Source organism: Lissotriton vulgaris, chromosome 2_2 (assembly GCF_964263255.1).
Source record: "Lissotriton vulgaris chromosome 2_2, aLisVul1.2, whole genome shotgun sequence".
Lineage (NCBI taxonomy): Eukaryota > Metazoa > Chordata > Amphibia > Caudata > Salamandridae > Lissotriton > Lissotriton vulgaris.
In genome coordinates, this window is record NC_141688.1 from 85871079 (window position 1) to 85943167 (window position 72089).

The following is a 72089-nucleotide window of genomic DNA, read 5'->3' on the forward strand; positions in this document are numbered from 1 at the left end:
GATTAACCACAGGATGCTGAGACTTGAACCTGTTGCTACAGCACAAGAGTCAGCAGCTTGGCTGTAAGACCACATCCAGGGCTCGAGTCGGGGTACCACGTGAGTGGACGGCGTCCCCCCACTTATTTTACCAGGAGCTCGATTACTGGAGAAAATGGAGCCACACATTCACTCTTTGGCCTCTCAAGGGCAAGATCAGAGCTCATTCAGAACGCTGCTCACACGCAGGCTTCTCTGATGCAATCGCATCTAAGGGGTAAGCGAGGGGATGCAATGAGTCTGATGGCGCAAGCCACCTTTCGTGACGTCAGCGTCCTCCCATTTCTTTTTTTGAGGACTTGTGCCCTGGCCACATCCTAATTAGAGTGACGGTGACAGGCAGAATCCACTTGAAAGCTTGGCTTGTTATGGGCTCGAGGTTCCAACAGGCTCTCAATCTGAGCCAGAGCCAAGGTTTCTGGATCGAGCTTCTAGAGGCCTGCTCACCTCTAGGCCAGAAATACATGGCTGCCATGTGGCACCATGTCGAGGATTGCAACGCCAGACAGCCCTCCCTTTACAGCAGATTGTTTCCGCCATTTACAGCACAATGCTTTCTGATATTTGCAGTGTATATGTCCCTGTCATGGGCATGCAAGTCCTGGCATGCAAAGTACTTTTGGCTAAAATGCTAGGATTGTCTGAATGGGTCATACATCCCTTGCGGTCACTTGCAGGCTATGAAAAAACTGTGGGAAACCTAAGATGATTTGTTTTGCCTGCTAAGATTGTTGTTGGTGTGGTGAGAGAAAGAGAGAACCTACCAGAGCCTTAAAACTTATTTGTTCAAGGGTGCACTTATTGCATAGTTGCCCCACTGATAGACAAATATATTGGCTTGGTGAACAACTTGAGTCCCCTCTGAGTCACAGTCATGCATCAGCTGGTGCCACCCCTCCTGTCACTCCTATGTTGTTGACATAACACTTGGTGCTCGCTCTGATAGGATCGTACTCGCTCCCTCAGACCTCCATGACTCCTGATCCCGCCTTTGTGTTCTTGAAGTATTTGCTCCTCAATGGACCCACTGTAGTGTAACAGCCATCTGACTCGTGCATGTGTAAGACTCCTTGGTCTGTGTGTCAAGAACAGTCATGTGGGTAACCAACATCTGAAAAGACCCCTTGTGGTTACCAACATCTCAGCGTGTCCCTTCGGGACGCACTGAGTACAGGGCATATTAATTGACAGTTGCGCAGGGATGTATTTATTTATTGAGCTTATAAAGTGCGACAGATACCCGAAAGGGTTTCCCGGTGCTAGAAAATAGCAGCAAGCAATAGGCACAAGAGAGACACAGTTACTGGTTAAAAAGCCAGGTCTTGACGGCTTTACGGAAACGAGCATAGCAGACCTCCGAGCTAATATCTAAAGAAAGGGAATTCCATAGCATGGGCCCCAAGAAGGCAAAAGACCTGCCGCCCATTCTAGACAGTCTGAACTTGGGCACAGTAAAAAGCATTTGAGAGGAGGAGCGAAGTGAACGAGAAGGCATGTAGACATTGACAAAGGATTGGAGATAGCTGGGGGCGTGACTCGACCTGATTTTATGCATGTAGCTGGGTGCGTTAAATTTCACTCGGCTCTCCACCCTTAGCCAGTGCAGGTCACAAAGGGATCCCGATATATGATCAGTATTACGGCAGCCGCTAAGCAGGCATGCCGCAGCATTCTGCACTAGCTGGAGGCGTCTAGTGACCGCCTTGGTCACCCCCAGGTAGAGTATATTGCCATAGTCCCACCGGGAGGTAACCAAGGCATTCACCACAGACCTCCTGGTGTCGGTTGGCAGCATCCAAAGTATCTTTTTCAGCCAACGTAAGATTGTAAAACAGGTTGAAGAGACTTTTTTGGCCTGACTTTGCATTGTCAGACCATTGTCTGTGGTCACACCCAGGTTACGCACATGCTCGGTAGGAGATGGGAGCGGGCCTAACTCGGAAGGCCAGTGCCTAGTGGTCCAGAGATCTTGTTTTTGCCCAAGGACCAGAACTTCAGTCTTCCCTCCGTTCAGTTTGAGGAAGTTAGAGTTCATCCACCTAGCTACTTCCCCAAGTCCAGACTGAAGGAGGGAGGTGAAGGCCTGATCAGATTGTGAGAGGGAGAAGACGACATGCGAATCGTCAGCATAAGTAAATAAGGTTAATCCGACTCTGTCAGCAATTTGGGCCAGGGGAGTGACATAGAGGTTGAAAAGAAGGGGACTTAGAATCAAACCCTGAGGGACACCATGGGGTGAAGGATAGGTTTTGGAGGAAGACGAGTGGGAGAAAATTTGAAATGTGCGGTCAGTCAGGAACGAGGCCAGCCAATCAAGGGCTGGACCTATAATACCCATAGCGGCTAGGGATTTAAGAAGAATTTTATGCAAGACAGTGTCGAACGCCGCACTGAGATCAAGTAGTATCAGTGCGGCGGCCTTGCCCCTGTCTAGCAGGGACCGAAGGTTCTCAGTGACGCTGAGAAGCGTAGTTTCTGTGGAGAAACCGGGGCGGAATCCTGACTGGGAGGGATGCAGTAGGTTGTTGGTAATAGTGAACTGAGACAGATGGTGATGAATATGCCCTTCCAACACTTTGGAAAAAGCTGGTAACAAGGAAATGGGGCGGAAATTGGAGAGCACCTTGGGGTCTGCAGTGGGCTTTTTCAGCAAGGGCGTGACCATTGCATGCTTCCAGCTGGCAGGAACAGTAGCAGTCTTTAAGGATATATTAAGACTAGGGCAGATAGCAGAGAGATGTGGAGGATCAAGTGACCGAAATATTGAGATGGGCAAGGGATCGGTGGGGGAACCAGATTTTACCTTGCATAGGATCTCGTAAAATACGACGGGATCCAGGTCAGGCCATGAGCGCAACAGACCTGAGGTAGAAGCAGAGGAATGAAAGGTACCCTCAAAGTTATCGGAGGATGCTGGAAGAGTAATATTATCACTTTGAGCAGAAATGTCCTGATAGATTTTGTCAATTTTAGTGACAGAGAACTGCGCAATTTCGTCGCACTTACTGCTCGACAAAGGAGGAAGTTTTGCTGTGGTGAGGGATCCAGCGAGATTTTTGACCAGGCCAAATAATACTTTCGATTTGTTGGCTGCGTCAGTTATAGTTTTAGTGACGTAGTTGGCCCTGGTCAGGGCACAAGCATTATGATAGCTTTTTAAAGCATTTTTGTAGATAATGGCTGCTGTGAGGGAGTAATCTTTCCTCCAGATGCGTTCAAGTTTTTTGCACTGAGATTTGTCCATTTTTAACGCATCATTGTACCAAGGGGCCGGTGCATTATGGGGTGCCTCCTTCTTCCAAGAAGAAGGAAGGCAGATATCAATGGCATCCCGAAGCCAGGAGTTAATTGTCTCAGCTGCCGCCTCCATGTCAGATGACATGAGCAATTCGATTGGGAGGTGGGTAGCAAGAACATTGTTTAAAGAAGTGATATTCAGTTTTTTCCAATCTCTCCTGCTTGTGGCAAGAATGCTTCTATGGTGGAATGATACGCCCATGGTCAAGAACATAAATTTGACAAGATAGTGGTCAGACCAATGAACATGCGAGGTAGGGGGACAGTATAGATGCGGCACATTGGAAAAAATGGGGTCCAAAAAGTGGCCACCTTTACATGTTGGGCCATGATTATGTAAAGTAATATTCATGGCCTCAAGATTGGCGCCAGAGTTCTGCCAGTGCAGTTTTTTAGATCATCTAAGTGTAAGTTGAAATCTCCTACCACAAGAAAGTTGCTGGAATTAGTGAGGATGGAGGCTATGAGGTCGGAAAATTGCGAGGCCCAAATATTAGCAGGGCCTGGAGGGCGGTAAACTAGGAGGCCCGTAAGCGTTACTTTAGGATGAAGGACAAGTCTGAAACATGCGGCCTCACAGTTAATTAAGGTGATAGGATCAAATTGACATTGATAGATGTTCTTAAATATAATTGCGATACCGCCCCCTATCTTAGCAGCTCTGTCGCGCCTAACAATGGCGTAATTAGAAGGTAGTGCCTCAGCAATATCAGGTCCAGAGCCGTCATGAAGCCATGACTCAGTGATGAAAAGGGCATCAGGTGACTCCTCAGATAAAAGATCGAATATTTCACGTCTATGCTTAGGCAAGGAGCGACAGTTCACGCTTAGAAACTTAAACGGAGTAGCGTGAGAAATTGTGGTCCGTGGTGTACAGCTGCGACACATCTGTGGGGCTTCCAGTGAGAGTGGGCAATGTGAGCAGGACTGGGGAAGTTGGCCGAACATGTCAAAAGTAGTACAGCTATTAGTAGTAGGGGGCCTGAGCCCCCTCAGTTGATCAGGATTGTAGTAGAGCCTCAAGAATGAGTTCTGACCAGGGGGTATGGCCCCTGGGCCTGTTTGAGCGCGGACGGGCACAGACACGCACACCTTTGGCGCACCTTCGGTGCGCCAATGGTGCGCCCGCTGTACGGACGAGAAGTGCCTGGTATTTATACAGGAAGAGGGTGGGCGGGTCGGATCAACTAGTCTGCAACCTGGCGCCTCAGGCAAGATGGCGGCTTAACCCCTCAACATCCCGCAAAGCGCCTAATCGGCTGCAGGAATGTTGGCAGGTGCAGGGTTAGCAGGCTCAGAAGAGAATCTCGGTAAGTTGCAAAATACAGTTAAAACCCAAGTAAATAATGTGCAAAGAGTGGCAATGGCAGCAAATAGATTTTAAAAATAAGCGTGGAATCAAGGCCTAACTCCCCGGCTTCCGCCTCAGGGAGAATGCGAGTAGCAAATCAGGGAACTTCAGGGAATGACGAGTTTAAATGCAGGAGAAGGCGGGAGGGTCGGATCAACTAGTCCGCAACCCGGCGCCTCAGGCAAGATGGCGGCTTAAACCCTCAACATCCCGCGAAGCACCTAATCAACTGTGGGGAATGTTGGCAGGTGCAGGGTCAGCAGGCTCAGAACAGAATCTCGGTAAGTTGCAAAATACAGTTAAAAACCAAGTAAATAATGTGCAAAGAGTGGCAAAGGCAGCAAATAGATTTTAAAAGCAAGCGTGGAATCAAGGCCTAACTCCCCGGCTTCCGCCTCAGGGAGAATGCGAGTAGCAATTCAGGGAACTTCAGGAAATGATGAGCTTGAATGCAGGAGAGGGCGGGCGGGTCGGATCAACTAGTCCGCAACGCGGCGCCTCAGGCAAGATGGCGGCTTAACCCCTCAACATCACGCGAAACGCCTAATCGGCTGCGGGGAATGTTGGCAGGTACAGGGTCAGCAGGCTCAGAACAGAATCTCTGTAAGTTGCAAAATACAGTTAAAAACCAAGTAAATAATGTGCAAAGAGTGGCAAAGGCAGCAAATAGATTTTAAAAACAAGCGTGGACTCAAGGCCTAACTCCCCGGCTTCTGCCTCAGGGAGAATGCGAGTAGCAAAGGGATAAGGGGTCCCCATTCCCCATCCCCACCCTGGCACACCCCAAAAGAGGCCAGGACTTTTGCCAGAGAGGGCACGGAGATGGTTAATCTCCCTTGGCCTCATGGACATGAAAAAGCTGCTGCCAGGGTGCTGTAATGTTCTCCGCTGGTGCAGAGGGCCACCTGCCACCCTGACGCCTTTGCAGCCAACCAGGAACGGGTGGCGGCACTCTACTGCACAGGAAATGTACCCTGCGGGACCAGATGCACCCATTGTGACCTCGCATAGATTATCCGCCCTCCTAGGCAACTGACCTTCACTTCCTTATTGAATCCTCTGGTCAGCATGCATGGACCCCACCTGTTTACCTCTTGATGATTTCAAGCCTTCTTGAACTCCCTCTTCTAAGTTCTTTCTGACTTTCCCTTACGGTACTTGTTGGCTATTGTTCTTATGCCCCCTTTAGCTGTAGAGGGAATTTAGCACTCGTTTGGCCTGCATTCCCAAGCAACCTGACTCTGAGAAGAACTGCAGATGGAGGGAGGACCCCTCTTTCTCACAGTGGTTGAGGTAGGGCACCCTTTCCCTGATCAGAGGCTGAAGAGAATTGGGACCAGCATTGAAATTAGCAACAATGAGCAGGTAGGGGTCCTTCCTCGCTGGCTGTGGAAGTTGGTACCCTAGGCAGTGCACGTGGGAAGCAGTGCACACCACAGACAGCCAAGCATGGCATGCAGTCTACGTGCCTGTAAAACCGTGTCCTAGGCAGTTTTAAACCTAGTGGGACAGGGAATGGAGCTCTGGGACAAAGGCATCCACCCCATTTAAGTGCAAAATGTTAACAGTGGAGTTGCCATGGCAAATTCTGAAGCACCCATGTAGATGTAGTAAATGTCTCGGGTGTAATTTAACACACCTCTAGTTATGATTTCTTACTGCCCCCGACAACAGCTTCCCTGTTGCGCATGGTTACTATACGAAATGTCTAAAACTACACCCCAAATAATGGCCCATCTGTCAGGAATGCATTGATTGGACCATCAAATCTGGTATTCTGAGAAAGAATGTACTGAAGGATGCACTAAGTGAAGCTTAGTGCTTTCCAAGTGTACAGATTGCTTCAAATCATGTCTCAGATGTTAAGTTGGAATATTGTTCAGCCAGATCAATAGAGTGCGAGAATGTTGACCAGTGGGTTGTATGTTGGAACAACGAGTTACTCAACAACAACTCCCTAAACCATGTGGTCTGTACTACGACTGAGTCTCAATAACGATTTTTTTAACCACAAATTTTTGTGATAGAGGAATGCATGGTAAACCACCCCCTAAAATCTATTCTGAACCCCTCCCACTCCCTAAGATCTACCCCTTACCCACCACCCCTCACCCCCTTAAAACTTACATGAGCCCCCGACCTCCTAATAACTAACACTAACCCCTCCTACCCTCTCAAATCTAACGCGAACCCCTCCCACCCCCTAAAAACTATCAGGATCACCCACCCCCTTAAAATCTGCTCCTAACCCCTCAGACCCCCTAAGAACTAACACCCAACTACCCCTCCCCACCCCTGAACCCTGCTTACCTCTCCTGTTCCTTGGGACTGCCCGTCGACAAACACTAGACCGTCTTATCCTGAACAAAGCATATGCGTGGTTCAGGCTAAGTCGTTGTTCGTGCAAGTCGTTGTTCGGCTTGCGTGGCTCCGGAACTCTTTGTTCCAGAGTCGTTGTTAAGGATGTTCCCCTGACCAGTGTTGCCTGTGGCCAGGGCCACTGGAATTATGTGGCAGGGCAGCACCACATTATGTGGTAAGTTAGAATAAATAATGTAGCAGGAAAAGGCAAATAATGCTGCGAAGTGCTGCATATTTTTTATAGTTTGGCTGGATTCTTTTGTAATTTTTACACATGGTAATAATGAGTGGGCAAAGATTTTACCTTATTTGTACCACTTTAGTAACCTTCTTCAGAAATAAACAACTGAAAGATTACCAGTTAAACTTTGCGACGAGTCCTCCGCTGAGCACAAACATGTTACCACATGTTTAGTCACTTTTGATTTGTTTGAGCTAGAAACAATTGACTAAGGCAAAATCTGTTTCTGAACCACTCAGATTGTGTATGCAGAGGTGAATATGTCGTCCAAGAGATCTGGGGAAGTGGAAATATCAGTACTCACACTGTTGAATGCTTCAACTGATGTGGGCAGATGGTGGTCCCCACACGCCCATAGGTGGATTTCGCAGTTACAGCTTCTACAAACTGTTATTAACGTTAAGGGTTTTGGGGAAGTTTGTCGGCCTAAAGATAGCTGGGATTTGTTCATTATATAATGACGGCGTTTTGGGAAAGTACCACACTCCGAGTGATTGTCGATGGGAAAGTCTGTTCAATTTTAGAAAACGTACCTCCGCTGAAGTTCATACAGATTTTGTTCTTTTGATTTCAAAAGTTTTTTATTGGTTGTTTCAGCATATACATATAAAAAGCAAATCCATTAGCGTAATATGAGTCATAAGTTTACAAATCAAAATTACTGTACGCTACAGATTTTGTTCTTTTGGTAGGGGACACCTTACTTTCCACCTTTGCTTCACAAGATTGATACTACATACAGAGGAGAAGAGAGATGATAAACATCTTGAAACACTTTACTATCAGGAAAGCCCTGGGCCTATCAATTGGGACATAGATTCATGGCATCCTCCCGAAATATACGACTGATTTATGGATTGAAAAAGTTAGCAATATTTTTTTAAGAGATATGGGCCCATCCAAATGGGGTGAAATTCTATACACGTCTTTTTACAACCATTGTGGAAAATGTTTTCCTATGATCAGGGCCACTGGAATTATGCTGCAGGAGAGTGCCAAATTATGCGGCAGGGTTGAGTAAATTATTCACCAAGAAAATGCAAATTATACGGAAAAATGCAGCACATTTTGTAATCGTAGTAGTCATTTTTAAACTTGGTAACACTTTCTGGGCCTTGGCTGCACCTCATTAGTACGAATTTAACACCCAAATATAGCAATAAGCAACAAACTTGTGAGCAGTCCAGTTTTGCAAAGGGTCTTTTACCATGCTACAACACATGCTGTTACATTTTTCGTAACTTTTGAACCGCTTGAGCTTCAAACAACATTTTTTTGTGTTAAAATCTGTAGATTATGCAGCAGGTGATGCATTGTGTGGCAAATGCAGCAAGTCCATAATAGTGCAAAAATCATCGCACAATAGCATAATTCCAGTGGCCCTACCTATGTGATAGGCCGGATGACCCAGTGCTTAATTTGAATCAGGCGTTGGAGGTGGGGCCCACCAGCACTCGTTTTTTTAGACCGGAACATATTTTACCTCATCACACCTTGACCCAGAACGAGAGAGAGAAAAACACAGAAGGTGGAAAGAAGGCATAATAGAAATGCGGAAAAATGCAACAAAGCGAGAAAGCAGGAACCTGAAAGAGTGAGATAAAGGGGAGGGAGTTTCTGGTGGTGGATTAAAGAGGCATGAGGTGGAATACCTTCGTAACAAATGACCAAAAGGTGAAACAAAATCCAACTCAGTTGGGAACCAGTGGGATCAAGAGTCCCTCGACGGGGCTCCCTCCTGCAACTTTTCATGCTTGTCCCGGAGTCCAGATCATTTTTTCGCTCTCCACAGTCACTTGGCAGTGGAGGACATTTGTCGTCTACTTTTCGCCTTTGCAGAGATGGTAATAGGACTACTGCTATGTTCCCTTTCGGGTTAAAATCTATAGCAAGTGTCGCCAACCAGTCAATTGCGAGCTACCAGTAGCTCGTTGACACCGTCAGAGTAGCTCACAACCGTCGGTTCATTTTTCTAAAGCATTGTGTCACATTTTCCTTTTAAAGTTAAGGGAAGGCTGTGTCTATTTTGCAATATTTTCTCCAGGCTGCTGATAGCAGGGCCTGATAATGAGAAGTACTGGAGTCAAATTTAAAGCCCAGAGTGCAGAGGTGAAGAACTGTAGCACTGAGACATTGAACTCTTAAACAAGTCCTTGTCAACTCAATATTGGAGTGTGAGAACAAAATTATGTTTCTGAATGCATTTAAATAGTCAAAAATTAAAATGAAGAGTTGCCTTAATGATTAAGTTAACTCTTCATTTTAATTTTTTAACCACTTGAAAGTGTCACATTTACAAACAATAGGCCTCTTGCGCCCAGTAGCTAGTAGACACTGTGCCATATTTATAACTGAAATGGAAGAAATGTAAAGTGAAAAAAATATTTCTATGAAACATCGTCTTAATGTTTTTCTCCACTTTCAATTAAGCCAACTAGGTCTTAATGTTTTATGAAGCATGCCTCCCAAAATATACGACTGATTTATGGATTGAAAAAGTTAGCAATATTTTTTTAAAGAGATATGGGCCCATCCAAATGGGGTGAAATTCTATACATGTCTTTTTACAACCAATGTGGAAAATGTTTCCCTATGATCAGGGCCACTGGAATTATGCGGCAGGAGATGCCAAATTATGCGGCAGGGTTGAGTAAATTATTCATCAAGAAAATGCAAATTATACGGCAAAATGCAGCACATTTTGTAATCGTATTAGTCATTTTTAGGTCTCGCTATTCGATGCGCACGCATCGAGCTTGCGAGTATATAGGGCTTTAAACAACCTTTAACTAACTGGGCGATTTGGTGCTGTGCCCTTGGCTTTTAGGTCAATGCGCTTGCGCATTGACCTAAAATGCGCGTGCACATCACCAAATCGCCGTCTGTTCCCTCAGCCGCACTCCTCCCACACCTTTGAAGCGAAGCTTAGCTTCACTTCAAATGCCCCTGCTGCTTAACACCCTCTCGCCGCTCCGCCCCCTTCCCCTGCCCGCCATGTCGCATTTCTCCTCCCCCCTCCCCACAGCAATGCCCTCCGTCTGTTAGCAGTGTTAGCGAAAACGAGCATACTTCAGTGGTGTATCGTGTCATGTTTATCTAATCTCTGTAGTTGTGCACCCTAGTCCGGAAGCATCTGCACTGTGCTTGGTGCGTGTGTTAAACCTAAACTCTTTTTGTGTTATTGTTGAATATGGATAAAGCTGGGCAGTCGTCACTTCATTAGGCTCCACCGGATGGTATTTTTTTTTCTTTTCTTGATTTGGCATTTTTAGCAGCTGTCAACGTCACCTTTAATTAGCACAGTGATTTATTCAAACTGCACATGCGCCTAGGTATTGTACATTATTTAACAGTCACGTCACTGCGTTTGCTAAATATACTACAATGCTCGTCTCAGTTGCCTGACATCGAAATTGGACACGTGTGGCCCATTGTGAACCCCCAAGGCTCCCGACTTTTTATGCTAGTAAAAGGGGGCATTCTGTATACGAGTCAACTTGAATATAAACTCGTAACATTTTAACATGTAATGGACGTCTTTTTGTTGTTGCTGCGAAGTTGCATCCTGCTGAGAGGTGGACGCTTGTTCGGTGCACAGCCTTACAGTTGAATTGCAGCAGCCATGTCGTCCAGACCGTTTGAAAGTCCTCCACCTTATCGACCAGATGAATAGTAAATATCCCCTTTGCCAGTCAGCTCTTTAAATGTACTGCTGATAAATAGTGTACATATTGGTTTTCATATCTTTGCCAGTTCATGTGTTAACAAAGCTCCTATCAGTCTGAGTTTTCTCTTGATAATCTCTTGCCTTGCTGCAATGTTAAGTAAACATGTGAGCAGCAAAATGTGTTGAGACTTGGGAGTGTGGATGGATCCCACTCTCAGTTTTGTGGGGCACACGAAGAAAACGGCTGCATGCTGTTTTGGAAATCTTCGGGCTCTGCGACCAGTCCTGAAGTTTTTTGACTCTCAAACACAGCAGTTGGTAATACAGGCGACCGTTATATCGCGCCTGGATTATGCCAGCTCTCTTCTGGTCGGTGCTAACTTGGCTGAAGTCACTCACCTCCAACGAGTGCAGAACGCTGCCGCCAGAGCTATCGTTGGTCTTCCCAGATCTTGCCCTGTTTCCAGTACTCTGAAAGCGCTGCACTGGCTGCCGGTCAGAGCAAGAATCCAGTTCAAAGTACTGTGCTTGTTCTTTAAGATCCTAAAAGGTACGGCCCCTCAAACTCTTACGGGTCTCCTGTCCTGGTACATCCCCACTCGACATCTGAGATCCTTGGGTCAAGCTCTTACCATCACCCCCCGATACAAGCTGTGCCGTATCGGTGGTCGTTCCTTCCGGGTCAAAGCAGCCGAACTCTGGAACTCCCTCCCGGTGGAGATTCGGTTGCTGGAAGACCTTCTTTCCTTCCGCAAGGCGATAAAAACTTTCCTGTTTTAAACTTGAGTTCTCCTTTTTAGCTGTTGTGTTTCCTGTGGTTGTTGCGTGTTACCTTGACATGCGCCGGGACGCCCCTTGGCTGGGGCAGCTGTGCGCAGTACAAATTCACGTAACATAACATAACATAACAGTACAGTGGAGCTGTGGGGTAGAGAGCAGGTCTTTGGCCAACAAGACTTTTTTCCCCAAACCCTCTGGTACTGCCCCCAGATCAAGAACGACTGCAGGGTGATAGATAAAGTAATGATGCAGATGACGGGACTCCCGATACAATGAACAACAAAAATGGTTTGTGCTCAACATATGGTGAGAAGACACGGAGCCCAAATACCCAAAATTGTGGTTGAAAGAGAGCCTGGCAGTAGCAAAACAAAACCTAAAGCTTTGGGCTTGGCGGCTTTACCATTCAGACCAGCCACGAATGGGCGAAGAACATTGGCTGGTGCGTGTTGGATGAAAAAGTAGTATAAGAGGGGAGAGGCTGCCCCCCCAAGAAATGAGAGTAAATATTGGGGGCCTGGAGGGCCTACCAAGGCATCTTAGAAAGTGTGCAGCCATTCTCTAATACAAACTTGAATGTTGCCAGGTTCCAGGATGGGCAGGAAGGGGGAGAGAGTGTGAAGATTACCTCCTATACGGCGTGGTGGGAAGATATAATAGGGCATCACGACTAGACTCTGTAGATGTCATAGTGAAATTTGTTGTGGTGTTAATATATAATCTGAAAAACCCAATTAAAAGTATTTTAAACCAATAGGGCATTTTAAAGCACAATTTTCACTTCACAGAAGTTGACACCATTTTCACTCACAATTCGCTATATGTTAAAAAAAAATACCTCTGGTGTCTCATTGCCAGCTCTGTCATTCATACCACTTTATGTTAAGAATCACTTGCAATATGCCAGTAGCTGAATTCTGTCATTCAAGTTGTCAATGTATTGCGTTGTCCATATGTCAAGCATATCTCTAGTATGTGAAGGCCAGCATTTTCTTGTGGATGCCTCCTTTAACACCATGTGTCGTAGTTGCCCCAATATTAGACCAAAATGTACCTTAAACATGCCAGCACCAGCATTTTATCCCCTTGTTCCCTTTTTTTAGTAAACAGATTTTATTGGGTTTTAAACAGACATCAGTAGGGCACATCAATACTGCAAGTTTCGTACTTTCAGGTGTATTCGTCCATGCACTTCAGTTACACATCGAGATGGGCTCGAGTGCCATGGCAGTGGGCTAGGGCTTCTCCCAGCTTCCCACTCAATAAAGATAGTACAGTGTACATCCCAGTTAATCCATCAGGGTCTCTGCTAGTAGACCGTAGTGTCACTGCTCAACATGATGAGCCATCCCCAACTAACGAACCCAACCCGCCCTACCCCCCAGGCATGTCACATGCGACCAGGCACTTACCGGTCTGATCTGGTGATGTGCTGCTCTATGTCCTGCTAGCTACCAGTATAGGTCTATACTGCTGACCCAACGGTAGAGGAGTAACTGCCCTTGCATATCTGCTCCAGCATTCGGCGTACAACAGGTTCTAGAGAGTGGGGTTCAACCTTTGCCGTCAGGGGCCTCTCCTACTGGGTCTTTGCCCCTCTCATCCTCTGGATTTTTTAGCAATTCCACTATCTCTGCTCATGCCCTGGCAGTTTCCAAAGCCTTCTCGCTCGCTGTTTTGTTTGGGCTATTTGGAACCTGACTGCCCCTTGCACTCTGTCCATTTAACTAATTCTTTTTTCCATCTGTGTGTGTTAGGGCCACCCCTTGATTTCCAATAGCTGGTGATGTCCCTTTTAGCCAAACCCAGCCCCAAGTCCATAAATGTACTCGTCACCGTATTCTTGGCTGTGTGGGGGAACCAGTGCAGTATGCAATATGCAGGTGATACTACTATCTCCCTTTCGGTCAGATCTGCCAATAGTGTGGTTACCGCCACCCAGAAACGCCCCAGGTTCGGGCATTCCCAGAACATGTGCAGTAATTCTGCTCCTTCCATGCTGCAAAAAACACAGTTGATGGACAGAATGCAGAACAATGTCTTACATTCACCCCAGTACAAAGATCTTGGCCTAAATCCATCGTTCTTTTGCACTCCACACCACCCTATGTCAGACAATGGCTATATGCAAATCAGCCTTGACCCTGTGCCTCATGGGAACAGTCCAGCTGGAACTACCAAGCCATGTCTTTCCTAGACCGGAATCAAGCATCCAAGGACCGGTTTCTGGCTATCAGCCTTCTTCAGCCTGGATAGCTTGACTCCAGTGATGTGGAGAGCCTGGGACTCACGTCTGAGCATACCCAGCCCACTCGAGGTGAAAATTGCAAAAAACACAGTTGATGGACAGAAAGCAGAACAATGTCTTACATTCACCCCAGTACAAAGATCTGGGCCTAAATCCATTTTTGCACTCCACACCACCCTAGGTCAGACAATGGCTATATGCAAATCAGCCTTGACCCTGTGCCTCATGGGAACAGTCCAGCCCGAACTACCAAGCCATGTCTTTCCTAGACCGGAATCAAGCATCCAAGTACCGGTTTCTGGCTATCAGCCTTCTTCCGCCTGGATAGCTTGACTCCAGTGATGTGGAGAGCCTGGGACTCACATCTGAGCATACCCAGCACACTCGGGGTGAAAATTGCAAAAAACACAGTTGATGGACAGAATGTAGAACAATGTCTTACATTCACCCCAGTACAAAGATCTGGGCCTAAATCCATTGTTCCATGCTGCAGTGTGGGCAAGCAGCTGCTTGCGTGTCAAAGTATTTATTAATCTTGCCGGCAGTGAGGTAAGCTCTGTGCAAAAAATTACCTCCAAGAGGGCAGAGCAAGTAGATTTCTATAGGTACCTCCATAAATCAAGATGTATTGCATGGCTAGGGGCAGACTTGAAAGCTTAGCATACACACATGCACGCACACATGCATGCACACACACTAACAGCCTCTCATACATAATGACACTCATTCTGGCACTCACACTTCCCTTATTCATTTTTACTCTCACACTTAATCAACAAATCTTCTTTATTCGATTATTCATCAATAATTGTTAGACCTGGCATCTTTGGAATGGTTTCCCCTGTCCTTTTGGCCTCTACCTCCTGTATTTTTTATGCTGTGCTGGATTTCGTGTTTGCTGGTTTTGATGCTTTGGACACTCTGCCGCTGCTGATCAGTGCCAGAGTGTAATTGCTCCCTGTGTAATTTGTTATTATGATTGGCTGTACATGATTGGCATATTTGTATCACCATGAATTCCCTAGTAAAGTGCACTGGTTGTGCCAGGGCTGGTGATGACAAATGCTACTAGTGGGCCTGCAGCACTGATTGTGCCACCCACATGAGTAGCCCTAAAATGGTGTCTCAGGCCTGCCACCGCTGTGCTTGTGTGCAGCCTGTGAACTGCCATGTCCTCCTGGTCAGTGTCCCCACTGACCAGGCCTAACCCTTCCCTTTTTGTGCACATTGGTCACCCCTATGGAAGGCCCAAGGTTCCCCCCTGGGCAGGGTGCAGTGTATGTGAAAGGTAGAGCATGTACTGGTGTAGGTGACATGCTCTGGTAGTGAATTATAGCCATTTTCGTTTTTCACTATTGTAAGGCTGTCTTGCTCCATAGGTTAACATAGGGTTTGCTGCTACCAGCATTTCTTCCCATAGGAACAAGATAGGACATAAGAGTCTAGTATCCCTGAACTCAGAATTTAATAGCACATCTTTTAGGAAAGGTTGTTTTTAAATCCTGTGTTTGAGAACAGCACTTTTAGAAAGTTGCTGTTCTCTTGCCAGACCCTTCTGTGTGCCTTGACTTGTTTGTGTATTGACTGTCTGGTTTGAGAGTGACAGGGGCTTGGGGATTCCCCAGGAGGCTGGCTGAAGTCAGCCCTAGGCTGAATGACTGCATTTGCAACTTGAGTGGTGGGAGGAGATAGCACCTGGGCCTGAATAGGGCTATGCCTGCCTTCCACAATGCTGGCTCCACCTCCTGCTGGGCAGCTGACGACCCTGCCCCTCACTCTGAAAGGAAAGGAGAAGCCAAGAAAACAAAGTGCTCAATAAACAACCAGTGCTAGTTCAGACTGGGTTCAGGGCCCACTTGCACAAAGAGAACAAAGACTTTTAGGGGTATAAGTACAGGACCCCTGACAACAGAAAATTAGATCATCCTGGAATCAAGAAGGAACCTCTGCCAAGGAGAAAGCTGAAACTGAAGAAGGAAGATTGTCCAGCTGTTGCTCTGTTGGATTGCCCTGCTGTTGCTTTGCTGCCAAGGAGAGGGGAAGGACTTTGCTGTGCTGTGTCCCCTTGCTTGAAGGAATCTCCAAGGGCCTTAGAAGAGCTGGTTCCCTGTTCTGAAGTCCCAGGAACAAAAGGACTGCACCCCCAGCTTCCACCTGAGCTCTACTGAGAGAGTTCTGTCCTTCCTGGAGTACGTGGCTCATATGTGGTACCTCTGGAAGTTGTACCTGTACCGGGAAGCTGGAAACTAAGATTTGAGAGACTTTGCTACAGAAAAGTTATTGCATCGCTCACTGCGGAGCGCATGCCCGACAGTGCGAGGAAATTCCCGCCGCTACGAAGGTCGAGATCGTCGCAGCGCCTGTTGCCGCTGTCAGAGCCATCGCACCCTTCATTTGCGGGACGCACTCGATCGGTGCGGGAAGCCTAACATCGCTGTGAGTGTCGTCGCAGAGCCTGTCGTCGCTGGGTGAGATCGCCGCACCGCCTGCTTGCGGACCGCATCACGTCGCTGCAAGAGTCATCGCCGAAGCCATTGCATCGAGGAGCTGCGAGAGAGAAGATCACTGCTGGTCCGCGTATCGTCGCCCCGGAGATAATCGCAACTCCAAAGATCGTCGCATCGTGCCTTTGCGAGAACAAACTTCCTACGGAACCTACGCACCAGTATCCATACAAGTGGCCTTCCTCCCCATACAGACTGGATTCGTCGCAACACGCCCGCTGCTGCAGTGGGGCTGTCGCATCGCCTCCCCAGGGTCTCAGGAGTAACTCATCCCATGGAACTTTGTCACATTTAAAGGTACTGTGTCTGAAACGTGACGCAACTGTGAACTTTTCACGCAACTGTGGATTATTTTATCGCAACCTTAAGAACGTTTATTGCAACCTTAAGTACTCTTTTGAAACCATATTCTTGAACTGTTTATGTTGGATTTTTGTCGTTTTGGTCTTGTGTAGTTTAGATTAAATACCTTTATTTTTCTAAACTGTTGTGGAGTCAGTTTGTGGTGTTTTCACTGTGTTACTGTGAGTGTTGGTACAAATACTTTACACATTGCCTTCTGATTAGCCTTGACTGCTTGTGCCAAGCTACCTAGGGGGTAAGCAGGGGTTATTCCAGAGGGTTTTCTCCTTACCGTGACTAGAATCAAGGGTCCCTATTTAGAAAGTGGTACCTACCTCTGCCAACTAGAGACCCCCAATTCTAACACTAATCATAAAAGGACAGCAGTAATAAGATCAAAATAAATTAAAAATCCATTCCACATAAAAGCACAGACTTAACAAATGATCAATCAAATAGAAACTGGTGCATGATCCAAAAATTGGTACAATTAAAAAAATTGGTAAAAACATCAGGGATTCATGAAGACGATTAGATGTTCAGAAAAGAACACACATTAATGCAGGCCCCCAAGGACACAAGTTTCTGCAAAAATATTAACTCAGGCCAGCATGTTCCTATATAGCTACGCTTTAAAATCAGAGTTTAAAATAGTTTAGAATAAGCATGATAGCATCTGCAGAAAAAGATAAAGTGCAATAGACTGCGGAGTGAGCGTTCATCAAAAGAGCATAGACAGATCAATTTGGGGTCAAATTGTTGCATAGGCAAGCTCTAGGTTGGTAATAACCTAGCGTCCAAAATGCCGCAGCAAGAGCGCTTGTAGGTCTCCCACGATTCTGCTCTGCTGCTGACACTATCCGGAAACTGCACTGGCTTCCTATGGAGAGTAGGATTCAATTTAAGGCACTGTGCCTATCATTTAAAATCGTGAAATCAGACCATCCCAGCCTATTGAGCAATCTGCTCTCTCTGTATGTCCCAGCACGTAGGTTGCAGTCGGCGGACCGGCAGTTGGTCGCTGTCCCTCGGGTTAAGCACAGCCGGGCGGGAAGGCGTTCATTCCGCTATCTGGCAGCTAGGCTGTGGAACTCCTTGCCGGAGCAGATTCGTGGTATGGACTGTTTACTTGCCTTTAGAAAAGCTGTCAAGACTTTCCTCTTCTCATTAGCCTAACTTATGGTACTTCTGGCTGTCACTATGTTCCTGGTAATTGTGCGTCTTGTACCTTGTAGCTGAAAGCGCCAGGAGGCCCCTTCACTGGGGCAGCTGCGCGCTATACAAGCCACCCTAACATAACATAACATAACATAATAATTGAGTCTGCAAAGAGCGCTCCCACACTTACTCACTTGCTTAAGCATGTTGACACAATCACACACTCATACACTCACTGACTCTCATTCTCATTGTAGCTCACGCTTGCTCACTCAGGCTGCTTCAAGAACATCAGTGCAACATCCCACAGAACAAGGCCATACATCGTCCCACCCAAACTGTACAGCACAACACATAAACAATTAGGCTCAGCTGACAAAGACCAACCTTAACATGGAAATTTGCTCTGCACGCCACCTTCACATCCAGGCAGGGAGTGTGCGTGACTGAAAGGTGACAACAATCTTGTGAAAATACACTGCAAACCTGTTTGGTTTTAAGTCGTTCATGTCAATGTTTGCAGGCTGCTCCCTCCTTCACTAGTCCCCACTTGAGCCAGCATTCTTTCACATCCTATATGCCCCACATTCATTCACTGCTTCTTGATAATCTATGCTTTGCCCCATTCCACTGCCCCTCAGCTTCTCCTTACCTTACAGTTGTTGCCCCCAGCTACCGCACTCGCCACATAAATTCTTCATCATTGCTTGTCTTTTACTCTACCCTTCCCCTCATCACAACAGAAAGTGGAGAGCAAAGCACTGGCAAGGCCTTCGAACAGAATGGGGTGCTGGCAGACCAACCTCAGCAGGCAATGCCCACCACCCCAACACAAAACAAAAGACCTGTCAGAGTAACAAACCCCAGAAGGCATTGCCCACCACTCCAACACCAAACAAAAGACCTGTCAGAGTAACAAACCCCAGAAGGCATTGCCCACCACCCCAACACCAAACAAAAGACCTATCAGAGTAACAAAACTCAGAAGGCATTGCCCACCACCCCAACACCAAACAAAAGACCTGTCAGAGTAACAAAACCCAGAAGGCATTGCCCACCACCCCAACACCAAACAAAAGACCTGTCAGAGCAACAAAACCCAGAAGGCATTGCCCACCACTCCAACACCAAACAAAAGACCTGTCAGAGTAACAAACCCCAGAAGGCATTGCCCACCACCCCAACACCAAACAAAAGACCTGTCAGAGTAACAAAACCCAGAAGGCATTGCCCACCACCCCAACACCAAACAAAAGACCTGTCAGAGTAACAAAACCCAGAAGGCATTGCCCACCACCCCAACACAAAACAAAAGACCTGTCAGAGTAACAAAACCCAGAAGGCATTGCCCACCACCCCAACACCAAACAAAAGACCTGTCAGAGTAGCAAAACCCAGAAGGCATTGCCCACCCCCCCACAGAAGACCTGTCAGAGTAACAAAACCCAAAAGGAATTGCCCACCACCCCAACACAAAACAAAAGACCTGTCAGAGTAGCAAAACCCAGAGCATTGCCACGGATCTCAGACGCCTAACGCTTCACATGCCACGAGTGAAAGCCACAAGTTTAGAGATAGGGCTGAAGATTCAATTTCCGTCTGGTTACTGTTACACTTGATGAGAAATTCTCTGTAAGTCATCTTATCTCCGGTTAAGCCCCTCACTAAGGGAAGCAACTATTCCCCTCACTATGGGGAAAAACTCCACTGCTTACAGACCCACTGGCCCACATTTTGGCGAAATACCTTTCCCGTAGTTTCCAAAGATACTGCATATATCATACATTCAGTGTAAAGTTAATTGTTTCTCTATTTTAGTGAGACTTGGCAATCACTTCTTTTACTTTACCTGTATTCTGAACAATTTCACTAATGGCTCTTACTCAGGTCTTATCAAATTCAAATATTAAGTGACATCCCATCCTGTTTGAGGTCATCACTATGCAAACCTGAGACATTGGTAAGCTCCTCACAAAAGGAAACCCTTCTGGGGCACTAAGCTAAGCAATCAAGCCCTCTAAACCCCCTCACAACAAGCATTTACAATGCAACGGTTTCGCCTTTGTAAAAGTTAGAGCTATTGGCATTGTAAATGACAACATTTTTATTTATGTGTTGGTTTTGAGCCCACCCACACAGAGCCCCCCACACACACACAGAGCCCCCCACACACACACCCACACAGAGCCCCCCCACACACACACCCACACAGAGCCCCCCACACACCCACAGAGCCCCCCACACACCCACACAGAGCCCCCCACACACCAACACAGAGCCCCCTCCCCCACACACCCACACAGAGCCACCGCACACACTGCGAGCCCCCCACACACCCACAAAGAGCCCCCCACACACTGCGAGCCCCCCCACACACTGCGAGCCCCCCCTACACACTGCGAGTACCCTACCTTTTTTAGTCTCCTGTTTATTTTTTGAGACGTTCTATTGAGTAACACGTTTCGGATGTATGACGTTACAACGCGAAATATTACAACGCACTCTGTTACAACGCATTTTTTACAACGCAGGATCCATTACATCGCATGGCTTTACAACGCATGACATTACATAGCAGATGCTATTACAATGCATGCCATTACAATGTAAGTATAGGTAAGTATATTATTTTTTTTTAAATGTAATTAATTTAAATTTAATTAATTAAATAAATTTAATTATTTTTTAATAATTAATTTGTACATATATTACTTTAAGTTTATTTTAAAAAGAACTATTAATAATAAAGAACTCTTTTTAATAAATAATAAAAAAATTAAACTTAATTTTTAAAAATAAATTAAAAGATTTATTTTAAAACTAAACCCTAAAAATACCCCTGTACCCCAAAACCCAAACCTAGCCCTAAAACCTAAAAATACCACTGTACCCCAAAACCCCAACCCAGCCCTGAAACCTAAAAATACCCCTGTACCCCAAAACCCAAACACAACCCTGAACCCTAAAAATACCCCTGTACCCCAAAACCCAAACCCAGCCCTGAAACCTAAAAATACCCCTGTACCCCAAAACCCAAACCCAGCCGTGAAACCTAAAAATACCCCTGTACCCCAAAACCCAAACCCAGCCCTGAAACCTAAAAATACCCCGGTACCCCAAAACCCAAACCCAGCCATGAAACCTAAAAATACCCCTGTACCCCAAAACACAAACCCAGCCCTGAAACCTAAAAATACCCCTGTACCCCAAACCCAAACCCAACCCCGAAACCTAAAAATACCCCTGTACCCCAAAACCCAAACCCAACCCTGAAACCTAAAAATACCCCTGTACCCCAAAACCCAAACCCAACCCTGAAACCTAAAAATACCCCTGTACTCCAAAACCCAAAACCCAGCCCTGAAACATAAAAATACCCCTATACCCCAAAACCCAAACCCAGCCCTGAAACCTAAAAATACCCCTGTACCCCAAAACCAAACCCAACCCTGAAACCTAAAAATACCCCTGTACCCCAAAACCCAAACCCAACCCTGAAACCTAAAAATACCCCTGTACCCCAAAACCCAAACCCAACCCTGAAACCTAAAAATACCCCTGTACCCCAAAACCCAAACCCAGCCATGAAACCTAAAAATACCCAAACACCCCAAAACATATACCTCAGTACCCCAAAACATATACTCCTATACTCATGCTTATTTTTTAAAATTACTTAAATGAATACATTTAATTTATAAAATAAAAAACAAAAATTAACATATTTATTTAAAATTAATAATAATTAAATTAATTAAATAATGTAAAATAAAATTTTTTAAAAATTATATACTTACCTATACTTACATTGTAATGGCATGCGTTGTAATAGCATCTGCTATGTAATGTCATGCGTTGTAAAGGCATGCGATGTAATGAATCCAGCGTTGTAAAAGTTGCGTTGTAATAGAAGTGCGTTGTAAAAGTTGCGATGTAACGGTTGTTTCCCACACGTTTCTCATGTGAAGTAACTGGTCCTATAGTACAGCGCTCTGACACCTTTGAGTAATGTCCGCGCTATATAAAATTGCACTAAATAAAAAAACTCTGTGCTTAGTTTCTTCCGGAGTCTGCACCTCTCTGTTCAGGTGTATATATATATATATAGTGTGCTCTGGTGTATGTTCCGTATTATGGATTCTAGCGTTTACTCCGTGGTCTGGATTCCAGCGTATCCCCTGTGTCCTCCTGGTGTGTAACCTTCCGAACCGGTGTGTTCTGGAGTTTATTGCACTTAAAAGCCTCTGTCCCTCTGTGGCCCTACGCCTCAGCGTCTGTCCCATACTTTACTGGTGTCTGCTGGTGTTCTCGTGTCCGTCAGTCTGTCCGCTCTCTGAGTTTCAGTCAGGAGCGGTGCACTGGTGTCGGTCTCCTGAGCTCTGTCCTCTCCTTTCTGCCCCCTCACTTACCATCAGTTGTAGGCTGCGGAGCTCCGGAGCTCCCTGCCACGGACCCCAGTCCCCAGAGCAGGAGGGCGCAGATCCCGGGAGACGCCACCATCCTGGCAGTTGGAAAGCACCGCATCTGTCCCCGTGCTGGGTCACTGCCTCGTGGATCACGAGTGACGCCTCCTCTGCTCCTCTCTGCGTCCGCCCTCTGCCGTCCACTCCTCCCATCCTCTGCTTTCACTTCCAGATCCCTCTTCCCTCCTCCCTCTCTTTCTCAGCGGTCGAAGTGTGAAACAACATCCATTGGCAAAGCCAGCAGTAGTTTAGGACTTTCCTTGAGAATGCAGAAATGTAACTCTCAGTTGGTGCGAGGAAACAGGATGTGGAGTAGTGTAAAGGCGATTCAACATAGCGAAAAGTAACTCTGAGCAAGACGTGCTTCTTGAATTTGGTAATTTATGAACCAGTAACGGTTTTTATAGTAGAGCACGCGGTTGAAAATAGAAAACTGGCGTTTTGTTGGTAAAACGTGTGCTTATATGCTTGCACATGTGGCGCAGTGGCCTGCGGGGGACACGTGGCTTTGGGGGAGGTTAGAATTGAGAACGAGTGGGGTTTGGCAGTGGGTATTGTGTTATGTTTGATCAATTAAAGTGGAGCAAATACAACACAATATGTAGTGTCAGGTGTATACAAATAATAGAACGATAGGCATGTGTGTATTCACAGCGCCCCTGTAGGGATTCGGGGGCGTGTTTTTCGTGCTCTCCCCTTCCCATTGGCTGGAAGGTAAAATTCCAGCCAATGGGAAGAGGAGAGGGCAGGACTTAAAAAAAGACACGGAAACGCCCCCGAATTGCGTTCCGACTGGGAAAGAGTGATTGACAGCCAATCTCTTCCAATGGCTAGCCTCCATTTATGGAGCTAGCCAATGGAAGACAGAGGCGGGACAAAGCCCCGTGCTACGGCCAGGCGAAACCTAAAAAGGAAGATCTGCAAGGGAACTATTGGGGGGGGGGTAAAAGTGCCAGCTTGCACCCACTTTCATCCCAACAGAAAGGCCTGCCAAGCTTTCTGCCAGTGCACCAAGCACAGCAGGCATGACCGCCCATGCGGTGGGGTTGGGAAAAAAAGCCCGAGCTTCCCCCCAACACCATCATAGGAGAATGGCCTACTGAGGCACCAGTCCCGACAGGTATGGCCCAAACTCCCCACGCAGAGACGTAGCCTGTTGGGTCACTAAGCCGTGGCAGGTATAGGATTAATTTTGCTCCTCTACCTCCCACATGTAGGCCTTCCAAGGAAGAGGGAGATCAAGGCTGGTCTACTCACTTCCTGCTCGCCACCCACCTGTCTTCCTCCAGCTGCAGCAAGCAACCACACAGCTGGTCTCTGACTCGGATAGCTCTTATCACAGTGAGAATATACTGGGGCCATTTTGAAGAACAGATCTCGGGTTTAAACTGTTTAAACTGAAAATGACAAATGCCATTTCAGTGGCTAATTTTATGGCAAGACCGGAGGCTCCTATTATGCTTTCTAATCTTGCATTTAATTGCACAGCAGCCAAGATAAGCAAAAAACTACAGTTCCCAGGGGGCCAGAGAACAAACTGGGCCATGGGAATGAGAAAAAACGAGAGTGAAGTAACCAATCACGGAGGACCTAACAGATAAAGACCCTAACTGACTGCGCAGCTTCCTCTTTTCTTGCTGCTCGCAGTCAGATAAGTGTCTTTATCTTTGCTCACAGAACTATAATTGTTACATTTATATCATTTAATCCCGTTTTCATGATGTTTACTTTATATTTGTGAAGCGCGACCTTGCGCTGCTGCCTTCACGCTTTACACGTGTTTCAGTTAGGCTCCGGTGCATTTTTTCCTCGCTCCCCCCCCTCCCCTTTCGGGCTCGCTTGGTAGCTCACTGGGTCGCGCTGCTTCGCGCGTCTTCCCTGACATTCTCTCACCTCCCTGAGGCTTCTCCGGTCCCCGACTCCTCAGCGTGTCGACGCATCCAGCTCTTGGACTCTGCTTCCGTGTGTGAAGCCGGCTGACGCTCTCTGCTCGGCCCGTCTCCTAAACACGCCCCTGCTCGAAATTTTAAAACTCGCCTGCCTCTCCTGCTTTTTCTGTTGTTCTTGCTGTCACAGCCTGGTTATGGAACTCGATAGTTCCTCAGAAGAAGTCCCTGCTCAGGACTCCCAAACTTTTAAAAAGGACTTGAGTAAATTTATTAGTAACTCTGTGGAAACAGCTGTGGAAGTCTCCATGAAAAGAATGTCCAAAAATATGGAGAACTCCATGTTAAGCATCATGTCCAAATTAATGGCCCAATCTGCGGGGGAAAGCAGAAAAAGAAAGGTGGACCACTCTGCTCAGGCTCGTGTCTCTAAAAAAGCGTCACTGATTGGTGAGTCTTCCTCGCTCTTGACTGAGGACGTAGTGCCTTCCAGGCCTCCTACTAAGGAGGGGTTTGTTGGTTCTGAGGGCAAACGCAAACAAAAAGACAAACATGCAGAGTCTCCTAGGAGAAAATTGGTAATTTCCACCATAATGGACACCGATGATGATGATGATGCTAATTTGGATGACGCTGATCAGTTATTTGACATGTTTGACACTGCTGACCCTTCCCCCCCCTTCCAAATCTGCTAAATTAGATTATTTTTCTTTTGAGCCAGTCTTTGACTCTGAGGGTTTTCCCATGTTTGATCCCTCTTCTATTCGACACCCAAATTCCACCGAATGGCTTCCTTCCCATCATGTCGGAGAATATATTTCAGCCAGATTGCGTCTCCCTCTGGAGGCCGCAGTGAGATCTAGGCTCAAATCTGAGTGCCCTAAACCAGCTCTTCCCGACAAAATTACTTTAGTTCCTTCCATCGATCAACCTCTCCTCACCTTCTTTTCCAAGTTTGGCAAGGACCCCCGCAGAGGGGTGGACAAGGCTTGGTCCACTTGTCAGGACAAGTTGTTAGACATTGTGGGTCCTCTAGCCCGTATTTTTGACTTGGCGGAAGCCGCCCGCTTAGAGGGTACGGAACTCTCTGCAGAAGAAATCTCCATGTGGGCACAACGCGCCTTTTGTCTCCTAGGGAATGCAAATTCTGCAATTACTCATGAGCGCCGCAAAGGTCTCCTTATTAAATTGGATCCTAAACTCTCAAATCTCGCTCCTATGGATCCTGGCCCCAAGGCTAATGGTCTCCTGTTCGGAGAAAATTTGGTTCGTGACCTCAGTAGATTTGTTTCTACTTTTGCTTCATTGGATAAAGCCCAGCAAAACGTAAAAAAGGTTTTCGCCCCTCGGGTTTTTGGATGGGCTGGCAGAGGCAGGGGCCGCTCTTCCGGCCGTCCCTACAATCAAGGCTCCAGAGGGTCGTCCAATAACAACCAGGACTACAAGCCCCAATTTTACCCCCAACGTGGCCGTGGCTTCAGAGGCAAAGGTCAAAGAAACTATCATCACAACAACTCCAACCAGCAAGGTAAGCCTTTCTTTTTCCCCTCCTGTGGGGGGTCGTTTAAAGCTGTTCCTTCAAAAATGGTGCGCTCTCAGTTCAGACCCTTGGGTCTTAAACACCGTTCAAGGCTACCTAATCGAATTTCTCTCTCCTCCTGTTCAAACTTCCTTCCCCCCTCCCCTTGTCTTCTCAACTCTCATGGCCTCTCAGATTTCAAACGAAATCGAAGCTCTTCTCCTAAAACGAGCAATACAAATTTTTCCCTTCGACTCCTCAGGCTTTCTAAGCTCTATTTTTCTAGTTCAAAAGAAAAACAAAAAGCAACGCACTGTCATCAACCTGAAGTGGTTCAACCAGTTTGTTGTTTACAGCCATTTCAAAATGGAAACTATTTTACACCTAAGAGACACCCTTCGTCCCAACGACTGGATGGTCCGTTTGGACCTTCAGGATGCTTACCTCACAGTACCCATTCATCACTCCCAATGGAAGTTTCTTCAATTCCAATGGGCAGGTGTCAACTATTGTTTCACCTCTCTTCCCTTTGGCTTATCTTCCGCGCCCTGGTGCTTCACAAAACTCTTAAAACCAGTGGTCGCTTATCTTCGATCCCTTGGCATAAGACTGATAATTTACTTGGACGACATCCTTCTCATGAACTCCGACAAGCAGAATCTTCTCTACGACCTGCTCTTGACACAATCTCTTCTTTCGGACCTGGGTTTCCTCATCAATACAGACAAGTCATCTCTAGTTCCGTCTCAGAACATGGAATTCTTGGGTTTCCTGGTGGACTCTGCAGCAGCGTCCCTTCGCCTTCCTCTCTCCAAAGTTTCCAAGATCAAAGCGGAGATTGTTTCCGTTCTTCAGTCCTCTTTCTTATATCTCCGGTCCCTGGCGAGGATCGTCGGTCTCCTCTCCTCCTCCATTCAAGCCATCTTCCCTGGCCCTCTCCATTATCGGGCTCTTCAACGCCTCAAAATAAGGCACCTAAGACAAGGTCTCGCTTATTCGGATCTCGTTGCCCTAGACCCCGAGTCCCGCACCGAGCTTCAATGGTGGATAGACCATTTAGATGCTTGGAACGGCCGCACTATCTTCGCCACTGCCCCAGATCTTGTCTTAGAATCCGATGCAAGCCTGTCGGGTTGGGGCGCCCGATGTGGACCAATCTCGACTGGAGGTTCATGGTCCGCCGAGGATTCCAAGTTGCACATCAACTGTTTAGAGATGCTTGCAGGTTCCTTTGCGATCAAAAGCCTTTCAAAGAACAGAATTCACTGTTCAATCCTCCTCCGTATGGACAATGTTTCTGCGGTCCGCTATATCAACCATCTTGGCGGAACCAGGTCCAAGCCTCTGGCGGACTTAGCGAAAAGTCTGTGGGAATACTGCCTCGCCCATCACCTTTCCTTGTCAGCGGAGTATCTCCCAGGAGATCTCAACAGTGTGGCGGATTGGCACTCGAGGTTTCTTCGAGATTCCAGCGATTGGAAGCTCTGTCCATCCGTCTTCCTTTCTCTCTCCCAACTTTGGGGCCCTTTCTCTATCGATCTTTTTGCATCCCGCTCCAATTCCCAATTGCCCCTGTTCTACAGTTGGCGACCGGACCCTATGGCTTTGGCGACAGACGCTTTCCTGCAGGATTGGTCTCGTCATCTGCATTATGCCTTCCCCCCCTTTCTGATGATCAACAGGGTTCTCTCTCAAATTCGCCGCCAGTCTTCGTCTCTGGTTCTTGTAGCCCCTTTCTGGCAGGCGCAGGTGTGGTTTCCGTCTCTTCTCGAGATGGCAGTGGACTTCCCAGTCCTTCTTCCCTCCTTCAGGGATCTTCTTCTCAATCCCCTAGGCGAACAACACAGTCTCATTCTTGACAACTCCCTAACGCTATCGGCCTGGAAAGGTTCCGGCCTTCCACTTCTGACGTCCTCATTTCACAAGAGGCTTTGATCTTTATCAGCCAGGCCTGGGCTCCTGGAACCTCCAAGGCATACAATTCCGCCTGGTCTCTTTGGACAAGCTGGTGTTTGGAAAGGGACCTCAATCCCATTTCAGCCTCTCTGAATTTTATCATTCATTTCCTCGGTTCACAGGCCAGCGCAGGTACGGCCTATCGCACTGTAAATCTCTATCGTTCAGCCATTTCTCTCTACCATTCCCAGATTGATGGTAAACCGGTTGGTGCTCACCCTCTAATTTGTCGTCTATTGAAAGGAGTTCGATGTGCAAAACCGCCGTTGGCTAAGTATACTTCTTTATGGGATGTTACAGTGATTATTAAATTGTTTACCAATTGGCCAGACAACTCTGTTCTTTCACTCAAGATGCTATCTGCCAAACGTACTATGTTACTGTGTCTAGTTTCCATTAAGAGAGTTTCTGATGTTAAGGCTCTAGATGTTTCTGCTCGCCAATTCTCTACTACAGGTGTCCTATTTCAAATACGCAGACGAACTAAGAATAACTTGGATTCAGTGTTTTATCCTTATTTTCCAGCTCATCCCAAATTGTGTGTTGGACAGTGTTTAAAAGTGTACGAACAACGGACCGCTGATCTCAGAACGCCCTCTCATTCTCAACTCCTTATTTCCTTTCGTAAACCCCATCTCCCTGTCTCCTCTCCTACCCTTGCCCGTTGGGTCCGTTGGGCCATGTCTCTTGCCGGAATTGATGTCTCCGTTTTCGGGGCTCATTCGACCAGGGGAGCCATGGCTTCTACAGCCTTTTGGTCTGGCTCTCGTTTGGAAGACATTCTGAGATCAGCAGATTGGTCCAATGACAGTATTTTTCGCATGTTCTATTGTAAACCTGTTCATACTGTGGCTTCTGATGTTGTTAATATGCTTTAAACAAGCATAATAGGAGCCTCCGGTCTTGCCATAAAATGTAGATTTTTCTAGTATTCATGACGGAAAATCTTAATTTTATTAAAGACACGGAGGCGAGTATTATCCCGCCGCAACATTACTAACATTTGTTCTCCCTCCCTACAGCGAATCCAGCCCTGCCACCGGCTTCGTCTTAGGAGATCTACCCTTCGGCTCCTAAGGTCCTCACCTCCATGTTCTCCAGCTACGGTGCTCCTGGATCCTCCTTCCGGTGTCCTGTTTGATCTTCTTCCTTGGATTCCTCTGATGCAAGACTTATGTTCCTGGACTTTGGCTCTGTCCTTAATTTTGTTCATTTTTCCTTTGTTTAATGACTTTCCATGACCTGCTCGTCAGCGAAAGAGGAAGCTGCGCAGTCAGTTAGGGTCTTTATCTGTTAGGTCCTCCGTGATTGGTTACTTCACTCTCGTTTTTTCTCATTCCCAAGGCCCAGTTTGTTCTCTGGCCCCCTGGGAACTGTAGTTTTTTGCTTGTGTTGGCTGCTGTGCAATTAAATGCAAGATTAGAAAGCATAATACTCGCCTCCGTGTCTTTAATAAAATTAAGATTTTCCGTCATGAATACTAGAAAAATCTACATTATCTGGCATTTTCGGTTTTAAACGGAAAACCGGAAAGCATAGGTATACTTTTACTGAGGCCTGCCCAGTTTCCCCTCCACAGAGAGAGCTAATAGCATGTTGCCTCGGTTCTTAGTCACTTAAATGTACCACTTTCTCTCTCTAGGATCAGAGCCATACAGAGAGGCATATTGCCATCAAGGGGAGGTTTTCTCTGAACAGATTGACTGGCATATTTGTTATCATGCTGATTTTACTGTATTAACCTATCATTAAGTTTTACATAGCTGTATGGTAATACTTGCATATTTTTGGATATTCCTTGTATGGAAATTGCTATCTTTTTCAATAAACCTTTGGTAATGTATCAGCTTTAAGGAAAACTGGAGAAACTGTTGAGGCGTGGAGTTACTGCTAGGAGTCCGAGAGGCTAAGTCCTGTTGTTCTTGCCAGAAAATCGAATTGCTCATTGAGAATAAGTGTGGATTTGAGAGCGGCAAATACGGTAATTTGGTGGACAGGTATCCTCTTCCTAATATTGATGGTATGATGATGACCAGGGAAAAGGCATTATGGTTCAGAACTATCAATTTGTCATCAAAATACCACGGAATTTGATGAGGAGTGAAAAACACATCACTAGCTTTATCTCTCCTTTGGGTATAATTCAGATACCTAGATGCCTTTCAGAGTGGCATTCACATTAGATGTTTTTCGGCAGATGATCGACAAATTAGTTTGAAGTATTTATGGCATCACGTTTCCGATATTACTTATTATTAAGTGCAAAAACTGAGGAGGCACACAGTGAATCATTGCATCATGTGTTGGATACTTTGAAAGAAGGGGAACTATCCGGGAATACAATAACATTTAAGATAAAAATACATTTAGTAACATTTCTAGGCCACACAAGATCCACAGACAGAATCAAACTGGGAGGTGCACTGGTGCCAGGAATGCAGAATACCCTCCCTTCTCACACCAGTGTACTGAGGGCCAGATGTACAACCCGTTTTTGCATGCGCAAACTAGTTTGTGACCCGTTTGCGCATGCAAAATTCTACAGGGCCATGTACAAACCCTATTTAGAGAGTCGCAATTTATTTCTGACTCGCTAAATAGGAAGGAGCGTTCCAATGGTGTTCCTTCCTAATTGCTACTCGCGACCCCATATTAGAATGTTTTGCAACCGCAATTGCAGTCGCAAAACACCCGTAATTTACCGCTCTCTTCAAGAGGGTGGTAATGCATTCGCAAATGGGAAGGGGTCCTCAGGGGACCCCCTCCCCTTTGCAAATGCAGGGGAAAATATTTTTTAGGGGCAGGCAGTGGTCCCAGGGATCACTACCTGACCTTACATAATGAAACGAAAATGTTTTTGTTTTTTAATGCATCCCGTTTTCCTTTAAGGAAAACGGGCTACATTAAAAAAAAACTGCTTTATTTAAAAGCAGTCCCATGCTCAGGGTTTGTGTGTGTCTATATTTGCAAGTGAAAAACCTACTAGCTCTTTGAACCCGCCTTGACCCCAAAGGCCCGACAGTGTATCTTGCTGCATTTTTGGTTATTTCAACATACTTTTCTTAAGTTTTATATAGAAAAAGTTACACTTCGAGTAGGCAGTCATACATTGGAGAATACACTCAAAGAAAAGGTTGTATCCTTTAGCATATCGCACAGCAAATGTACGCACCACACTGATGCAAATACTTGAATATTAAAGAACAGCACAATACATGGCATAGTTCTAATAACTTAGGCGTATCCCACTCATGACTGTAATAGCGTAATGTCCAAATAGCAGCACACATCAAACTGAAGAAATACATAAAATCAGACAGAAACAACTGGAGGAGGGGTGGTGCATTATGCTCTGGTAAACAAGTGCTCCTAAATCTGGACGAAACTTCTATTATTCATCTAGTGCGCTCCAAGTGGGGCTGATCAAGTGCTCACCATCCTAGATCAGCAGCAATGGTCATTTAGAGTGTGGATTATAGGGGTTTGCATTTGTATAGTATTCATTAAGGCAATACCATAATGACCTAGAGCTACGAAACTGGTGCAACTTCGAGTACCTTATGTTATCCGCACTTCTTGCTGCGCAAAGTAAGGACCGCCATTTTTTTTAATGAAATCATGGATGTTGATTTCCACTCCATCAGAATTAGTTTAGTACCGAAGGTTAGAAATAAGTCGATGAGTAATGAGAGTTGAACGGATAAGGTCGATGAGATTGAATTTGCAGAAATTTCCAACTCAATCATCAGGAAGTCTATGCTAAAAGGTACCTCTTGGATCATAGATTGTATTCTAAACCAAAAGGGTTGGACCAGTTTACAGGAATAAAACATTTTGGATCCTACCACCACATTACATTTCCAGCAGAAGTCAGATTTAGGGCCACATTTATATTCTGGTGGACAGACAGTGGCGGACACCACTAACAAAAGGTGGTGAGGCGGGTGGTAGGTGTGCAGGTGGGATGGGAGAGTGAGTGCAGGGGCGGGGGATGACGGGTTAATAATTATTTTTAAAATGTACCTGACGCCGCCAGCTACCTCCCACGTCGCGTTGCTCCTGCTGGCCTCTTCCTGGGTCCTAGCAGCCCTTGGGACAGATTCCCAGCCAATCCTTGTGCTGCAGAGTAATGCTGGGATTGGTCTGAGCGGGCGGTAAAGACGCCCTGCTCAGACCCGGGGGTCTGCAGGGGTTTCTCCAGCCCGGCTGCTGAATGCAGTTGGCTGTAGAAACCTAAGTGTACATGTGTGTTTTGGTCGGCCTGAGATGGTCGGCTAAACACACATGTGTACTTTGGGAGTGCACAAGCACTCCTCCTCCCCTTCCAATGCCCGCCCCTCCATGCACAAGCTGGAAAACTAAAAATAAAACAATGCTTTTTATTTTTCATTTGCTGGCTCTGTATCAGACAGTAGGACGACCAGGGCCGGATTGGCCATAGCGGGCACCGGGCAATCCCCTGGTGCACCGCACGTGTGTGGGCCGGTTTTGGGCCCCTGGGGGCCGTCTTTTGTTACAGGGCCGTTTTGGCGGCATAGCTGCAAAATCGGCCCTGTACCAAAATCGACCGAAAAGCAGCCCTGGCAAAGAGCTTGCCAGCACCTCCAGCCCCGCGAGTGGGGAGAGGGGTTGGGGGGACAGCAGAGCAATTTGCCAGGGGAGGTTGTGGTTCCCGGCCCTGAGGACGAAGCTCCACCACCATTGGGGAGGAACCGTCACTGCGGACAAAGCATTGTCCATTGGCCTGGTGGAGGACTTTATGTCCGCCAGGCCGAGAATACTCCCCCCTGCCAGATTTATAAATGGCCGCCAAGCAGGCAGTTATTTTTAAAGGTATTGACATAAACCACTGTTACAGCGGTTCCTGTCAATTAATTTGACTGTTTGCTGCAGGGCTGTATCAGAACGACGCAGCCCTACAGAAAACAGTATTAATTTTTTTTTTCTTGTCAAAAAAGAAAATTCCAAAACAATACTTTCTTTTTAAAAAGAAAAAAGTAATGCTCCCCTTGCCATGGGAGGCTTCTCCTAAGGCGAGGGATTAGAATGGTTTTACTGTTCCTTACCAGTTTTTACGTGGAGGTAAGGAGCAGTAAAAAATGACTACATGTCCACCCATCTAATTTGGGTGGGCAGATATGTAGCCATTTATCAGACGGCCTTTGTTCCTCAGGGTCATAAGAGAAGTTTGGCCATGGTTGAGACAGACTAGTCTTCGCTGTGGCCAAACTTAGGGTCTGCTCGCAATTAAATTTGGCAGGCGGACCACTATATTGGGGGGTAGGGAACACCATAACCATTGCGACAGAGTACCCTCTCCGCCCATATATAAATCAGGCCCTCAGTCTAAAACAATCTGTGAAGTCTTGCTGGTGGGGTCCAGAATGATTTGTGAAAGGGCCAGAATCTGGATTGCGCTAAAGCAGGGGTGAATTTGAGGAATGGCAAATCTTTTTCCATGTTGCATCATTAAAGAAAGGAACTTAGATGTGTAAGTTGCAAGTGTGTACTCCATTTCTTTTTTAGTTCATTTGTTAGATATTTTTTATTAGGTTCAAGCACTTTGCATATGTGGGATGCCAAGTGACCAATCTTCCTAAAGTTACCCTGAAAACCTGGGAGGTCAGGGACATGAGGGTGAGCCAGTTTTCTAAGTACGCATTTCAGTTTCAGAAAATTCCAAACAAATTTCATATCAAGAAGGCCACATTTCGAATGTAGAGTGGAGAACGGTAGAGGGTTGTCCAGTGTTCCCAAATCACCTATTGTGTTTATGCCACTAACTGTCCAGTGTTCCCGGTATATCATTTTATGACAAAACCTTGATTCTATTATTGAGCCACAAACATGCCTGTGTAGAACTGCACATCCTTTTATCTAGTTTCTTATATGGGTTTTTTAGGCCTTGGACAGTAGCCAGAATTATGGAGCTTAAGTACTCTAGTTTTAATTGAGACATGTGACGTATGGTGAGAGTAGAACTAAGGGGCAAAGGGTTTCAGGGGTGTAACAGAGGCCCACAAAGTCCCTGTGGTGTGGGGGGGTGGGGAGGGTGGGGCCTAGGGTTTATTGTTTTGGAGGGAACCACTTACCTTCTAAGCCATGCCATTGCATGTCTTGAGGAGTGCATACCATAGCATGGAAAAAGAAATAGTTAGTCGCTTGGAAAAGCCACCCTGCTTCACCGAGCAGGCCCCTGCAGTGTAGGGGGACTCAATCGGCCAGGTGGCCTCCATTGAGCCATCTGTGCATGGAGCCCCATCATTTTGCATTAAGCCACTGAGGGGTTTAGAAACTAGTATCCTACTGGTATCAAAAGTAGGGGTTGGGTTTCCTAGGACACAAACCACCACATATCTAGGACAGTCAGAAAAGGAAGATAATATCTCGGATGGTCAGGGAGATTTAGGACCCTCTTAGTTTTGTGAATTTTCAATATGTCCATGGCAATCCAAGCTCATTTGCCACTCCATAAGAAATCAGAAATGTATTTGTCTACTGAATTTAAAAAAGTGAATGAGAGTGAAATTGATAGTATACTAGATAGGAAGTTAACAAGAAGTGCCACCATCATCTTGATGGCATCCATCCTTCTCCACCAAGTGATTTATTTAGGAGGCCAGGCGGCCAGCAAGTCTTTAATCTTTGATAGCATTTTACTATCATTAAGGGCTAAGGAGCTTTTCAAAACGTTGTCAAACCAAATACCTAGATACTTGAGGAAAGCGAGTTGCCACTTCAGGACCAAGGTACCAATCACTGTTGATGTGCAATGAACATTGAGGAGGGGTGGGGGGTGGGGGACCTTGTTTTTGCCCTATTAAGCGAGTAACCTGAGACTTTGAAATATATTTCTATCTCTTGCATGATGATCGGGATGGCTTATTCGGCCTCTTCTGTGAGCAGTAACACATCACCAGCCCAAGCTGGAACTAAGTGGCTACAAGATTGGAAAGAGATCATTTTTATATCCTAGGTATTTCTAAATGTTGAGAGCAGGGATTCAGTGACCAACAGAACGAGGAGTGGGGACATTGGAAAGCCCTGAGATAACAGAAATGAAACGAATAAATGCACGTTGACCCTTATCTTTGCCACTGGGTTCAAATAGAGAGCCATAACAAGACATATAAAGTCACCACCTAAACAATATTTATGTAAATTTGAATATAGAAAAGTTCAAGAAACCTTATCAAAGGGGTTTTCAGTGTCATGTGCCAATGTGGCTGTTGGGGAGTGGATATATTTAGCCTTCTCAATGACAAGGCGGAATAGCTATCTGCCGCCAATCTACCTTTGAGAATTCCGGTCTGGGAAGAGGTCATAAGTTTGACTATAACTGCCTCAAGTTTACAGTCAAGATTTATTAGTGATATGGGTCTAAACGTCTTAACATTTATGCAAGCTTTCCCCTCTTTCAGAATAACAACTATCATGGCTTCGTTGGCTGTTCCTTAGATAGCCACGGATTTCGCGAATTGATGATGAATGGCTTTCAATGGGTCCACAATGAGGTCTGCAAACGATTTATAAAATTTCCCAAAGTAGCCATCGAGGTCAGGAGCGTTCCCCGTCTTGAGATTGTGGATGGCTTTCAGAATTTCTTCATTTTCAATAGAAGCATTAAAATATAGCTGATCCTCGTGATTTATGTGTGGAAGAGCTAAGAAGTTCAAATGCCCTGTACACTCCTTTGGAGAGACTGGAGTTGAAAGGAGACAAGAATAGCCTGCGTTGAAGTTATGGCTTTCCAGGTGGCAATCCTGACAGGTGTAAAAGACTTGTTTTTAGTATATTTCAAATAATTCACTTATGATCTCCCAGCTCTGTTTCAGGCACACATTTTTTAAGCTTTAGATAAATTCACCCATTTCTTTAGCTTTCTTACTAAGGATTTTGTTGTATTCATATTGTAGGCTGCTTTACTATATTACTTCTGCGATGCCTTTTTTGTGCCTAGGTTTCATGTCTAAGTTTGTTGAATTCATATTGTAGGCTGCTTAACTGCATTACTTCTGCGATGCCTCTTTTGTGCCTAGGTTTCATGCCTAAGTTTTACATTTCAGTTTCTAATAATGCCAGTTGTTTGGACACAGTTTTATTTTTAATACTCATTAAGTTTATCAACAACCCTCTGACTGTGGTTTTCAGCACATACCATCTAATCATGGGTGAGGTATCCGCAACTGCTTTTTATTTAAACATTGTGTAATTGTTTCAGATATTGGTAATGTTAATGTTAATGTTAATGTTAATGTTAATGGACATTTATAGAGCGCACTTACACCGATTGGCTTCATGGCGCTAGACAGGCTAAGTATACTACCAGAATAATCTATTTGTACGCTTGCACAAACAGCCAGGTCTTAAGAAGGTTTCTGAATTGCAGAATGTCAGTGCTGGACCGGACTTCCAGAGGGAGTGAGTTCCAGAGTTTAGGAACAAGGACCGCAAATCTGCAGCCTCCTTGTCTAACTCGCTTGAAGGTTGGGGTGGTGAGTAGTGAGAGATGGGCAGAGTGGAGATTTCGTGTCGGAGTATGTCTAAGAGTCAGGCTGTTGATAAATGCCGGGCTTTTGCCATGCAAGGCTTTAAATACAAGGCAGCCTGTTTTAAAAGCACAGCGCTGAGAAATAGGGAGCCAATGTAGTTTCCTTAACACGGGCGTCACTGGTTGCCATCGTGATTGTCGAAAAATCAGGCGTCCAACTGGTTCTGAACCAGCTGAAGCCGTTTGAACAGATAGAGTGGCATTCCCAGGTATACCAAATTAGCATAGTCTAAGTATGACATAACGGTGGCAATTATAATCTGGATTAGGGCATCATGGGTGAAGAACCGGTGCATCTTCATAATCTTTCGCAGCTGTAAAAAACATTTAGAGATCACAGTGCCAACCTGGGAATTTAATGCAAGTTCGCTATTGAGGGAAACTCCCAAAGTTTTGGCCATTGTAGAAGGGCAAGGAGAAGGACCCAGCACTGGAGGCCAGTAATGTGGGCCCCAGAATTTATGGCTGTCTCCGGTCAAGACAATCTCTGTTTTTCCTGGGTTTAATTTAAAATGATTATGGTCCATCCACTGTTGTATGTGTAACATGGTAGCCTGAAAATCCAACACAGAGCTGTGGGAGCCATCTATCTTAAAGACCAACTGTAAATCGTCCGCATAATTAAATACTGTCACATTTCTTTCTTTAAGAGATTTAATCAGATGAGAGATATAGATATTAAATAAATGAGAGGAAAGTGCCGAGCCTGTGGAACTCCAAATGTGATTTTACGTGGAGGAGCCAGGAAGGACCCTTGCTGGACTGCCTGAGACCTATCATCCAGAAATAAAGTGAGCCAGCATGCAGCAACGACTTCAATGCCCGCAAGTTTGACACGGTCAACCAAGATAGCATGGTCGACCGTGTCAAAGGCTGCGGATAGATCCAGTAATACCAGTGCATGAGGGGAGCCCTTATCTGCACGGTCCCGGAGAGTATCCAGGACTGCCAATATGACAGTTTCAGTGGAATGGACCGGCCGAAACCCTGCCTGGTGAGGATCGAGGTATTTGGATTCTTCCAGAAAATTAGAAAGACTATTTGCTACGTGGGCCTCCAGTATCTTAGCAAGGAACGGGAGCAAGGAGATTGGACGGTAGTTGGATAGGAGTGTGGGATCAGCTCCTAGTTTCTTTAGTAGGGGTACCACTATGGCTTTCTTAAAAGCCATGGGAACTTGGCCAGATGATAAGGAATCATTCAAGAGAGTAAGTACAGGACCGGGGAGGGCTTTGAGGCAGTCTTTAAGTATGTGGGGCGGGCAGCAGTCAGAGGGAGCGCCTGATTTAACCTTTGTTAGAAGTTTCTGGAAAGTTTCAATATTAATGCTAGGAAAGTGATTGATCGTTTTATTGTTATAGGAGTGAGAGAATGCTTGGGGATGTTGACCTTTATAGCGGTGATTTTATCGATGAAGTAGTCGTTGAGGGTGTCGCATAATGCCTGGGAAGGTGGAGCCTTCAATAAGATTCTCTCTGGGTTAGAAAGTTTGTTAACTATATGAAATATTTCTTTGGAATTTTTGTTGGAATTGATAATGCGTGAGGAGAAGTGGCTAGCTTTGGCTGTCAGTATACATTTCTTATATTCTTTCCTAGCAGCAATATAAATGAGTTTTTTGTCCGGACAATATTTTGATCGCCACTGTCTCTCCAGTTGACGCAGTGACAGTTTCTGGTTTTAAGCTCAGAGGAGAACCACCTTGGTGCGTCGGTATGACGGGCTGATTTTAGCCTGGTATGGGGAGCATGCTTATCGCTGGCGTTCAGTAGCCATTTGGATACATTTGCTTCTGTGGCTTCGATGTCTGTTCCCGGGGACGGGGCAGTGTCTGAAAGCATACAGAGGAAGTCTTCATTATTTGCAGTATTCCACTTCCTAGCAAAGCCACCTTTGGTCATGCTTGGTTTCTCAGTAGACGAGAATCTGAGTATAAATTTCAGTAGATGGTGATCGGACTACCAGCAAGGCGCAATGATAGGGGTGGAAGTGGTCATGCCGTTAGTCCAAACTTGATCCAGAGTGTGCCCTTTCTGGTGGGTAGGGGAGAGTGCCTGTTGAATAAAGTTTAGGTTCGTAAGAAGGTCCATCATTTCAGCCGAATGTGGACCTTCATGAGGGTCTTTGTACCAATAATTAAAGTCTACCACAAGCAGAACTTTAGAAGGTCAGTTACAAGTTTCGCTATCTGATCACTAAGTGCTAAAGGAAAGGAAGGCATCTTATTGGGAGGCCTATAAAGTAGCACACAGACAAAGCAATCATGGGGAGATTCAAGCTTTATTACAATGTTCTCAGTGTCTTTAAGAGAAAGGCTAGGTAGGGAACAGAACCTAAAGTCAGTATGAATAATGGCTGCCACTCCCCCTCCTTGTTTGTCTGATAAGCGATTGTGTGTTTGGGAGCTGTATCCTCAAAGAGATCATCATTGAATCGCCATTGTTTAGATGATGGTGCAGGGTCACCTAGCGTTAGTTCCACTAATACGCAGGGATAATCAGGTATTACTTTTGGTTCAATTTTCAGTTTTGTAGACATGGAAAGTGGATGTTTACTTACCAAAAGATAGTCAATTCTAGAGAAAGAGTGGTGTGGAATCGAGTAAAACATATAATCGCAACCTATCGGGTTGTGTAATCTCCAAACATGAAATAGATTATTGTTCACACAGCATATTTTCATTTGCAAATGGGATTGACTGCTAATGAATATAATCTTCAACAGTCTATCTAGGGTCCTATCCTTAGGAACATTGAAATCACCCATGCCAAATCACCTCCTAGTTATCATGCAGATTGAACAACATTTTGTCTTTCCAGAACTGTACCACAATGCTTAAAGGTACATAAATGTTCACAATGAAAAAATCCTAATTCCTTTTCTTAATTCTAGTTATGAGCCTTGATGATCATGGGAGTGTCATACTACATTAAGGGCCTGATTTAGAACTCGGCGGAATGGGTTACTCCATCACAACAGTGATGGATATTCCATCTGCCAAAATATAAATCCCACTACATCCTATGGAATTTATATTTCGGCAGACTGGCTATCCATCACTGTTGAGACAGAGTAACCCATCCGCTAAGTTCTAACTTAGGCCCTAAGTCCGACTTTTATGATGTGAGGGTGATTACCCCACAGAGGTGGACAAGATCAAGACAACTGCGCCAGCGGGAATGTAGACGAACGGTGAGAAAGGATGCAGCAGTTGGTGGTAGGGTGTCTGGCGGAATCCCCTAGGAAATCGTACATGCAGGCTTGGGAGGACTTACTAGGTGGTGGAGCCAGGCGGGGTCAGAGATTTGGCCAGGGAAGAAGATGTCGTGCAATTTATCATGAAGTTGATCGAAAAGGAGTTCTCTGGAATTTCGATTAAAGTGAAACGGAGGGGATTGCCTATATGGGTAAGCTGTTTCGGGGTTATGCCCTGTTGGCCAGGTCACTGGGAAGACGTTTGCTAAAAGGATGGGAAAGGGAAACATGTAGCAGGGTATGGGTCAGGAGACCAGTGTCAAGAGAACTGTTAGGTAGCATATCAGGAGTACTGCTGTAGATATGCTGAGGGATGGGGAGACAGTTTTGTATTCAACATTAATGTCATGAATGATCTTTGGAGTGTTCAGGATGTCTGAGCTATTGGGGAAAAAAGGAGTACCAGTGTTAGAATGGACAAAGGTGGAGGGTAGGAGAGAATAGTGCAGTTGCTTAGAATTGCGACATCAACAATCTAAGACAGATCAGAGATTTAAGAAAAAGACAGTGTTGTTACGTGCTTTCCCAGATGCAGGTCTGTGCTGGTTCAAGTGGGGAGCTAAGCTGAAAGCAATCAGTGGTGCCAGTTATGTCGCGTTTTTTTGTTGAGATAATGGGAAAATGGTGACACTTGATCTGTTACTTTGGGTCATCCGAAAGGCACTGGCTAACCTGGGGAAAGCCCCAGGAGATTACGGGACACACTCATTCAGGATGGAGGTAGCTACGGAGGAAGCTCACCAAGGTTGGGGCAGGGACAGAATAATGCAGTTGTTGCATTGGTCGTCGGATTGCTTTCACTGGTACGTTCGGTGGGGGACAGAAGGATGTTGATGAAGATGTCAATTTTTGGTTCTCATATATGTTCTTTTCAGGTGCTGTGGTCGGGTGTGAAGCGGGCAAATTGTCTACTTGGATCATATGACACTAGTGCAGCTACTTGAGGAGACGACGTTGGGGTTTCATAGACAGCACAGGAGATCGCTACATGATTTGACGTGTACACTGAAAATGAAGCGTCGTGATATTGGATCTACCAATTTATATTTTGTTCCCCATGCCTGTGAATCGTGTGGGTTGGAATTATCACCATATGACAATAAGCTCTATTGAAGACAGTGAAGCTTTGAAGTTGCATGTACATATAAACTGAGGTGACGAAACACGTGTTGGCTGTTGATCTAGCTTACTAAACTGCATATGAAGAGTCTACAATACAAGAATAAAGAATGAAGACACTACTATGATATGTGTATAAATTTGTGCTAACACACTATTGCTACTGCGGTCATTAACTGTATGAGTTAATTGTCAGGGTTTGATTAAGCGCGCCTACCTGACTGTTGATAAACTACAACTCCCATGAGTCTTTTAGCTGTTCTCACGATATTTAAAAAGTGCGGGGTTGAGAGACTTTGTGCGTGATTCTGGAGTGTTTGTTTGTTCTGTTACCATCTCCGCATCTATCGTTTTCTGGAGTTCTTTTCCGGTGGATCCCTGTCGTGATTTGAAGAGGTGCCTGAATTCCCCGTGGTGGATTCCGGTACTGTTTTCTGTTAGCGCGCGGCTCTTGCTGAGCTGTTTTCCTATTTGCATCTGACTTCCGGGTTCTCTCCCGCTAGCACTGATCTGCCGTTGGACTTACAAGTCTGAGCCTTCCTGGCAGAGGTTGGCGAGGGAGGTTACCCGATGAGATTGCGTGAGTAACGCTGTGGTGGGATATTGATTTCTACGGCTGTGGGGATCATTCATCATTATTGAGTTCTGTTTGCATGGTGAGAGCGGAGTGTGGTGGCAGCGCTACACACTACCGTTACGAAAATATCGAAGGGCTGCGAAAGAGGTGGGATCCCACTTTAAGTGCCAAAGCAGAAAGTAGTGGGTGTTGTTTTTCCTACGCTTTGCCGTATTTGGAGTTTTGAGCTTTCTTGGGGATTATTTAAGAATATTGTCATTGCGGAAGATAGTGGTAGGAAGCTACATCTTACCGTGATTTAGACGTCAACACTTGGATGAATCATTGGGTGGAGAAACCTTATGATTTACACTTAATTATTGCACTTTGCTTTGAAGGAGCGGAATCCTTCCTCATTTTTGAGTTGCTCTGCTCTCCTACTTATTTTCAAGGACCTAAACAAAAGGGACAGTATTTCCAGTGTGCAGGCATTTAACTATGGGTGCATTTTTTTTTCCTTTTGCTATAAACCTTATTGATTACTTCACCATTGTCTGATAGGCTGGGAGAGTAACGTGTCTCTTATGTTGTTCAGGGTCCTGGGAACACTTTGAGTTCCTTCATAACCTCTGCAGAAGCAGGAGTGAATTGGAGAACCTTAGCCAGGTGATTAGAGGGGAACCTGTAGTGAGAATGAAATGAGAGTAGCATATACCTATGTGTATTCTAAAACAGATGTGCTTTCTCTTTCAGCTTTTCCTTCCCTGCTGTTCCCTTCCGTCCCTCCCCTTTTTTTCCCTCGTCTGATCGCTCGAACACCCTGTGTATTTTATATCTCTGTGTGTTGGTGAGGTCTGGAGGTGGAGCCTATTTTGCTACGGCTGGACCCTGCGGAGTGCATCCTGACGTTAATTTGACTTGTGCTAAGGAACTGAACGTACTCATTTGTGAAATCAGCCAAAAGGCATGAAATCCAGAAGGGGCAAGGTTTGAGTCTTGGGCTTGATAACCGTTTGTTTAAGGTCACTGGGCATGGCAAAAGTGAGATGAGATGCTGAGACTTGTTGGAATGTTTAACCAAATTGTTGATGCGACACACAGGCACCGGATGTATTAATCTTACATTTAGGGGGAATTAACTTGGTGGTATGTAAAGGTTTAGCTTTGCTAAACCAGATGAAGATGGACTTAATAGAAATAAGTTAAAGATTACAGAAGTTTAAAGGTCAACAGTTAAACACAGAGTAGGAGGTAAACAGTTGTAAGGGAAGGATGTAAAAGAGGTGGGAATCCAGATGCAAGAGTACAAGGCTCTGACCAGCAGTTCTGTAGTTTCTTTCTGGTAAAAACTGTTTCACTTTCTTTATAGAAAAAATGACTTGGTGGTATGTTAAGGTTTAGCTTAGCTAAAACAGATAAAGAGTGACTTTATAGAAATCAGGCACCAGTGGCCTAGATGCTTTGTCCTGTGGATGGAATCTATACCTAGGAGGCAGTGGAGGGGGATGGTGAAGCCTGCCACCATTGACAATGCTAGGTGAATATTTAAGAAACACATGCAGGTGTTTTGTAAGGACAAAGGTTTTGGTCGGGTGGAACATCTGGATTTGAAGTATGAGTGGTCGCTTTCTTTAGGGAAGATAGGGTTCATTTGTCTCACTCCAGGATGGAGCTTTTTTTGATACAATTGATGAAAGCGCTGTACATTATCTTGAACATCAGAAGATACGATAACTGTGCCTAAATGGGGTGGCCAGAAAAGTCTGAGAGAAGGGGAGGGCCTTTTCTGAGTGGTGGTGTACAGGTTAAGATTAGGGTTGTGTTGCCTCGAGACCTATGTCGGTCATACCGTCCTATTTCCCTGTTGAATGCCGAGCCTAAAATCCTGGCGAAGCTACTAGCCAATCGGCTTGTGGGTGTGATTGCAGACTTGGTTCACCCGGACCAGTCTGGTTTCATCCCACATCGGAACACGGCCCTTAATCTCCGCAGGCTTCATGCGGTTATGGCGCAAGCTCACATGCTCACAGAACCGACAGTGCTTGCTTCGCTTGACGCGACAATGGCGTTCGACTCGCTTGAGTGGAACTACCTCTGGGCGGTGCTTGCTAAATTTGGGTTCGGGCCTGACTACATTAGTTGGGTTCGGCTCCTTTACTCTTCCCCGATGGCCAACGTGACGGTGAACGGTCGTTTGTCGGCCTCATTTGCCTTGCGCAGTGGTACTAGACAGGGTTGTCCGCTGTCACCGCTCCTTTTTGCTTTAGCGCTTGAGACGTTGGCCGCATGGATCCGTATGCATCCCGATATTGCGGGTATCAAATGGTCGCCGGGCTTTGAGGATCGCGTCTCGCTTTATGCAGACGACATCCTTCTCTATCTTACCTCTCCCTGCCGGTCTTTGATTATGGCATTCGACGTACTGGGTACTTTTGGTGGTTACTCGGGCCTGGTCATTAATTGGTCCAAGTCCTACCTCTATGTGCTGTGTGGAGACACTCCGCGTCTCCCTAGAGGCTGCGCTATACAGATCTCGCAACAGGGATTCAAGTACTTGGGCATCTATATTTCAATGGATGCCCGTACGCGTTACACTAACAACTTACTCCCCCCTCTGGCGCGTATGCGGCGAGATGTGGAGGGTTGGAAGAGATTGCCGCTGTCCCTGTTGGGCCGAGCGGCATTGTTTAAAATGATGTCCCTGCCGCGGTTCCTCTATGCGCTCCAGAACACACAAGACCCAGTGCCGTCCAAGTACTTTGGGGAGGTTGAGAGCCTGCAGCGTACCTTACTGTGGGATGGCAGACCGCGGATCTCTATTGCTAAATTGACTATACCGTGGTACGATGGGGGCATTGCCTTGCCGGACATACGTCGCTATTATTGGGCGTCTCAGCTGACGGCTGTTAATCACGGTTTTTACGGACCGGCAGTCAACCCGGGATACGCCATGGATCGCTGGCTTATGAATGACGGGATGTACTACAGGGCGCTGTACTCTAGATCTCTGGACCGGAAACTAACTGGACCCACTAAGACGACGGTGCACTTGTGGAGGGCGGTGGCCAAAACTTTGGGCTGGCAGGGTAGGCTCACCATGGCTACTCCCCTATATGATTCTGACCTGCTGGGGAAACTGTGGCACTCCAAGGGGTTTGACCGGTGGGACCTCATTGGCATTTCCAAGGTCGCAGACATGTTGTCTAGGGGGGAAATTAAATCGTTCGCTGCTCTACAGGCCGAGTTCCAACTGGAAGCTACAGAATACTTTCAGTATGCACAGCTACGACACGCACTCACGTCTTCTATGCCTGTGGGAGAGAAAGTTCCTGAATCGCCTCTGTTAGAAGACAGGGTGCTGGACGGCCATATGCCGGATAGTGCCATTTCCTTAACCTATAAAAAACTAATTAATGTACGGATGGACCTACTGGTGAAACTGAGAGACCTCTGGGTGAATGACGGGATTGAGATGGATGATGAGGAATGGCAATCTGCGGTCTCCTCTCCTAAGGAGGTGGCCATCTCAGCCAGGCTGCGACTGGTCCAGTTGAAGGTGCTCCACAGGGTTTATATCACAGGCCCCAGATTAATTCACATGGAACTCTCCCAGGATGTGGCGCAATGGCCACCTTTATACACATACTCTGGGAGTGTCAGGTCATTGCCTCCTATTGGGAGCGTGTGCATGCGATAATGAGAGTTGTGACTGGTGTGACCCTGCATGCGGAGGCTCGGCGCTGTCTGCTGAACGTGTGGGGTCCGACTGATTACAATGTGGCTCAGACCCGTTGGGTCGCCTTGGGCAATATGATAGCTAAGAGAGACATCGCCCAGAAATGGGGTGCTTCGACCCCCCCCCACTGTTAGCCTGTGGAAAACCAATATGGATTGGTGCATGCTCCGAGAGAAGACTGTTTACATGGCCCGGGGTAAGCCCAAGATGTGGGGGTTGGTCTGGAGTGCTTGGAACTCGTATAGAGGAGACATTTGTGCACCCCCGGAGATGGTTCAGCCGGAGGTCCGCCTATCCCCATAGTTCCCCCTTCCCTAGGTTCCACATGGTTCATCCTGATTCTCTGCTCCCCGTCCACGTGCTTGTCTTGTATCCTGATGCTTGTATGGTGTATCGACCCCGCCTCTCCCCGTGATATGTGCCTAAAATTTTTGTGCTCCTCAGCCTTGTTACTTTTCATTCTCTCTCTCTGTTTCTTTCTTCCTTTCTCTCTCCTCTCTTCTTTTTCCTGGCTCTGTTGGTTTCTCTCGTTATTTTAGAATTTTTATATCATAAAATTAAACCTGACTACTCCTGTATTTTTGTTTTGTACATGTTTACGAATTGAGTCACAATGCTGCCTGGCCTCCGGGATGTACGGCTGAATAGCGGTGTACTTTGTTTTGGTAAATAAAGGTTTTCCAAAAAAAAAAAAAAAAGATTAGGGTTGTGAACAGAGGTGAAACAGGAAAAGGGTGATTGCAGGATAGTTACACAGAGAGGAAGCAACAAAGGATACATTAAGATGTAAGATACTTAGATACTTAGATGTTAATAGAAATAAGTTAAATATTACAGAAGTTTAAAGGTGAACAGTTAAATACAGAGTAGAAGTGAAACAATTGGAAAGGATGTAAAAGAGGTGGAAATGTTAGGGGTGGGAGAAGTAAGTAAAAGTAGGTGAATAATTGTATAGTGAGGTTTAGTTTTGTAAGGCGAAGGACAAGGTTAATTTTGTAATGTGCGCCTGTCTTCAATAAAGCGGCGTTTTTCACACAAATGAGCCTGTTTGTCGTCTGTGCTGCGCTGTTTCGGCCCAACGGGTACTCCGATGCGGCCGCTATCTTGAGTCAGCCGGTCAGAAGGCGGCATCTCCAAGCAGCCTTCCAATGAACCTCCACCGTTGGAGCCTGGCAGGCAGCAATGGTGAAGTTAGCATTCCGACAAGGAGAAGCAGGCATTTCGACAGCCTCTCTCCCTGCAAAATCAGCTGTCTCCATATGAGTTCACCATGCTAGGCTGTCACTGCAGGCAGACCAGGTGCAGAGCAGCAGGCTCATGTGATCATCATGCTCGGGCACTAACCACACCCGTATATCTCGCTGCTTTTTAATGTTCTTGGACAGAGTAATTCCCGTTCCAAGTCTGTGGTGCTGTCTTCTAATTCCTCATTCCTATTATGTAGTGCTTTTCAGGGCTGAGGTTTCTTTTATCTACAGTAGATTATAGACCGCTGTCCATTATTTACGTTTTCGATGGCAGTGATTTTGCCTACTATAATCCACCCTTACAGCTTTGGGTTTCCATATTTAGTTCTAACGTCTCCTTCTGGTAGGCCCGAGAGTAATAATTTAGGGGCATATTAGCAAGAAGCTCGTTAAAATTATCGCTGTTTTAGTGGCAGGAAACTGCCGCTAAAACGGCGATAATGGGCTTGCTAATATGCGTTACAGAATTCCAATATAAGCCCAGGTTAGATGTCCTGCACATCGAACCAGGGCTTCTATTGGAATTCTATAACGCATATTAGCAAGACCATTATCGCCGTTTTAGCAGCAGTTTCCTGCCGCTAAAACAGCGATAATTTTAACGAGCTTCTTGCGAATATGCCCCTTAGTCATTCACATTTCTCATATTAACAAGCGGCAGCGATAATTATCGCTGACCGCTGTTAGCATGAGAAAATCTATCGCCGGCGATAATCTCTATGTTAGCATTGTATTAACAACGCTTAACGCCATGGAGATAAAAATCCCAGCGATAGCAGGGATTATCGCCGTTTTCAATGGAATATCGCTGGTTTTCCAGCGATATTCCATTGAAAATGGCGATAATCTTGTTGATAGGGCAGGGTAATCTTAGCCATGTAATCCCCCCCCCATTGGATTACATGGCTAAATCAGGTCACAAGCAGGTGTTAGGAAAGTAGCATTAACTGTGGTTAGCGATACTTTTCCTAACGCTCTGCTTGTTAGCGTGCAGCTTGATAATAGGAGAAATGTCGCTTAGCGACATTTCTCCTATTATTTTGCTCTGGACCGCCCACTTTGCATCTCATTAGAGATGCAAAGCTGGGCGTTGTTGAAAGGCTCGCCAAATCAGCAAAACACGCGATAGCGTGTCTTTGCTGATAAGGCGATGAAATTATCGCCGCTTTTTCGGCCGAAAACGGCCGCAAATGCTGCGATAATTTCATATTGCCTCCTTGGTAATATGCCCCTCTGTGTGTTTGGGATTATACAACAATTGTGCATCTCTCAATTGAGCCATCCCGATTTACTCTTAACTTACTTCTAGGCACAGTATGACTTATCTGACCATCCCTTACAGAACACTGATGGTCATTTATTACATATATGTGGATTGTTCAAGATTGAGTTCAATGGCTGTAAGAGTAGATTATTCGACTGAGGGAGTCCATTTACTCTCAAGTGTGCTATTCAATTATTTTGCTTAGCTCCCCATCCCTTGCGTTAAATAGACATGTCTTTACGGAAGGTGCCCATTGAGGTACACTGCTCCAAATATAGCCACTATGCTGAACACCTGTTTTGTGTTGTACTATTCTTAGAGTCCACTATAAACTGAGTCATCATTGCAGTTAAATAAAGGCACATCCTTAAATTTATTATAACAGAATCTCATTTTATCTGTTGATATTTGTATCTTTTCCAGTTTAATGTGACATCCTTGTATGTTTTTAAATATTATTTCTATGTTTATGATGCATTTGTTTGGGAAAGCACATGGACACGTATTTTCTATGTTTTCCTGGATATTTTCAACTTAATTCTTAATTCACTGGGTATCATCAATGAATGTCTTTTTGGAAAGATGTGAAAACATCATTATAATCTGTTTTGAACATATTTTGAGTGCACTTGGGATTAGAAGCAAGAGTAGTCAAGGTTGAAGTTGCAGTACGAAAAAGCGAGTTTGGTAACTTGCAGATCTCACCAAGTTATTCTATACCTAGACAAAGGTATATTTGCAGCATTTGTTGTAATAGGTACTATTGAACCGTGAGAAGCACTGAAACTGATGAAACACCTTACAGTTAATTGCAGATAACTACACAATTCATACTATTAGAGATACTGACTTAGGTTACTGCCCCATATTCTTGCTGCTAATAACTTTGCCCTGTAATCACGGAGAAAATATCCTATGAACAACATCGGTCACATTGTCGCATACACAATAAAAAACATGTATTATGTAGAAAATGCTCATGAACAATTCTCATGTAATTTATCTAACGTTACATCACGCTTGACAATAATATTTTAACACAGTGCTTTTGGCCATCAGTAGAAAATCAGCATTCTTGACCCTTTTGGAGAGAGGACAGTTCGACTTTAAGGTCACTGGTTGTCTTTCTGTAAGGTCAGAGTCTAAGAATACCCTGGCTTCTCAGAAAAACAAACTGCACTTGCAGTCAGCCCCGAGCTACTGCTCTCTGCATTCAGGCAAGCAAATAATCCTATTCTGTCCTCACCACGGCAAGCGTTTCAGTACTGATCATTTTTAGCCAGGGAAGAGGGAGTTGGTTTAATGTATTGTGTATTATGCATGTATGTGGTATTTCTCTAGCACACACCTGACCAAAGCAAAACACTGTACAGGGTCCAAAAAAAAAGCATAAAGTAAATGTCTGATAGAAGACGTAGCTGGTTTGTGGACTGGTAATGCACTGTGTTCTTCAAAGAGTTGCGTCTTCAGCTCATTTCTGAAATGAAGCAGCTTTGGGCGGTCCGGATACATCTGGGAATGTTGTTTTAAAGTAGTAAACAAAATAATTTGTGCAGAGTTCCCAGAGGGGGCCAAAGAAGTAGCTCAAAATGACATTTCTCTCACTAGTTAAGAACGGGAAAGTGCATGGTGTGAACCCTTGTCGGAAAGTTTAGGATACCTCACACAAGTAACCGGTTGGATAACAACTGTCATCCCATCCGGTGACCGTCCAGCGTCATCATTGGCATCCCGCTCCTACGGCAGGCTGGCGGTGCAATGCCCGTCGGGCAGCCCAGGAGGGCTACACTTTGATGGAGATCTTTTTTTCCTGCCAACGGGTGTGTGAGTGTAAGGGGCCTAAATAAAGTGCAATTGTGAGCGTGAGTGTGATTACTAAAAAAAGTCAGTGGAGTCCATTAACCTCTTGGCTGCTAATGACAAGGGTAACTCGTCATGCCCCTCCCATTCATTTCAATGGAAATCCCATTATAAAGCGCTCAAAGCCTTAGCAGCCAAGTAGTTAAGCAATTTTAATAGTGTGGCTCACTGCTTTGTTAAAAGGGAATAAGGGGTATTAAGGAGTGATGGGTTATCTGATCAATCCTTATTCAACCCTTAGTGTGAAGGTGGTCAACATGTTTCTTGCCTGGAAGGCAATTCATCAGGACCTATAAAGCTCATATAATTGCTAACGATCCCTCTGGACTCAGAGGAATCGAAGATACGACCTGAATGGTGTCGCAGAATTAATGTATTCCTTGTGGACCTTCCGGGAACTAGGAAGGAAACAAAACAAGTGGTTACTAACATTGCTCACTCTAAGGCCTGGGGACAACATGAGGTCCTAGGAGTGAGGTGCCACTGAGTGGTCAAGGGGTGTAAAAGATAGACACACCCCGTTCGTGTATGATGTGTCCGTAAGTGAGAGAAAGTTATGTTTAAAAGACAGAACCAGGGTTACTGCGTCCTGTGAGTGGCATGCTTGCTCAATAGGTGGCATGCTTCATGGTGTTTACATATACCATGTCCGATCTGCGGGCCAAGTGTGGTATGCCACTAACACTGTTAAAAATCAGTGTTTAGGGCCCCCCCAGTATTCGAGTAAAGTAAAGGGAAATTTGTCAAAGATGACACATTAAGTAATTGACTAGAGCACAGAAAAAACCGTGACCGTTTGACACTCTGTGAAGTAAGTGGATACTGACTAATGCCGAGGTGTATTACATAATTGGCGCCAGATGGTCATGCTCGCCGAGTGAAAGCTGGCAACAAACAGTACACTTACCCACTGATCCCGTTTTCAGATCCCCTCGGCTGACCTGGTGGGGCCAGCAACCAGCGAGGAGAGCCTGTAAGTAAATCAGAGGGAACGCAGGACAAAAGTAAATGTCAAAAAGGCACCGCTAACTGAGGGCTGGATTGCCGTGTCAGAGACCGGGCGCCGAGAGCACAGCTTAGCGCTCGCCGGGGTCAAGGACCAGGGCGGGGAGGGAAGGGAGGGAAAGAAAAGGAGCGTCGGGGGTTATTTACTCCATCTTACCTCGATAGTTGCTAGAAGTGAGCCTCTAGGCACCTACCCCTCCCACGTCTCTGCCGATTGCAGGACAGCCGGTAACAGTATGGGTGTCCCGGTGAGGCAGATAAGCGTGAGCTGCGCGCGCGCCCAGAGGGGCGTGTCTTTCAAGTTACTAGGCAACTTCAAACATGGGTCAAATGAGTAGAAAGCGAAGAAGCCAGCGCTGCGCTCGTGTGTTAAACGTGGGCGCCATCTTGGATAGGGACCTCCTGAAGTTGGGAGAGCAATAGTGAATGCTGGGTGATTAGGTTCCCAGTAACGATGGTAAAAAGCGAAGAGGCTTATGTTAGGTCAGTTTAGTAGGCATGGGCGCCATCTTGGAGAGGGGATCATGACCAATAAGGGCATAATGAACATAACTGGAGGCAGGACAAATTAGTCCAAGTCAAATGCTATCTGGCTAACGTCGTCCATGGCACCGCATCGTTAAGACCCAGTTCATCTGTATGTAGACGGTGTATCCATCTTTGTTCAAGTCTGAAGAGAGTTGGTTGGTTGACTGATGGTAGGCTTTCAATGACAGTCCACCGGATACTCTCTGTGGAGTGATTTTGCTCTTTACAGTGTTCATAGAGTTTGGTGTGAGTTTTCAGGCAACGTATATTACTGTTGTGCTCCATTATGCGCTGTTTAACAGGGCGCATTGTCATCCCAATGTAAAGCTTCTCACATGGGCATATAAGAGCATAGATACATTTGGAGCTGTTGCAATTGGTGTGCCTGTTAAATGTCCAAGTGAAATCTCTTTGCAGTACGATAGTTTTTCCTTGAATGGTCTGGGGGCACACCACGCAGGAGCTCCCTCGCCCACGCTTTGCATTCAAAAGGACAGCTAACTTGAAGGATACTCTGATCCACACTCGCCCCAAGAAAACTAGTACCCAACCAGAAAATACCCTTTGGGACCTTCCACCAGTCACCGGGCACTACCGGTGTGGCTCCTGCGTGGTGTGCCCCCAGACCATTCAAGGAAAAACTATCGTACTGCAAAGAGATTTCACTTGGACATTTAACAGGCACACCAATTGCAACAGATCCAAATGTATCTATGCTCTTATATGCCCATGTGAGAAGCTTTACATTGGGATGACAATGCGCCCTGTTAAACAGCGCATAATGGAGCACAACAGTAATATACGTTGCCTGAAAACTCACACCAAACTCTATGAACACTGTAAAGAGCAAAATCACTCCACAGAGAGTATCCGGTGGACTGTCATTGAAAGCCTACCATCAGTCAACCAACCAACTCTCTTCAGACTTGAACAAAGATGGATACACCGTCTACATACAGATGAACTGGGTCTTAACGATGCGGTGCCATGGACGACGTTAGCCAGATAGCATTTGACTTGGACTAATTTGTCCTGCCTCCAGTTATGTTTATTATGCCCTTATTGGTCATGATCCCCTCTCCAAGATGGCACCCATGCCTACTAAACCGACCTAACATAAGCCTCTTCGCTTTTTACCATCGTTACTGGGAACCTAATCACCCAGCATTCACTATTGCTCTCCCAACTTCAGGAGGTCCCTATCCAAGATGGCGCCCACGTTTAACACACGAGCGCAGCGCTGGCTTCTTCGCTTCTACTCATTTGACCCATGTTTGAAGTTGCCTAGTAACTTGAAAGACACGCCCCTCTGGGCGCGCGCGCAGCTCACGCTTATCTGCCTCACCGGGACACCCATACTGTTACCGGCTGTCCTGCAATCGACAGAGACGTGGGAGGGGTAGGTGCCTAGAGGCTCACTTCTAGCAACTATCGAGGTAAGATGGAGTAAATAACCCCCGACGCTCCTTTTCTTTCCCTCCCTTCCCTCCCCGCCCTGGTGCTTGACCCCGGCAAGCGCTAAGCTGTGCTCTCGGCGCCCGGTCTCTGACACGGCAATCCAGCCCTCAGTTAGCGGTGCCTTTTTCACATTTACTTTTGTCCCGCATTCCCTCTGATTTACTTACAGGCTCTCCTCGCTGGTTGCTGGCCCCACCAGGTCAGCCGAGGGGCTCTGAAAACGGGATCAGTGGGTAAGTGTACTGTTTGTTGCCAGCTTTCACTCGGCGAGCATGACCATCTGGCGCCAATTATGTAATACACCTCGGCATTAGTCAGTATCCACTTACTTCACAGAGTGTCAAACGGTCACGGTTTTTTCTATGCACTAGTCAATTACTTAATGTGTCATCTTTGACAAATTTCCCTTTACTTTACTCGAATACTTGGGGGGCCCTAAACACTGATTTTTAACAGTGTTAGTGGCACACCACACTTGGCCCGCAGATCGGAAATGGTATATGTAAACACCATGAAGCATGCCACCTATTGAGCAAGCATGCCACTCACAGGACGCAGTAACCCTGGTTCTGTCTTTTAAACATAACTTTCTCTCACTTACGGACACATCATACACGAACGGGGTGTGTCTATCTTTTACACCCCTTGACCACTCAGTGGCACCTCACTCCTAGGACCTCATGTTGTCCCCAGGCCTTAGAGTGAGCAATGTTAGTAACCACTTGTTTTGTTTCCTTCCTAGTTCCCGGAAGGTCCACAAGGAATACATTAATTCTGCTACACCATTCAGGTCGTATCTTCGATTCCTCTGAGTCCAGAGGGATTGTTAGCAATTATATGAGCTTTATAGGTCCTGATGAATTGCCTTCCAGGCAAGAAACATGTTGACCACCTTCACACTAAGGGTTGAATAAGGATTGATCAGATAACCCATCACTCCTTAATACCCCTTATTCCCTTTTAACAAAGCAGTGAGCCACACTATTAAAATTGCTTAATGGACTCCACTGACTTTTTTTAGTAAACACACTCACGCTCACAATTGCACTTTATTTAGGCCCCTTACACTCACACACCCGTTGGCAGGAAAAAAAGATCTCCATCAAAGTGTAGCCCTCCTGGGCTGCCCGACGGGCATTGCACCGCCAGCCTGCCGTAGGAGCGGGATGCCAATGATGACGCTGGACGGTCACCGGATGGGATGACAGTTGTTGTCCAACTGGTTACTTGTGTGAGGTATCCTAAACTTTCCGACAAGGGTTCACACCATGCACTTTCCCGTTCTTAACTAGTGAAAGAAATGTCATTTTGAGCTACTTCTTTGGCCCCCTCTGGGAACTCTGCACAAATTATTTTGTTTACTGCTTCTTAGGACGAGTGCATTGGACCCCTCAAAATCGTCCACCTTTTATTCCCCTTCTTTGATACAAATGTTGTTTTAAATCCAGGGTGCATAGATGGATATTTTTTCCTTTTTTGCACTTCATAGTCTGGAATCTGATGGTGTCCTGTCTGTGGGTGTGCCAAAAACCACCAGAGATGGAGAGATTTTCTGCAAGATAAATGAGTGTACTGGTCGTGATGGCTTTGTAAATAATGCTGCTGGTTTTGAAGATGGTGGGGGGTGGCTAGGAGAGCCAAGGGAGTTTCAACAGAATGGTTATGATGTCATGATTTTTCTTCAAGCCTGGTGCAGAGGGCAGTCTACGAGAGTCGCGGCTGTCCCAATAAGTAGACTATCTGTACTGATTACTTGTTCAAGATCAGATTATGGACCCAATGTTTTATTCCGACCCGAATTGTCATTACACTGCGATCTTTATTTTATTTGCTGCAATAAAAAGTCAAAAAATACAAAAATGTACGTTTACCTTTGTGAATCCGGCTCTCTGTTCTTCCTGTGAGGAAGGAGCATATCCAGTTGAGGGCCAGTCTTGGATGACTTTGTTGTGCAGTCTTCTGAAGAGGGTGTAGTTCAATACTGTATCGAATGCAGCAGAGAGGTTGAGTAGGATTGGGGCAGCAGTTTCTCCTCGGTCCATTATTATATGGATTTCATCCATGGCTGTGATGAGTGCTGTTTCTGTGCTGTGGGTGCTCTGAAACCCTGATTGGGTGTGGTTGAGTAGGGTTTGGGGCCCAATGTGGTTAGTGAATTGTTTGTTGATTGCCTTCGTCATCACTTTGACTGGGTACAGGAGCGTGGAGATGAGTCGCAAATTGCTCATCTCGCTGGAGTGGGCTGATGGTTTACTGAGGAGGGCATTGACTGCTGTATGTTTTCAGTCTTTGGGGAAGGTGGTTGATTTGATGGAGGAGTTGATGATGTGGGTGAGGAACTTGCTAATCTGTGGTCCTTCCATGTTGTGGATGTGATGGGGCTAGAGTCCGTTGGCACCACTGAGTAACCTGTTTTCATGATAGATCTGGTGTCTTCCATGGTGAGTGTTTTCCAGTTGGTTAGTTGAGTGTTTTGGTTGGCGGTGGGCAGGTTGGCGATGAGATCTCTAGGGTTGGATTGATGCGCAGAGTTGCTGAAGATCTTTTCGATTTGGCTGTGAAAGAAGTTGATATGTTGTTGGTTATGTATAGTCTTTGAAGTTTGATTGGTGCAAGTAAGTCTGCACATATCTAGATCCATTGGTGATATCCTTGTCTAAGTTGTTGGTGGTGTCTGAATGGTCAGTTTCAAGGGTGTTGTGCCAGTTAGCTTCTGTTATTTTGTTTCAATTACAGCTGGGCAGGTTGATGCTAGTGAGTGCCTGGACTTGCAGTGTGAAGATTTGGAAGTGTATGATGGAGTGTTCTGTCAATGTGAGCTGTGAGGCGCAGATGTATTTCGTTTTGTTCCTAGTGGCCAAAATAGGATCCAGAGTGTGGCCTGTGATGTGTGTTGGGTCTGAGATCAGATGGGAGAGTGATGGTGGTCAGACTCTCTAGGAGGTTTTTGGAGCAAGGATCGGTGATGTCCTCCAGGTGGAAATTGAAGTTGGCATGTAGTATAAAGTCCTTGGAATCGATGGTGAGGGGAGTGATGAAGTCTGTGATGAAATTTCTGAAATTGGTTTGTGGTCTAAATGATCTGTGTGCTAGGGTTCCTTTCAGGGTGAAGTTGTTGTTTGTTTGTAGACTGAAATTCATGTGTTCCATGAAGGGGGTGTCTGAGTCTGTGATTGTGGGGCATATGATGGTGTTTTTTAGGATAATTGCGAGTCCCCTTACTGGTTTGTGACTGTAGATGGTCTTGGCGTGTGATTTTGTAGCGTGAGTCGATGTTGGGTATTACTAGATTCCAGTGAGGAAGAGGAGGTCTGGTGCACTGTTGCTCAGGAGATCCCAGATTTCGATGGAGTGTTTGCTGAGTGAGCAGTTATTGAGGAGCATACACATGAGTGTCTGCTGGGATCTTGGTGCAGCATGTTTGGATGTGATAGTCTGAGGTGGTGGTGTGGGTCGTGTGCAGGTGTGTTGTTGCAACTGAGGCAGCAGTGGAAGCAGGAGAAAGGTCCTACCATGCTGTGAGTGCCGCAGCGGCATGTGATTTGGCGCCCAGGCCAAGTGAATAGTGGGTAGCTGCAGTATAGTGGAGAGGGCTGAATCGGAGCAGGGGTTGTGGTGCTGGCTGCAGTTCAGGTGAGGATAGGCGCAGACTGGCTTGCCTTTAGCACACCTTCAGTGCACTAGCGGTACCGCCGCTGTGCAGTTGCGTAGTTGATGCTATTAAGCAGAACTGGGAGGGGGAGAGTGTGAGAGGGCCATGGGTAGGGCTCGTAAGGGCAGGAAGTAGTGTGAATAAGCAAGAAGATAATGGAAGCAGATAAGGCGCTGGGAGGTCGGAGGTATGAAAGCGCGGGAGGGATAAGGGGCCTAAAGGAGCAAGTGGGGTGAGAGAAGAAGAAAGAAGTGGAACAAAAGTAAAGGGGCAGCTGAAAGTAGAAAATGAGACAAAGGTGCAGAAGAGGGAAAAGGCCCAAAAAGAGGCACAAGAGTGGAGGGAGGGGGAGGGGAAGAAAAGAGCAGAAGGCTGAAAGGCACTTGGGAGATGAGAAAAGAGGGGCACTAAAACAAAAAAAAGAGCGGAAAGCACAAACATTTAAGAAAAAGGAGAGGCAGGTATTAAAGTATGAAAAATCAAGAAAAAGAGAGCAGCGAGTGAGAAAAGCATGAGGAAGAAGGCCGAAGGCACGAAGATGGAAAAAAAGAGAGGCAAAAGAGAGAAAGTGAACCTGAAGAGAGAGGGCGTGGGAAGGTGAGAACAGGCATGAGAGAGAGAGTGAGAGGAGAGCGAATGTGAGAAAAAGGAGGGAGGAGGCAGAAGGCCGGGTCCGAAAGGGCCTAGACTGGTTGGAAGACCAGTCACAGGTAAGTGGAGGGTAGCTGGGCCTAGGCACTTCCAACAAAGTAATGAGCTTAACTTGAACTGTTTTTCAACCTGCCTCCCCTGGACTTGCAACCTTTTGCATATAGGCTCCTGACACGACATGGCCGCCAGCAATACTTTTCGGGGTTACTGAAGGATCGTTTAGACACTGGAAGGCAGACTGCAGACCTGGCAGCGGTCTGGTCCCTGCTGTCACACGGATACACTGTTTGCCATATTTTCTGTTCACTTCCATGTACGCTGGAAAGTTTTTGCCAACAAGGTAGGTGCATTTAAGTGAAAATGCATGTGGGGTGAGTCGCCATGTTAAGGCTGCCAGTTCACCATATTTTTCTGTTTCAGAAACTCATCCCTAAAAGCAGGGTGACTTTCTGAAATTCAAAACAGCAAAGACCTTGACATCCAGGGAGTTCTCAGCAGATACCCCGCCTCTAAAGGGGTGCCACAGCCAGATATCAGCCAGTTGAATCCCAAAAGTATGCCAACTCTGCAAACCACAGTCATTTGCTTTACTAAGCCAGTCAAGTCTGAGGAAGTTTTTTCTCCTTTCGTTTTGTCTGGGGACATTCTGACTTACAGTGTCCATCAAAGACAATCCTAGTGAATATTAAGGCATAAACAAGCTAAATGGGAAAAAAGGATCTGTGTTTGATCTTTCGCTATATAGCTCCCTGATAGGTATTCCATCTTGCATATTTATTCGCCTATCCAACAGTGGGTTATTTAATATTAAACTGTAAATGATCTTGCATGTAGAGCTGCCCACCCAATTCCCTTCTCTGGAATATATAGATGTATTCTTATGATCTGCATCTGGTAAGCTGTGTAAGTAGTAAGGGAATGATACCATTCATCACCATTCATTTTTTGACAGGTGGGAACGCCCCGCGGAAGTGACGTAGGAGCCGGATATCCCGCCCCGGATGTCCCTCCCCCGGATATCCCTCCCCCGGAAGCCCCTGGCAGGAAGTCTGGGGCCGGAAGGCCATGGCCGGAAGGCCCCGGCCGGATTTCCTGGGGGTGGAAGGTCAGGGCCGAAAGGCCAGGGCCTGAGGACGCCCCCCAGATGGCCTGTGGTGAAAGCGGGGGGCTGTGTAGGCAGTGAGTGTCCTTCACATGTGAATTAATGGCTGTGTGTAAGGGCTGTAATAGAGGGCTGGTGTGAGGTGGCTAGGGTTAGCGCCAAGTCAGCCAGTAGGACCTACAGGGGGGTTTAGGGCTATGGGGTGGCTGAGCAGAGACTTAGCTGGGGCTCCGTGTTTGTTGGGGCAGCAGGGCGATGTCTGTGCATGCCTGGACATGTCTGGGCATGTCCACTGACTAGTAGAGGCTGTAGGTGGATGTTGGTGGAGTGGCGCCGTGGTCCATCTGCGGAATGGGAGCCCTAGAGTGTTGCAGGGTGTTTTTGGGGCAACAGGCCAGCCCCCCAGGAGGCGTGCCTGTGGCCTTTGGAGTTGCTGAGTGGTGGTGTGCCATAGGCATCAGGGGCCCGGAAAGCCCAGGGTCCTAAAAGAGGAGGGTGGTAATTTTGCCGCCTAATTTCAAAAAGTCTTGGACGAAAATGACAGCGTTTATGAAAATAAAATGAAAATTAAAATTTTAAAATGAAAATAAAAACATGTGTCATGCATTTGTCATTTCTTTTACATATATGGTACTGTATTTGGGGTGATAAACATGGTCAGCTTGTAAAGCAGCAGCAGGGGATTGGCAACATGTCCAGGCAGTGTTCTGTAACATGCTGGACTGTGCTACATAAGGCACAGCCAAAAGTTGAAATGCACAATGTGAGTGACAATTACTAAAAGAAAATAAAAGAAACGTTTTTAAAATCACTGATGTAGAATGATAATGCAAAATAAAATACATAGGGATGACAATTTTGTGTATTGTGTTTTCTTTCTAAGGGTGCGTAATGTGTTGGAGTATATTAATATGGGTCAGTATGTAAGGGATGGCTGAGGGCTGTGAAGCAGGGTAATGCCTGCTTCTTTTAATTTTACCTCCTAATTTAAAAAAGTCTCAGGTCGAAAATGACAACGTTTATGAAAATAAAAACAAGTGTTATGCATTTGTCATTTCTTTTACATATATGGTCAGCTTGTAAGCAACAGCAGGGGCTTGACAACATGGCCAGGCAGTGTTCTGTAACACTCAGTCCTGTGCAACATAAGGCACAGCCAAAAGTTGAAATACACAATGTGCGTGACAATTACTAAAAGAAACGTTTTTAAAATCACGGACGTAGAATGATAATGCAAAATAAAATACATAGGGATAACAATTGTGTGTATTGTGTTTTCTTTCTAAGGGTGCGTAATGTGTTGGAGTATATTAATATGGGTCAGTATGTAAGGGATGGCCCACCTATGAGTGTGTGGCCGGCCTGATAAATATGGTGTTCTTGTACAACAGGTACAATCTTCAACAATATGGTTAGGTATATTTTTTATAACAGTAATACAGGCTGATCCCCAAACCAGAAAGGCGGCAAAACGATGGTAAATGTAAGTTGTTTTTTCGCGCTTAAAGACACGGAGAGACTTCTGCGTCAGGAGGCATCTGGTCTGGGCTGATAAGCACAGTTCAACAGTGAATGTGTGGCGCGAAATATTCACATGGGCCTCATAGAAGTCCGGTTAGTGAAAACATGAAATTTTAAAAACGCTTACTATTACATTTGAATGGGGCAGAGAAAAAATTGAAGGGTATTACCTAAACTATCTCTCAACCATTTTTAGACACTTAAAATAGGACCGATCATCAGAGTGCAACAGATACTAGGGTACAGCTTTTCAAAGGCTACTCATACATGCAAACTTTCTGCTACATGTTCCCGCCAGTACGGAGGACGACCCAGCCTGGGCTTTTATCAGATCTTAGCAGGTATAAAATGAGGACCCAACTTAAGACGCACACTGGCACCCTGACAAGTCTTTTGGACCACCTACCAGCATTCGGCGAGTGAACAAGCAGCGACAGAAGATTCCCGAGGAGAACATGGCACACCCTGGCAGAAGTTCTGCTGAGAACACCAGCTCTATACTTAATGTAAGTAGTAATGTATATTTATAACAGTGTATAAACTATCTTATGCATTACTTAACTCTAGACCAGGAATAAAATGTGAAAAAACTATACACAAATGGCAACATATTACTATGTCAGAGAGGCTTAGCAGTTTAAGGAGGGAAAACATTTTTAAAAGCAGTGACTGTTACACTTACCTTAAATGTAGAGTGTCTTCAGGATGTGTACTCTTGTACTTGATGTATGGCCTGGTAAAAGGGATCCTTTAAGGCTGTGTTAGTAGATGTAATTTGAGGCAAGACTATGGATGGCGTGGAGTAGGGATGTGTTATTAAAAAATATAAGCCTTTAGGCTGCTCCTGACCCCTCCGGAACGGCTGCATGTCAGAGGGGCTGGGACCATCCGAGGCTACCATGTGGCCTCAGCCCGGCCCCGAGGCATCTGCCAGGCTATGGGGACAGCTGGAAATGAGCGCGATGCTCAGAGCGTCTGCAAAGCGCTCTGAGCCCCAGCGAACCCCCGCCACATGGCCTGCCATGCTGCTGGCCAGACGGGGAGCCTTTTCTTTTAAAAATAAATGTCGCCGTGACAGGGGCGGCGGAGGCTGCCCCTTAAGGCCTCCGCCGCCTCTCGTGCCTCCTATGCGCTGTGGCTGGCGCTGGCGTCCCTAGCCCCTCCAACAGGGAGAGCGTGGTGCATGGCGGCTGTCCACAAGGGGCCACAGCGGTGAAAATGAGCGCGAGGCTCAGAGCGTCGGCAAAGCGCTCTGAGCCCCAGCGAACCGCCGCCACATGGTCAGCCATGCTGATGGCCAGAAGGGGTCCTTTTCTTTTAAAAATAAATTTTGCCGGATCAGGGGCGGCGGAGGCTGTCCCCTTAAGGCCTCCGCCGCCGCTCGTACCGCCACAGTGGTGTTGCTGCCGTTTGCGCCCCAGAATCCCCACGGCAGCGAGAGCGCGGTGCATGGCGGCTGTCAACAGCGGGACCACAGCGGTGAAAATGAGCGCGAGGCTCAGAGCGTCTTCAAATCGCTCTGAGCCCCGCCCGCTGGCCCCAACGTCATGATGGGGGCGGAAGTGCTTTAAGTGCTGCTTCCGCCCCTATCATGGCAGCGCTGTATGCGCAGAGGGCACCCTTTTTTTATTTTTTTTTTATTATGCATTTTATATAGCAAGGACTTTACCCGAAGGCGCCAGAGCGTTGCACATTAGGAACAGAAAAGAAACATAATGAGAAACATTACAAAAGAGCAGATTACAAAAGCAAACGTTACTTACAAGAGGAAAGTGACAATTGCGAGCAAACAAAATACCTGAGGTACTAAAAATTGTGAGCAACCAAAAATACACGCTCCTATAAGCCCCAGCCAAAAATACCCTGAGCCTATAAGCCCCAGCAACATATGTTATTAAACGCAGGAGGTCAGCTCAAAGAGCGAAGCGGTCCCCAAGCACTTAATAACATTTTGTTGCTGGTGTGAATGCTGCAGCAAGCCCAATAGTTTTAAAAGGTATATCAGGATATATTTTAACATATACCTTTATTAGTATTTAAATATTGTATTATTTATTTATTTATTTCTGTATACATATATATATATATATATTTATTTTTTTTTCCCCCCATTGCGCAGGATTTTCAAGAGCTCACCCTGACTGATGAGGAAAATGCTGCTTTTGCCCAAGGTGGGTGTATAGAGTCAGGCTTTTCTAGAAATAGTAGTAATACACTCTTTTTGCATTTTTGTAAATGTCTTTTCTATATGTTTTTCTTTTTCAGACGTGGACATGGATATGCTATTATCCTTTGACATAATTCAGCAACAACTGGATGCTGAGGAGCGGGAGAAGCAACAAGCTTATAATGCGCCTATTGTCGGTAAGTACATGGGTACAGGATATGTGTGTGTGTGTGTGTGTGTGTGTGTGTGTGTGTGTGTGTGTGTGTGTGTGTGTGTGTGTGTGTGTGTGTGTGTGTGTGTGTGTGTGTGTGTGTGTGTGTGTGTGTGTGTGTGTGTGTGTGTGTGTGTGTGTGTGTGTGTGTGTGTGTGTGTGTGTGTGTGTGTGTGTGTGTGTGTGTGTGTGTGTGTGTGTGTGTGTGTGTGTGTGTGTGTGTGTGTGTGTGTGTGTGTGTGTGTGTGTGTGTGTGTGTGTGTGTGTGTGTGTGTGTGTGTGTGTGTGTGTGTGTGTGTGTGTGTGTGTGTGTGTGTGTGTGTGTGTGTGTGTGTGTGTGTGTGTGTCTCGTGTTATATATATATATATATATATTTACATATATATTTTTTTATTTTTAGGGGCTGCGGCCTATACTGTGAATCAGTGTACCCCGGAAATCCCTGTGAAAGGAAGAGCTTTGAAAAGGTCAGCAACAGTTGTTAAAAAGGGGCCACCTCCTGAGAAGAGGGTTCGACAAACAGCACCGGTCATTAAAGGCGGATCAGCTACGGGTGGAAAAAAAGATCGGCAACCAACACCTATGCTTAAAAAGGTGTCGCCTATGAAGATTTGGCATCCACAAAAGCGGCAAGCAGGTGAGCTTTTTAACAGTAGTGACTTCTTTTTAAAACCATGTTTTACTCTGATATAGTGTAAAGTAGAATAGGCCACCACAGATGTATGTAAGAAACTCCGCTGTAATTATTGTTACATTTATAATATTATAGTTTTTGATATATATTATTGTTTACCCCTGTAGAAGCAGTGAACCCTTTTGCGGAAAGAAGAGATCCAGGCAATGGTGGTCATTTATCAATACAGCTAAAGGACATCACAAATGTGGGACAAAATAAAGCCAAGGAAACAGCTGTTGAGCCCGCTGAGGCCCAGAGGGACAACATATACCAAGGTATACATTTATCCAAACGTAGTTGGCATCAAATTTCTGCTAAACCTGTTGGAGAGACTGTTGAAGATGTTAAAAGATCTAAAGTAAAACCTTCATGTGCGAAAAAGTTAAAGCTGGATCTACCATCTACGCCGGTTATTCAAAAGGACCCCAGAGGTTTAGCTAAAAGAAAATCATCTACACAGTTGTCTAGGACTGCCTCTTTCTCACAGATTCCTAGCGTTCTAGCGGATGGGCAGGGACACGTGGACATTCCTGTCGCAGAAAGCTCCATACAACCTGTGACCGGGCATAAACAGAGAGTTAAAGGAGTGAGGTCTAGACAGGGCAAAAATGCCGAAACAAACAGAGTCTCTGATAATCTACAGACTGATCTTGAGAGTAATAGGGCCCCTATAGCAAATAATGACACTGTTATCAGCGTGGAGACTGCTGAAAGTAATGACCCAGAACAGGCTTTGCAAGCCTGTCTTATAAAGATTCTTCAGGATATGTCTAGATTAACAGAGAGTTCTGAACTAGCACCCACAGAGGCGTCCGAACTGCTCTCAAAAGGGAGTTATGAGGAATATAGAGTCCCACCACCCAGCCCCGCCTCACCGCAGACCACGAAAACCCAATATCATCATGATGAAATTTCAAATTTCTTTGAGCCATGGTCGCCGACAGCCCCCATTGCGACATTTGAGCCCACTAGCCCTCCCTCTAGCGTAATAATATTGTCCTCGCCCAGTCCAGACCATAGTATAGCTTTGGAGGGCGTTAAAAAGATGTATTATAAATCAGCATTTAGCCCTAAGGACTCCTCTCCAGGCTGCTCGCATTGGGATACTGCTTCTTTAGAGCCCCGCGGCAATAATAGCCCTAAGCAATCCGCTCCAGGCTGCTCGCATTGGGATACTGCTTCTTTAGAGCCCAGCAGCAATAATAGCCCTAAGCAATCCGCTCCAGGCTGCTCGCATTGGGATACTGCTTCTTTAGAGCCCAGCAGCAATAATAGCCCTAAGCAATCCGCTCCAGGCTGCTCGCATTGGGATACTGCTTCTTTAGAGCCCAGCAGCAATAATCTTGATAAACCACAAAGCACCACGAGCCACTTAACAGGTGTTAATACCCCGGGGTGTCTGCATCAGGACCCAATTTTAACAGATACCGGCGCTAGTATCAATAATAAAACTGCTAATAGTGATGAGGGAACGATCCAAAGAAGGACCTGTAGTGATGTAAACCCAGCATTAGTAGATACACTGGCCTACAGCGACAATTCAGCAATAGTTTATAAAACTATTTTACTAACCAATACCAGTGAAATGCAAAAGGCTGTCAAGCAGGTAAAAGCTGAGGTAAGCTCTATAATCTCAAAACATGGGAAAGCAAAAAACAAGAACAGGCCTATAAGCGAAGTGTTGGAGGAGGTGAATCACGCTGTGAATATATGCGCAAGCTGTGTTGTGACAGCCTGTGAATCAACAGCTAAGCACCTAGCGCTCATACCATTATGACTAGCCTCTGAGATAGCCCAAAGCATTTCTAATGAGGTCTTCAATCCGAAAGCTGAATATGTATCAAAATATAAAAAAGCGATCTGCAAGATACTTAATAACACACAGCTAATCTTACGCGCAGTGAAGAAGTCAAAACAGTCGGAAAAGAACAACGGCTGTTTAGAGCCCTCACAGGTACCAATAAGGACGTGTAAAAAAGATCCTATCGATCCCCAATTTACATTTTTCCATAATCAATCAGGCTGTGGGAGGATACCCCAAGACACAAGGGTTAAGAACAAACAGAAATGGATTAATAGGGCCATCGTTCAGCGCCGCTTAACAAAGAGCCTAAAGAAAGCGCGAATACATGTCAGAAGAAGACTTAAAAAACTAGCAGCTCAGGCATCCAGACAGACCACCCAAGAGTCCCTTCCTGTAATATTGCCATGGAGCAATAGCCCTCAGCCTGAAGACTTAGAGCCTGTGTATTTAGAGAGCGTCAGAAGGTACAGTCGTCAGGCCAGGAAATTTAATGCTACAGAACACTATGAGGAGTTTAGGTTTGTCAATCTTGACCGTGTAGCCTCATTAACACAAGCCACTATAGCTATTCATCAAGCTATACAAACACTCCTAGAGCGTATGTTACAGGAGACAGGACCTAATGATTTTTTACAGCTGAGGTTTCAAGGACAAGATGTCAATAGTCCTTTATTCACAACTAGAGCAGCCCGTGATGTCTTTGATGCTGTCGTTTTTTTAGAGAACCTCACTAAGCTTTTGCAAAGCAAACACGAGCTAATAGCTCATGGAACCTTTAGAATCATAGCTCTAGTTGTCCGATTTCGGGCCGGGGGTACTTCTAGACCATTAAAGACTATTCTGTTCAGCAAAATCATAGGTAAGAAACAAAGATGGCTGATTGATTTTAACAACCCTGAAGCTAATACATGTCTAGCTGCCAGCATAGCAGGACTTTTGGCTAGCCGTGAGACTAGCGATGCTGTTATCTTGTCTAGAGCTAATGCAGCCCACACAGCTCTCAAAGTACCTACAAATCAGCCTGTTGGTTTTGGATGTCTAGGTCTTTTTGAGAACTATTTTAAAGTAACAGTAAAAATTCTGTACAACAGCGGCGGCACCTGGCGATACTTCACATCTGGCCAGCCTCTGAAAAACAAGACCATTTATGTTCTTCACCATGACAACCATTTTTATGGTATCCTGAATTTAAAAGGATTTTTAGGAGCTAGGTATGTGTGTTCCCACTGTGATCACATTTACTCCAATCAGATAACTCATGCCTGTGAAATGCATTGTAAAATGTGTCAGTCAGACGGATGCAGAGTTATTGCGGAGCAGCGGGTGCGATGCAACATCTGTAACCTATTCTGCCGCTCACAAAAATGTCTGACCAAGCATAACACGTTTGTTAGATGCAAACTTAAAAAAGATTGTGCTCGATGTGGGCATTACGTCGCAGAAGACCACAACTGCCCTGGGATGCAATGTCCCCGCTGTAAAGAGTCTTTTCAGGCTGGTGCAGACCATCTGTGCTACATGCGTGAGGCACGACGGCCACCTAAAACTGAAGATTACATCATTTTTGATATAGAGTGCACCCAAGAAACATCCGTCCACGAGCCCAATTATATCTACGCTCATCATCTAACCTCTGATGAGAACTGGGAGTTTGAAGGGCGATCCTGTGTGAGTGATTTCCTAGTCACATTCACCAAGCCCAGATATAAGGGGTATACCATGATGGCTCACAACTCAAAGGGGTATGACTCCTTTTTTATTTTACAGAAGTTGATTAGTGAAAACATGCCTGTAAAGCTCATCACCCAGGGCTCTAAGTTAATGTGTGTAACTGTTGTAACCTTACAAATACGTTTTATAGACACCTTGAATTTTCTACCCATGAAATTAAGTAAGTTGCCAAAAGCTTTTGGCTTTCCTGGATGTAAAGGTTATTTCCCCCATTTTTTTAACACATGGGCCAATCAAAATTACGAGGGTCCTATGCCTCCTACACACAGCTACGGAGTTGAGTACATGATGCCTGATGAGAAAATTAACTTTTTACAATGGTATAGTGAAAGCAGTGGCAAAACCTTTAATTTTCAGAGCGAGTTAAAAGCCTACTGTAAGGCGGATGTTATGATCCTACGCCAGGCTTGTAACCTTTTCAGAGATGCAGTTGTTGACATGACTAAACAGGTGGTGGTGACCAACCCCAACACGCCTAGGGAGAGCGAATCTATTGAGTACATTGACCCCTTTCAAAGTATCACGCTAGCTTCTATGTGCATGTCTATCTATAAGCACATGTTTTTACAGCCTCAAAGCATAGCCTTAATACCACCCGATCTCTATAATGGTAAACAAAAGCGTTACTCCACCCCATCAATACAATGGCTGATGTACATCTCTAACAAAGAAAACATCTACATTCAGCACGCCTTACAGGGCGGTGAACATCGCCTGGGCTCCTACTACTTGGATGGGTACGCCGTAGTCAATGGGAGACCAACAGCCTTTGAATACAATGGCTGCTTTTATCATGGATGCCCCAGATGTTACAAGCCCCATGAGTTTAATAAGCTGATGGGCACAAAGTTTGAGCACCTTTATAGGCGTACTCTGATGAAAGCTCAATATATTGAAAATCAGGGCTTCATTATGAGAACCATTTGGGAACACGAGTGGATTGACATGTTGGCATCAGACGCCGAGTTAGATCTTTTTCTCAAGAGGGAGCAGTTACCTGAACCTCTGGATCCCCGACAGGCCTTATTTGGGGGTCGTACAAATGCGATACAATTGTACAGAGCTGTGGGTCCGGGGGAGAAAATACACTACTATGATTTCACAAGCTTGTATCCATTTGTCAACAAAGTGAAGTTATACCCCGAAGGACACCCCACTATTATATACCGCGACTTTAAATCTTTGGACACATACTTTGGCCTAGTTAAGTGTGAAATATATCCACCCAGAGGCCTTTACTTTCCAGTGTTACCCTACAGAGTGGATAGTAAGCTCATGTTCCCCCTGTGCCGAACATGCGCTGAAAGTAAAGAGACCGACTTATGTCCCCACACTGAAGCACAGAGGATGTTGACAGGTACCTGGTGTAGCATAGAGGTTCAAGAGGCCCTAAAGAAAGGATACAGGCTAGGTAAAATATTTGAAATTTGGCACTTTGAAAGGACTACAACGCAGCTTTTTTCTGAGTATATTAATTTATTTCTCAGAGACAAGCAGGAGGCCTCTGGGTATCCAGAATGGTGCACTGACGAGGCCTCCAGGCAGCAGTACATCTCTGAATACTATGCTCATGAAGGCATAAACCTGAGACCCGATTTTATTCAAGTCAACCCCGCCAAGCGTCAGCTGGCAAAGTTATGCCTCAATTCTTTATGGGGTAAATTTGCACAACGTACCAACCTTCCAAACACAACCATCATCACCGATCCTGACGAGTTGTTTAATTACCTTTTTGCCCCTTGTTATGACATATCCACCTGTGAGTTTATTAACGATGATACAGCCATGCTGGGTTGGAAACATGCTAAAGAGTACCCCACAGCCAGTAACAATATAAACATCTTTATAGCCTGTTTTACAACAGCGCACGCTCGTTTGGAGCTTTACAAGTTGTTAGATAAACTACAGGAGAGGTGCTTGTATCATGACACAGACTCTGTTATTTTTGTGAGCAAAGCTGGGGACGAAGACCCACCTCTGGGAGACTATCTAGGGGATTTAACTAGTGAACTAGATAAGGATGAATTCATAGTTCAGTTCGCCTCAGCTGGGCCAAAGTCTTACAGTTACATCAGTTCTAACAATAAAGTCTGTATGAAAGTTAAAGGTATAACCTTAAATGTTCAGAATACCGTAAAAATAAATTTCGACAGTCTAAAGAATCTAGTGCAAGAGTATGCCCAAAAGACCAATCACCCCGGTGACAAAACCATTGTTGTAAGTCAGCCTTCTATAGTGCGGAACAAAAAGAGATGGGAAATAACAACCCAACTTTTGCATAAAACATTGCGGGTGGTGTTCGATAAGCGGGTCTTAAAGTCAGACTACAAAACTGTCCCTTACGGTTACTAAAGATACATTACTGCTGAGAACTTCTACCAGCATGGATACCAGGTTGCAACACCCCTTTTCGTGTGTTATAGCAGGCCCATCAAATTGCGGCAAAAGCTATTTCATAAAAAAACTATTAGAAAATGCTCGGGTCGTTTTATCCCATACGCCTGATAATATTGTCTGGCTTTATTCCTGCTGGCAAGATTTTTATAGGGAGCTCACCCACCAGTTTCCTTACATTAAATTTATAGAAGGGATACCGACTAGTCTTAACGACGATGACTTGTTACCCAAAGAGCGTGTGAATATGGTAATTGTAGACGATCTTATGCGCGAAGGCGGGGACCATCCTGAAATAGAGCGAGCTTTTACTCAATATTCCCACCATCGTAATCTGAGTATATTTTACATTGTTCAGAACTTGTTTTACAAGGGTAAGAGCAGCAGGTCTATAGCCCTCAATGCTTCATACCTAGTTTTATTTAAAAATCCCAGGGATAAACAACAAATAACAGTCATAGCTAAACAAATGTATCCGGGGAACACCCAGTTTTTTATGGAAGCCTTTAACGATGCAACTACTAAACCCCACGGCTACTTATTGGTGGACTTAAAACCCAGGACTCTAGAAGACTACAGACTGAGGGCTGATATCTTCCCGCCTGAGCTACCGGTTGCCTACATCCCTAAGCCTAGACCCAAAGGTTATAAAAAGATGCACTAAAATGCCTAGATCCCATTTATCCACAAAGCGCTCTACCATAAGGTGTTAAAAATGTCTGCCCGCCTACGGCGTAATATGGCCCTCCTAAAAATGCTTGTTACAGCCAGCCCCCCTCAGAGAAAAGCCATACTATGTGCTGCTTCGGACGACTTAGTTGGTGCCATTTCAGAAATTGCTCTAAACACCCTAAAAGGTAATGTACCTATTTCAACTAGCCAGTACAAGGTGCTGAAGAAGAGGCGGCAGCTCATCAAGAAGCTTAGTAATAAAAGGGTTTCCCTTACTTCAAAGAAGAAACTAGTAAAACAGTCAGGGGGCTTTATAGGGGCTCTGTTGGGTATAGCTATACCTCTAATTACAAGCCTACTGACCCGAACCTGATGGATTACACTCAGAAAATGTATCTAGTGCCACAACAGCAGCTGGAGCAGTTGACACCCTCTACAAATGATACATGGGACATAAGGAGATCTGAAACGCTCCGGCTGGATGCTGAAATTAAAGATATTTTGGCCCGCACAGACTTAAAGCCTGAAGCTAAAGCGGGGCTCTACTCCCGAGCTCTCCAGAATTTCTTGCAATATTACAAACAGCTGCAGACTGAAAAAAACAAACTGACTTTATATACTGCTGATGATGAGCAACCCCAGGTATCCGCCCCAACCCAGCCATCGCCATCACCAATAGCTCAGCCACAGGGCTCCCCTGACTCTATGATTGAGAGCTTGCTACAGAACGTGAGTCAAAGGTACAGAGGGGCAACGCAGATGCTGTTAAGTAAAATGTCTGATTCCAAAGACCTAACATCCTGGAATGATCGCGGTGAGTTTGTCTACAAGGGGCAGTCTGTTGTTGGGTCACATATGTATGATCTGATCAAAAGTTTCACGCATCCCAAAGCCCTCACACGACAGACAGCCCCGAGAGGATGGGAACAGTTTCTAAGAGCTGCTGCGGAGCTCAACATTCCATCATCGCTTGTGGGTAACCCCGGACATCGCCGCCAACTTGAACTTTTGAAACAGCCTATGAGTTCCGGTGCGGCATCCCCGCCGCTATCATCGGCCTTTCACACCCCTTCAAATTCACCCACATCTTCAATCTTACCTCAGCTAATCCCTGCAAATAACCCTGGGGATATGTCTCTGGAGGCTAAAAAGTCTCTATTTAAAACAAAGCGATGGGTCCCATATTAGTATTTGCTTATGTCCTGTTACTGCATGATTGTATATTTTGTATAAAGAGGATGTACTGTACCAACTTTTACATGTGTGATTCCTGAATATTTCATAACGCTTGTAATAAACATTTATAACTTTTCAACACTCTACTGTCTTTGTTTTTTTCTTATTGCTGAGTAAAAACACTGAGGCTGAGTAGTTTCTTAAATACAAACGTTTATTAATTTAATTATTTTTTATTTTTGAACATGAGCATTACACAAACATGCATTATAAAACTTTACACTTTTGGCAAATAGCGTATTCATTTGTAACAATGCCGGGATTAGGTTTCAAGCCTTCTTTCATATAGCTGGTAACAAGCCTATCATTGCTGGTTTTATCACTTGAATATAAATTTAAAAAATTTCTAAAGGTTAGACCCTCTGACATTTTACAGATAAAATATATACAATGTTCCCCACACGTTATAGATAATGAATCCTGTACAGGCAACTTGTTATATTCTACTCTAGAAGCCACTTTTTTTAAATACTTGAATATAGGTTTTGTATAGATGCTGTGCTCCGGAAACTCTGCAAGACTATCAAACACAGTTACTCTGTCATTGTCCAAAAACATAGCAGCCCAGTGAGTTCCTGGTTTATGATGAGGATCTGTGTTAAAGACCAGAGATCGTGGCCTTTCATAACTTATCTCCTTAGGCAAGCCGTCGCTGGGATAAACATTCAAAAAGTATTTCTTAGCGGCCCTATGTCGGCTTAAGAAGGCTCTTATCTGAACAGTGTCCATTTTGTATTATTTTCAGAGATAGTCAAACAGAATCTGCCTGGCGTGATTAACCTGTATGACACTATCAAATACAGCAAAAACGACCATGTTCACATTTGTAGTTAGGGCTGCACTGAAGCGGAATTCAGCTTTTAGATTTCCATTTTTAACCAGGCTGTAATGGTCCCCATCTTCCATGTCCGGGGTCAGATCAAAGGCAAATAGCGTGTAGCCGGCTCCATATCCTTCACGTGATACGACAACCCCTGAATCACGCAGGTGCTTCCCAGTTATCGACACTAATCCAAGATATTCTCTAATAAAATTTCCAGTTCCAAAATTAGGCGTGTATGGCTTTGCAGGTATGACAGCTCCCTCGTGAACTAGGGCCGCATAGTTGACGCCATAGTGCTTGAAATTAAAAGGGTTGGAGTTATATGCCCCACTAAAGGCTGTATTGTCAACAAACCCAATAATGACAAGTTTTGGTAGCTGCCCCAGAAACAAATTTTGCTGCTGTGTTAATCTGGTCCCCGCAGGTATGCTGTAGACTTTCATAGAGACTCTTTCAATGGCATATTTAGCATTAGATAGTTGTAGAGCCTCCGCGTGAGCCAATCTGACTGTTGGTGATACATTCACTCTCTTTACATACAGACTTGCAGATTGTATGAGCAGTTTATAGTGTTCGGCATCCCCAGTAATGAGGCAGAAGGCATCTTTGTTACGATTGAGTTTGATCTTGAGGTCTATGCCATTAACGATTAGTTTATCTTGGAAGAAGAGGTCTGAATGTATTCGGCCCAGGAGGTCAAACTCTTTACTCTCTGCAGCAAACCCTGCTCTTTTTACAAAGCCTGTGTTGGGGCCATCCAGGGCAGTGTTTTCAAATTTATCGTAAGTATCTTTGTAGAAAAGACCGGCTGAAAGTTGCGTGTCCAAGGCATCGCTGCTGTAGTTCAGGATACTCTCCATGTAAGCCCTGTAGGCGTACATATTGTCATTTTGCGTGATGAGTCTGTCGCCCAAGGTAATATCCACATGATTAAACATGGTCGCTATGGGGTAAGCAATGGTAGCCACTTTAGCGGTTGCAGCAATATCTGATCCATCTGCTTTCACAATTTTACACACCACATGTAGCAGAGTATTGTTGAGATCCAGATACATAT

The 72089-nt window shown here is 45.5% G+C and overlaps 2 protein-coding genes across 2 annotated transcripts in view; one reads left to right on the plus strand and one right to left on the minus strand.

The window, feature by feature from the left end:
* Positions 1–24576: 24576 nt before the first annotated feature.
* On the plus strand, positions 24577–55216 carry LOC147729051 (uncharacterized). The gene is made up of 2 exons (XM_086959784.1): positions 24577–25865; positions 55128–55216. The coding sequence occupies exons 1-2, from the start codon at positions 24941–24943 to the stop codon at positions 55214–55216; spliced, it is 1014 nt and encodes a 337-aa protein (XP_086815910.1). The 5' UTR covers positions 24577–24940.
* A 15734-nt stretch (positions 55217–70950) lies between these two features.
* Positions 70951–72089, minus strand: part of LOC147729052 (uncharacterized protein F54H12.2-like) — a 1308-nt gene continuing 169 nt past the window's right edge. The window contains exon 1 of the mRNA XM_086959786.1: positions 70951–72089. This exon is cut by the window's right edge and continues 169 nt beyond it. Coding sequence (XP_086815912.1) covers positions 70951–72089 — 1139 coding nt within the window.

Excerpts from the sequence above, each read along its gene's own strand:
- LOC147729051 (XM_086959784.1), top strand. The coding sequence starts at position 24,941 with ATGATGATGATGATGCTAATTTGGATGACGCTGATCAGTTATTTGACA. Across the intron at positions 25,866-55,127 it reads CAACAACTCCAACCAGCAAG|CTGGGCAGGTTGATGCTAGT; the intron begins GTAAGCCTTTCT and ends TTTCAATTACAG.